The 55,024-nt window shown below is 48.1% G+C and overlaps 5 protein-coding genes and 1 non-coding gene across 8 annotated transcripts; 3 read left to right on the top strand and 3 right to left on the bottom strand.

Moving 5' to 3' along the window:
• Positions 1-997: 997 nt before the first annotated feature.
• LOC101773080 lies at positions 998-2,612 on the bottom strand. 2 transcript variants are annotated; one of them, XM_004982414.2, is made up of 3 exons: positions 2,041-2,612; positions 1,844-1,935; positions 998-1,538 (listed from the first exon to the last, which is right to left on the bottom strand). In XM_004982414.2, the coding sequence occupies exons 1-3, from the start codon at positions 2,438-2,440 to the stop codon at positions 1,239-1,241; spliced, it is 792 nt and encodes a 263-aa protein (XP_004982471.1). In that variant the 5' UTR covers positions 2,441-2,612; the 3' UTR covers positions 998-1,238. The 2 variants fall into 2 exon arrangements, with proteins under 2 accessions (XP_004982471.1, XP_004982472.1); XM_004982415.2 differs by having other exon boundaries at positions 1,844-1,932.
• An 18,992-nt stretch (positions 2,613-21,604) lies between these two features.
• Positions 21,605-24,375, top strand: LOC101772672 (E3 ubiquitin-protein ligase At3g02290). Of its 2 annotated transcripts, none has more exons than XM_012849223.3 (5): positions 21,605-21,873; positions 22,167-22,357; positions 22,970-23,351; positions 23,769-23,878; positions 23,971-24,375. In XM_012849223.3, exons 2-5 carry the CDS (start codon positions 22,250-22,252, stop codon positions 23,995-23,997), a joined length of 627 nt encoding a protein of 208 aa, XP_012704677.1. In that variant the 5' UTR covers positions 21,605-21,873; positions 22,167-22,249; the 3' UTR covers positions 23,998-24,375. The 2 variants fall into 2 exon arrangements, with proteins under 2 accessions (XP_012704677.1, XP_004982470.1); XM_004982413.4 differs by having other exon boundaries at positions 22,030-22,357.
• A 150-nt stretch (positions 24,376-24,525) lies between these two features.
• LOC101771858 (uncharacterized protein YwbO) lies at positions 24,526-27,557 on the bottom strand. Its single transcript, XM_004982411.3, has 8 exons — positions 27,372-27,557; positions 26,526-26,670; positions 26,315-26,437; positions 26,180-26,223; positions 25,973-26,098; positions 25,133-25,217; positions 24,996-25,052; positions 24,526-24,901 (listed from the first exon to the last, which is right to left on the bottom strand). Exons 2-8 carry the CDS (start codon positions 26,655-26,657, stop codon positions 24,815-24,817), a joined length of 654 nt encoding a protein of 217 aa, XP_004982468.1. The 5' UTR covers positions 26,658-26,670; positions 27,372-27,557; the 3' UTR covers positions 24,526-24,814.
• A 142-nt stretch (positions 27,558-27,699) lies between these two features.
• LOC101772268 (ultraviolet-B receptor UVR8) lies at positions 27,700-34,111 on the top strand. Its single transcript, XM_004982412.3, has 9 exons — positions 27,700-27,907; positions 29,499-29,756; positions 30,412-30,605; positions 30,699-30,746; positions 31,598-31,670; positions 31,931-32,102; positions 32,622-33,053; positions 33,166-33,357; positions 33,639-34,111. Exons 2-9 carry the CDS (start codon positions 29,504-29,506, stop codon positions 33,715-33,717), a joined length of 1,443 nt encoding a protein of 480 aa, XP_004982469.1. The 5' UTR covers positions 27,700-27,907; positions 29,499-29,503; the 3' UTR covers positions 33,718-34,111.
• Positions 34,112-34,322: 211 nt separating this feature from the next.
• Positions 34,323-34,394, top strand: TRNAD-GUC. Its single transcript has one exon. It is a non-coding gene; the product is annotated as a tRNA-Asp (tRNA).
• A 1,084-nt stretch (positions 34,395-35,478) lies between these two features.
• LOC101771463 (alpha-1,4-glucan-protein synthase [UDP-forming]) lies at positions 35,479-37,988 on the bottom strand. The gene is made up of 4 exons (XM_004982410.1): positions 37,506-37,988; positions 36,433-36,683; positions 36,173-36,341; positions 35,479-36,065 (listed from the first exon to the last, which is right to left on the bottom strand). The coding sequence occupies exons 1-4, from the start codon at positions 37,845-37,847 to the stop codon at positions 35,733-35,735; spliced, it is 1,095 nt and encodes a 364-aa protein (XP_004982467.1). The 5' UTR covers positions 37,848-37,988; the 3' UTR covers positions 35,479-35,732.
• Between the last annotated feature and the right edge of the window lie 17,036 nt (positions 37,989-55,024).

Here is a 55,024-nt window from a genome sequence, read left to right as displayed (position 1 = left end):
AATTGATTCTATAGATTATGGTTATTAGAATAGAATTCAATTCTTATAGCACGCTCTTGGACTCGCTTCTCTATAGTAGAAGTGCAGCATATAAGTATCTCTCCCATATCACCAACTATAATATACAACTATATTCCACATACAATTATATTAGTTTAATTAATTTGTGTCTAAATTATGATTATTAGGATGTAATTCAATTCCAATGATCCAAACGGGATCTAAGATAACTTAAATTCTCCAGCTTTCTTGCAAGCAACCAACAAAAGGCTACCCGTGTAAGAAAACAACTGAATTCCAACACCACTGCAATCCAAGGACAGAGATGCTGCCCAGCTACGTACGTGACTTACCTCTGCAAACTTCCGAAATCCTGGAACCTCTGCAATCCTTTGTTCCTATATCTTCGGTAACGGGGGTTCTCGGTATGCCAATCTTAGGAATAATTCAGCAAGTGGGTAATGTGTCCTAGTGGAACGACACTGACAAAAGAGGACCTGAACCTAGATTTCGTCCCTTTTTTCTCACTACTATCCGTCTATCCGTCTCTATGAAAATTATGCTGGATGTTTAAACGGAACTCAAGTTAAGATTACATTTTTAAGGGTCATTTTAAAAGCAAAATCTAAATGTAAAAAACCGTCACCTCTTTATCTGGGCTGATCCAAACCCTGAGCTGGCCCATCTCAAGAATTTTAAAGGCCATTCGGGCCTATTCTGGGTCCACTTCGGCTTGGAAAAGAAAAAAAAAAGGAGAGATTTAAAAGCCCACTCTCTCTCTCTTTTCTCACACCAAACAACAGTGTAGGAGCTAGACTCGGCTGATCTATGACCTACCATTCCAATCTTCATATACTGCACGTAGAGCACGTGTTCTTTTTTTTTTACAGATTTTATACTGCACATAGAGCTCCTGAAAAGCATGGATCTAGTGGCATGTGTGTTTTGTTTCTCAAATTTTAAACTGCACAAAGGTAAGCCTCCATATGTTTGAAACTTGAGAAATGTAGTGTTTTACACATAATACCGAACAGTTTTCCGAATCAACTTGCAGTTTGATTAACTGTTTGCCGTTTGGATTGGTTTACAGCATCCCCAGCCAGATGACACTGATAGCCAAACTCTGTCTCTGCTGACGGTTGAGCCACCAAGCTGACAGCCAGACAACTAGTTTTCCATTTCAAAAAAAGAAAAGAAAAGAAAAGAAGGCGCTGATAGGCAATCATCAGTTGGCCGGACTAGGCGAGGAGCCAGAAGTCCTTGTGGCGCTTGCTGGAGACGAGGTAACCGCCGGAGCTCCTCCGCCGCACGGCCAGCGCCACGCACGGCGCGTGCTCGATGCAGTACTCCACCATCGTCCCGCCGCTGCCGGTGGAGCCCCCGCGCCACCGCCGCCGCCACAGCGCCTGCAGCCACCGCGCCACCGCTCGCCGCCGGCGCTGGCCCAGCACGAGCAGCGACGCGCCGTGCCGCCTCGCCGCCTCCACCACCGCCGGCGCGCGCTCTTCCGCCTCCACCGCGCACGTCTCCACCTTCACCTGCATCATATCGTAACGAATTATTGTACGGTGGACGTACGTCGTATTCACGAGCTAGTGCGCCGATCGACTCCATAAAATCCGCTAAGTGGCTGATCGCTTTCCATCGTGCTGGATAGAAAGTAATCATTTTTCCTTTGGAAGATGGAATTAAATTTGACAGGGTTTACGTGGAAATTATATATTGTTTCTTATGAAATTCCATCCTAATCAAAATGGCTTTTTTGTCTGGAAATTATATTGTTCCATATTTCGTTTCAAAGAAAAAAAAATGTTTTTCCATAGGAAATTACGTTCATGCGTACCTCTGGCCTTGTTGATTCACACAGGGTCTTGAACGCCTCCAGGTGCTGCTGGCTCTTCGTCCCCAGCATCTTCACGCAGGAATCACTTACTGCTGCGAAAACATTAGGAGAAGGATCAACATTTTTTATCTCTCATCTCTCAAGAAATTAAGAGAAGAAGAAGGTGACAAGACTGGAGTATAGTATTAGAGACTGACCGTCTTGGGCGACCGGCTTGACGACGGTGAGGAGGACGACGGTGTCGTTGCTCCGGACGGCCTGCGACAGCGCCCACTGGAGCGCGCCCGCCGCCTCGGCGCGGCCGTCGGCCAGCACCATCACCCGCCGCCCGCCGCCGTCCTTCCTCTTGCCCCCCGCGCCGGCGCCGGCGCCGCCCACCTCCACCATCAGCGCGCCGTTGCCATTGACGTAGCACCCTCCTCCTCCTGGACTACTCTTACTGCTCTTGCCGCCGCCGGCGCCGGCCAGTGCCGCCACGGCGAGCTGCCTGGAGGACGAGGAGTAGGTCACCCCCCGCTGCACCCGCTTCCTCCTGATCACCCGCGTCGCCGTCGCCCGGCCACCGCCGCCGCACAGCGCCGGCAGCCTCCTGGCCATTGTATGTATCAAGTTGGTGCCTGTCGGTGCTCAAGGACGCACACACTATCGTCGCTGCAGATGGCTGCAGTGCCAGCGGTTTGTGTATATATAAACAGGAGCTAGCTAGCTAGGAACGTGCAGATGCTGTAGGATTAGTGGCTAGCGCCCTACCAGTAGTTCGTTCGTTCGTTCAGTCGGTACGCGTAGAGCCAGTAGACGTGCAGGGCATGACTTGAAGGAGAGGAGGGAGTGGTTAGGCAAGGGGCAAATCAATTGGATCGAAATCGAACTGATCGTACCATTCCATTCCATCCCCTGAACACTGCACACGCGTGATTGGCGCGCGGATCGATTTAATTTGATTCATTCTGTGATTTTCCCCCCCTCGGGCGGATATGATTTTATTACATGCACGATCTCACACCTGTATCCTAGCAACGGAAGATAATGCACTTGGATGTGTTGCAAGCTTTATTTTTGGCGGCAACAGCTGCCAACTACTCCATCAGTCAGGTCAGGTCAGGTCTGATACTACTAGCTGTACGAGCGTACGTGTACGAGCTAGCGATCTACCACCTACGTGCCCGTGCATGCACTGCCACGATGCTTGCAGGTGATTGGTTCGTTCTCGTACCATCGTAAATTATACTACTATATATTAGTCAAATAGTCCAAGTTTAAACGGACGCGGATGTCAACGTACACCGACTACTGGCAAGTACATGTATTTAGCATGGACACACCGGATATGAATTCTGTATTTTACGAACATGACATGTATACACTGTAACAATCTTTCAATTTTTTTTTGAGATAATGTGGGATGTACACGGTAGCAATCTTTCAGATAATGTGGGATGGCACATCTGAAACAAAATTCTAATAAGATGAAATTAGGGAAATACTTTATGTTGTACTCCCTTCATCCGAAACGAATATAATTCTAAATTTGTTCTAAGTCAAACCGTCAAAAGTCTGACCAATTTTATACAAAGAAGTACCACTAGTTGAGATACCAAATAAGTTAGATTTATCATGAAACATATTTCATACTTTACCTATTTAGTTTCATAAATATTAATAATCATCTAATAACCATGGTCAAACACTCAAAGTTGAGGTAGTTTGATTAAGAACAGAGCTAATTCACGAGAATATACGCTCTAGTACTAGGCCACAACAAAGGTTGCTTTAATTTTGTCCTGAAGGAGATGTCCTCGATCTTTAGATCAGCAACTTCGACAAGACGGAGAAACTCGTGTTGAAAAAACTCCTGTTTCGTTCCTTTCAAATATTTCACGTAGTGTAAATGATGGCTCCTTGTCTATCTCTTGATGCGTGCTGCTAGTACTCTCGCGTACTTGTGACCCAAGCGATTGCAATCCACTTACTTCTCTTGTGACGCCGCACAAACAAATATATATTGCTGTATGGAGAAAGATGCTCCTGGCAATTCAAGCCTTCTGCTCCCTGTAATCACGGAGGCGATCACTTGATTTTTTATACCTCCGGATGCACGCTGGCCTTTGTTTTCTATCTAGTGCCTTCTTCCCTTTTCAACTTTGTGAAACGTGTACTATTGCTCGATGGTCCCGTACTCCCACCATCATATCCCCAATCATGGGCAATACCGAAATTAAATCTATTTCTTTATAAAAAAGAGTAAGTTATCTATTGCCTTCCTTTTCCTTAGTAGGGACATATTCAGCTTCCTTTAGCAGACAAACTATTAGTTGCAGCGGCTTGTTCCCAAGTGATTTAGTAACGTCGATCAGCAAAAAATTTTATATAATAAATTTATAAAACATTGACGAGACATCTCACAATACCAATATACAACTATTTCTCTTCTAAATTAAGTAGCTTGTCTGTGATAGCTTTTAATCGATTTGACTAGATTCTAGAACTTGATGAGATTAAGCGCCTGAGCTCCCCTCGCCCCCGCGCTGCCTGAGCTGGAGCTGGGGCCCGAACCCGAGGTGGCGACGGGCCTCTCGCCGCCAGCCCTCAAAAAGATAGGGGACAATGAGGCTATCGGGGGCTGGCGTGCCCCTTGCCCCCGCCAGCGCACGATGAGCAGATGGTGGCAGCGGCGGGAGGGATGGCGTCGGAGGTGGAGGAAGGGGAAGAGGAGGAGGACTTCGAGGATGCGCTCACCGACGAGCAGCTGCGGGAACAGTACGAATCCATCGTGGGACGTCAGATTCAGGTAACCCACCTCAATCCCGTCCCCCGTACTTGCAACCTCCCCCTTCCCCTATGGGTTGCGCACGCAAGGTATTCGATATTTTGCTAGTGTGCCTGTTCCCTGGACCGGAAAGCAACATGAAAGGTGGTATGACCACGCCACCGTTTCTTGCCGGCGTAGGCTCACACTCGCACCGAGGCCTTCGGTCCCCGGAGGGCAAGCGGGGAAACATAGAACAGGGGAGGCTCCTAGTGCAGAACTCCGAGGAAAGAAGGAGGCAAAGGGAGCTTTGGGGCTTGAGTTAGTAGAGGAGCAGGGTGAGAGCTGGTCATCGAACCCACTGCTAGGGTTATGGAAGGTAGGGACTGGATCTCGGTTCTGGCCATTAGCAGATGAGGAGAGCTCCAGTGACGAGGAAGATTTTGAAATCTCTGTTGAGCTGGCACAAGTGGAAGCTCCAGAGGATGAAGTGCATAGAGGTGCATCCCTAGTGGATTGTGCTGCACTTTCGAGCAATGAATCAGTGAATCATGAAAGCAAACCTTTAGCTTCACAAAGACCCAATTCGGGGGTTCAGTAATAGAACAATGAGCTCCATGAAGAAGATGAAACCATGGAAGGGACCTTAGCCAAAGAGACAACCTCCACCAAAATTGTCACTAGGTGACATATGGGTGAGAGATGTCAGGGCTGCGGGTTCATCACAAGGGAGAATGTGCCTAGAAGCGTTTTTGGCTGGAAAAGGTAAAGCAACTACCGAGCCTGATGAGGACGAAGCTCCAAGGCATGCTGCTCAGGCCCATGGGAAGAAACAAAATTCAAATTTCAAAAGGATCAAATGATTCAAATTCAAGGGCCTATAACATGGATTAGAGAAACGGGTTTTGTCCAAGTTGGGGCCCACTAGGTGTTCCAATGCTATAATGGCTTGGGACAGCTCCTTAAAAATAGAGGGAAACCCAAAAGGCGCGCCATTCATTGCCCACACGCTGACCAAGATGACGCTTTGGCTGGAGGTTACAGGGGGACGCATTGCGTGGGGGTAACCAAGGGTTACACCAGCCATTGCTCACCCAAAACCCAAAAAGAGACATCGTCTGGTGAGAAGAAGAGGGTGTCAGACGAGAGAGCAAACAGAAGAGGCGAGATGAGGCGGGATTTTGGAGGAAGAGGTGCAACAGGGACCCATGATGATCATGGTGGTCGTGTGTTCCGTGAACGGCCACTGGAGATGGAGCCGCATGATGGTTTTGGGGGTGGCCAGTGAATGGGCAGCAATCAAAAAAGCGAGATGGAGAACAAGATAGGTGGTGGTGGTGGGGAAGGAGAAACAAGAGTCCATGGGAGAGCCTTTGCGGCAAAACCAGGTGCTACAACTGGGATAGGCCGAGAATGGCAACGTCCAGGACATGGCGGATGGCGGGGAGCACAAGGACCGGGGGGCTCAAAGGTGTTCCCCCGTGGTTGGGGTGGAGGATGGCGCAGATGGCAAGAGCGAGCCCATGAAGTGGTTCAGGAAAAGGAGCAAGGCAGGATAAAGAGGGGACTAACCCCTGAACAAGAATCCTACAACAAGGATAGGATGACAACAGAAGACGGTGAACAGAAGAGGAGTGCAGGGAAAAAATAGAAACGGATGTAAGGATGACAGAAGCTGAGGTTGAGGAAGATCATAAAGGAGAAGACTCAAAAACAAGGATCAAATATTCTAGATGCACAAAGAAGGAATATGTGGCAGCAAGATGCACAAACATGGTTTACTGTATTATTTGCAACATCAACGAGCATGTCAATCATAGGTGCCTAGTGCTCACACAACCTTGACCAGTAGCTTATGCAGTTGGATATGCAGTCCATGGGTTGGGATTTTATCATATACCACACCCACCTTTGCCTAGAGCAAGGAAAAAAAAATCCAAGATGGCCTTGATCAGAGTGTGGGGTGGGCAGCTATGTAAGGAGCAGGTTGTCAATCAGCTTCAAAGACTCTATCCAAGTAAATGGAAGTGGGAGCTAGCTGATCATGAGGACAGCACCTTCATTACCAAATTTCCTTCAAAAGCTAAACTCCATAGGACAATAGCATTTGGAGGAGTAGATGTTAAGGATGAAGGAGTCCAGACAGGAATAAGGCTACAATTTGAAGCTTGGCATGAGAAAGAGGAGGGGTTCTTACTTCCTAAAGTATGGGTGAGAGTCTTTGGGATGAGGAAATCCCTTAGAGAATTTATAAACCTGTGGGCTATCCAAGCCAAGACAGCCATAGCCCGTCCTTGAAGCTCAATCAGCCGGTACAAAGCTGACATGCACCTTGTTGTGGTAGATAGGGTGACCAGCGAGTGTGAGGCTGCCAACACCTCCATGTTGTTGACGCGGTCCAGCCAAGCCGGGTCCAGCCGATCCCTGGCGGGAAACAAACCGATCGGGTCCAAAAGGACCTCAAGCGGGTGTAGTCGGCAAAACTGGGTGAGAGCCTGCAGGGCAGCTGACTCCCAGGTGCCCTCGAGGGCGTGACCGTAGGTCGAGACCTCGAGCTGGGGCCACTCGGGCTGTACAGGGGGTGGAGGTACAACCACTTGCACGTTGCACCGCTGCACTTCGTGCTCCTGGTACTCACGTCCCGCGTAAAGGGGTGGAGACTGGTACCCAAACCACCTCAAGGTATCCCACAAAATAGCAGGAAAGCCCTCGAAGTGTAGGCACGTGGAGTGGGAAGTGCCATCGGCGCCACGAAACACATGTCTGGGAGCAGCCATCTGGAACCAAGGACAGAAACAAGTGTGAGACAGAAACCCCCAAGAGAACAGATCGGGCAGAAAAAACACTCGGATTTTTAACCATATCGCAAACTGAGAAGGGTAACTAGAAATCCTTAAAGCGAAGAAGAGCTTTACCAAGGCAAGGTTGTTTTAGGGATGCAGCTTTACAGATTTTTAGCTCATGGCGCATGCACGGCCTACCTCGTCCTTTCAACCAAAACAACTGCCAAAAGCTTTGGTCTTATGCGGTCAGTGCCGGTGGCAAGGCAACAAGTACGTCGCTCCCTATAGTAGCTAGTCGGTTTCTAGCATCGTTTCCCTAAGCGAACGCAGTTAGTGTACCTGCAGAAAACACAACCACATGAACCTTTCGTGCCAGCACTCACGAAAGCATCCCCAAGCATTACCGTTCACTATAGAAACGGCACCCATGCGTTTAACGCTGCATGGGCAGCACAACAACCGTGGAAATAGGTCCCCTTTGAATGGAACCATATAACCCTTCGCATACTCGAGATGCGGAATCTGCGCACGTATAATAGACGTGGGTGAACAACTGTGATGATAGGATCATTGGAATCGAACTATACCACCCTTCACATGAATTAACACACGGAACCTGCGCACGTATGATAAACGTGGGCGAAACAACCGCGATGATAAGGTCCTTCGAATAAAACTTCCTATCAACCCTCGCATACTCGTGATGTGGAACTCAGCACACGTATGATACACATGGCGAAGTGCTAGAGGTTAGCAAAATAACCAATAAGTAGTAGCCACCTAAAATAACCCCAAAATCCCCTAGGGCCTCTCATACTAAGGTCATCCTTAACGATCGTACGAGATTTTTCAACCCATTTCTTGCAAATTTTATGCAAAAAGAAAGTGTTTTAGGACCCATTGTGTTCTCTGTCTTGCTAAATCGGCTCTGGTACTAGCTGTGGTGGAACACCTCGGATTAACTTAGCTAAAGCACGGTTAAGTCGCCTAACACGCGAATCCCATGCTTTAACCAAGTTAACTCGACGATCCGTCGGATTTCATCCGATTTAACCACTTAAACAGGACCGAGTTAGCATAGCTCACACGAAGGTGAGTGGTTCTAGAGAATACAACAGATCAAATAATTAGTCCATAGTTTATTACACCTGGTTCGAAATCAGAGTTTTACAAGGTTCGACAGCAACGGAAGATAAAATAAATAGCGGAAGCTAGCGCCGGGGTCGGATGTCCCTGGTGAGGCCAGACAGGACATCAGTGATCCCGCTCCTCGCCGTCCGAGGAAGGATCCCACTTGACCGTCCACCCAGGAGGAGGCTGGGGCGGCCAAGTGCCAACAGCAGCAAGCTCGGAAGTTTCAACTTCACCTGAAAAGAGATGCCACAAGCAAGGCTGAGCTTCTAAGCTCAACAAGAGTTAACTGACCGGTGGGAAAACTATTCCACCACTTCTAGACATGCTAGGCTCTTTGGCTGAGGGGTTTGGTTTGCCAAAAGCAACTATAGTAGGTCCTTACTTTCAAAGTTTTAGCTCAGATTCTAAGTTCATTAACCAGTCTACATTGGCAACTTATACTAAACAAGCATAGATCCAACATTATGTGTATAAGCTCAACATCAAGTTCATGTCATCATCAGATTCCTTCTTTACTCAGTGTAGCATAGCGATCAAGCAGTCTCAAACTGTGAGAGGCAGACGAATCGATTCGAGTTCCTTAACCATGCATGGCGAACCTAACCTTACGATATCCGCGCAGCACCGAGGGTCGCTTCCTGTGTCGGCCGTCCCCATCAATTCCCTGACCCGTGTCGGGCCCACTTCCCTTAGTGCAAGGTTCCACAGACCCGGCCTTTGCCGTTCCGTGACCACACTTGCCACCACATGCGGCCGCAGGGGAACTCCGTTCCAGAGACAGTGGATCGAACCGCTCACGTCCAGGTTCAATCAGGTACTAGGCTTTCCCATCCCATAATGGGTATGAGATTAGTACTTTCAAACACTTGATCACGAACACCACCACTGTCGGGCCTTAAACAGATTCAAGTAAACAGACGGGGTGATCAGCCAACCACCAAAAGAGTTCACCAAACCCTACCCCGTCCATCGTCCTTATAGTTGTAACCAGAAGGAGAACAATCAACTCCTATAACTCGCGAGTGACAGGAAATCACTCGACTTCTGCCGAGCCCTATTAAGCATTGCAACTACTCGGACTCAACAGACTAGTGTTCAGATCAAGGGAACTAAGTCATGCATCTATGGTTTCAAACAACTCCTATAACGTAAATGCACATACATATGAAGGAAGACATGTGCAAGTTTAGAAAGTTAGGTTCATGCTCCGGGGCTTGCCTACGAGCGGGGTGGAGACAAACTGGTCCTCGGCGGGTTCTGCTTCAGCTCCTGCGGTCGGCGGCTCAGCTACTGCTCCGTCTTCTGGCGCCGGATGTAGTTCGTAAGTGCCGTCGGCGAGATGTAGTTCTACACGAATGCAAATGCAGGAGTTAGCACTTAAACAGTTATTTCAAGAACACTTGCACTTTTTAGCTCAGACACTTGTAGCAAAGCTACAGGAAAGGTGGAGGAGTCCAACTTCTGTTGGGGGGCACATGATAAAAGAGTCGGATTGGGAGAAACTTATGATCTGACCCTTAGACTTAAGGAATGACTGTACCGGGGTCCTCAGACTTAACACAGAGAAGTCCCCGAAATTTTACACAGATACCCTCGGGTCAAAGAAAAAGATACAGTCGAGCCCTCGGGCGAGGCGGATAAGAGTCGGCGAAACAGACAGGGTCGGGCGAGACGAAAAAGGGGTCGGGCGAACCGGGAAGGGGTTAGCAGCTTACCTTCAGGTCTACTGGTGAAGTCTTGGGGTCGGGAAGGAACAGACTTAGGCGGAAGACTAAGGCGCTAAGGCTTTGGATGGCGGCGAGGTTCAACGGTGCTCTGATGGTGGTGGGGCTTCTTGTGGACAACAAGCAAGCTCTAGCACCGTGTGGAGGAACAGGCGACTGGTGGGTTGGGAAAGGCGGGTGTTGAGCGGAGAGGGTTACTTCTCAAGAGCTTAAGCGGCAGTGCTCAAGTGCGAGCAGAGTATGGTGCGACAAAACAGCGATGGCGAAGGAAACTCCAGTAGGGGCTCTGGTACTCCATTTTATAGCTACGCGGAAGAGAGAGAGAGAGAGAGAGAGAGAGAGTTTGAGCCGCACGAAGATCGGGAAGAAAAAGGATGGAGTGCTCTGCCTTGGCGACGATTGAGCGGCGATGGGCGGCGAGGCAGAGCTTCGGGGACAGGGTTTTTGGTCATTGGGCACTGGAGACAAGGCGGCGCAGGCGCGATTTTGCCGAGATTAAGAGTTGGCGAAGGCGAGCAGGGTCTGGTCGCGTCAAGCGGCGGATTGTGGGTGGCGACTTGACTGGCGTGTGACAGGAAGGAAGGCACTGCAAGCGAGGTCGCAACAGGCGAGGTGATAGGGCGAGCGGCGGCACGAGCGAACGCAAAACAGCGGCTTGCCGGGGCACATCACTGGCGAGGCGGAAAAAGGAGCTGTCTCTGCTGGAGTTGTGGTTGGCGAGGGCGGTATCGTCGTGGTGTGCGCTCGTGGGCGACGTGACTGTGGAGAGACGGAAAAGCCGGAAGACATCGGGGCGTGCGGCCGGGGATCTGGGCGAGGTGATGGGTGCGGGATGTGAGGCGGTCTGACGCGGCAGCGGCAAAAACCTCTGCCACGGCGGCGACAGGGCGCCTTGGCGCGGCCGGCGAGGGTGCGAGCGAGACGAGGCAAGGCAGAAAGGGCTGCAGGGGCTTCTGCGCGCGATTAGGAGGGAGGCGCGCTGATCTGTCTTGTCGCGGCCGGCGACTGGGCGAGGCGGCGCGCGTCGGAGAGATTGAGCCACGCGGTGGGGAAGATCTGAAGTGGGGCGCACGCTGCTCTGGCGCGTTTGACTCGAGGGAACCGGGGGATCTGGTTGTGGGTCCACCACTCAGTCTCTGGTTCTCCCACCGCTCTAAGATTTTGAAGGAACACTGTCTTTGGGGACTTAGAGAGAACCGACGGTTTTGGTTGGGTTTCAAGGGTCAGCTGATGGAGACGGCAGATTAGTCTTGAGATTAACTCGGCTGGTTAACCAAGGTTGTTACAATTACTTTGAACTAGACTTCAAAGTGAAAAAGGTAGGAACTGATGAGAATGGGGAGGAGGTAGTCTTTTATTGGAAGGGGGATGAAGTAGGAGAAGGGAAAGAAGAAGAAAGTGGGGATGACACTATGCAGGATGATCCAGGAATGGACAAGGAACCAAAGACAAGGAAAAGTAGTAGAGATGAAACTGAGAAAGACAGTAATACCACAGGAGAGAAACAAGCTGATCAAGGCCTAACAAATATGGACATGCTGAAGGAGAAAAAGCAAAACATGAATGAAAATGAGTTCATGTTATTTCTTAAAGAAAAGGCTGAGGAGATATTTGATACAGCAGTAGAGATAACTCTGGAAGATTTAGCAGACAAGATTATGAGAGAGGAAGAAGAGGAGACAGGGACAGATAATTACCTAGAGAAGAAAGAAGGGGAAGATGAAATTCAGAAGGCTGCTGTAATTCCTGAAGCACTGATCACTCCAACAAGGGCTAGTCCAAGGTTGGCACACTCAGTGGATGAGCACATCCTAGCAAAGATAGAAAAGAGGGCAGCTAGGAAAAACTTGGAACTCATGGAAGGTAACCCACTAGATTTCTATTTTAATTCTTGTATTGTTGATAATGCTGTGTGTAGGGTTAAGCACTTAGGGGTTAGTTTGGGCTCTTATTAAAGTGAGGTGGATAAGACAGTGAGAGAGATTCTAGTAATAGGAGAAAATTCAGTTAAACATGATAGGGAGATAGATAACCAGAGTAATAGTTCCTGTGAAAGTGATGGAGAGAATGAGAGTTTGAAAGAAATAGAGAGCAAGGCAATCGAGTACCTATGTGGGGAGTTCCTGGAGGAGGGTTTTGATGATGACAGCATGCACCTAGAGTGTAAGGCTGAATCAGGAATCCACAAGCCTTGTGCTAAGCCACAAAGAAGAAAGGCTTGTAAAATAAAGCTCCCTAAAAATAATATTAAAATTGGTTCAAAATGAGGGGAATATTTTGGAATAGTAGAGGTCTTACTGACTTGCCTAAAACAACATTTATCACTGATACTTCTAAAGAGCATAACTTAGATTTTATAGCTCTTTTGGAAACGGGAAGACGAGATTTTATCCCATCAGCACTTAATAATTTTTGCAGGGGTAAGAACTTCATATGGCACTGGACAGAATCTCATGGGAGATCTGGGGGGTATTCTCCTAGGGGTAAATTTGGACGAGCTAGATATAGGAAGTATTGATGAAGGGGATTTCTATGTTAAATTTTGGCTTAGAAACAGGAAGAATAACTTCCAGTTTGTGCTGGTGGTTGTTTATGGAGCAGCTCAGCCTGAATTTAAGGAGGTATTCCTCACTGAGTTAGTCCATGCATGTAGTAAAGAGAGTTTGCCCATAGTGCTAGAGTGATTTTAATATTATCAGGAACCCAAGTGAGAAAAATAATGAAAGATATAAAAATAAATGTCCTTTCCTTTTTAATGCTATCATATATAGCTTAAATTTAAAGGAAATCAAGATGTCAGGAACAAAATATACATGGGCTAATTCCTTAAGAATCCCAACATATGAAAGACTGGATAGAGTATTGGTTAGCACAGAATGGGAGCAACAATTTCCTCTGGCCACAGTTGATGCCTTGAGCAGGGAGATCTCAGACCATACACCTCTGTTGCTAAATACTAGATAGGAAATTCAGACCAATAGGCAACCCATGTTTAAATTTGAACTGGGGTAGCTCTTAAGGAAATATTTCTTTGAGTTAGTATCAGATGTATGGAACAAGGAAAGGAAGGGTTCCACTCCTCTACAAAAATGATAGAATAAGATCAGGAGACTAAGACAATTCCTGAGAGGGTGGGCAAAAAATATAAATGGGACATATAAAAAATAGAAACAAGAACTGCTTAAAAAAGCAAATGAGCTAGACAAAAAGGTGGAATCACAGATGCTAAGTTAGCAAGAGATCGATTTGAAGCAAAGCATCAAGGATAGGCTGGTACAACTTATGAGAGAAGAAGAAATCAAATGGTTTTAAAGAGCAAAAAGCACTAGGTTGTTGAAGGGGGACAACAACACCAAGTATTTCCATATGATAGCAAATGGCAAGTATAGAAAAACTAGAATTTTCGGGCTTGAGCAAGAAGAGGAGGCTATTGAAGGTGATGAGAATCTTAAAAAATACATAACAAAGTATTATAAAGGCCTTTTTGGTTCACAAAAGAGAAATAACTATTCTATGAACGAATCCATGATAGAGGATCTTCCTCAAGTGTCAAGGGAGGAAAATGAGATTTTAACTAAAAGATTTACTGAAAAGGAAGTTAGAGACGCCATTTTTAAAATGAATCACAATAAAGCGCTAGGACCTGATGGATTCCCACTAGAATTCTACCAAGTGTTTTGAAGTCTTATCAAGAATGACCTAATGTCCATGTTTAAAGAGTTCCACAACTGCAGGCTCCAGCTTAAATTTTGGGATGACCTAATGGCCATGTTTAAAGAGTTCCACAACTGCAGGCTCCAGCTTAAATTTTGGGATAGTAACTTTAATCCCAAATCTTAAGGAGGTCAAAATGATACAGCAATACAGGCCAATTTGTATGCTAAATGTTAGCTTAAAAATATTCATAAAAGTGATAGCTAATAGACTGAGCTTGGTGGCTAATAAAGTCATTAGACCATCACCAACAACCTTTCTACCTGGAAGGTATATTATGGAGGGGGTGGTCATTCTACATGAAACTATCCATGAACTGCGTAGAAAAAAACATAGTGGAATTATTCTCAAACTAGATTTTGAGAAAGCATATGACAAATTCAATTGGACAGTTTTGGACCGGCCTCATGAAAACAAAGGATCAATTCCTATCCATGGGCAAATTTGAAGTACATAATGGGAATCAAATAAGATTTTGGGAAGATGCATGGGTTGAAAATGAAACTTTGACGAAAAGATTCCCATCTTTGTATAACATAGCCAGAAAGAGAAATGAAACGATTGCCAATGTTTGTAGCAATGTTCCACTGAATGTATCATTTAGAAGGGCATTGACTGGAGATAAACTCAAAAAAAAAGCTTAAACTAGTGGCTGAAGTGGCAGAACACATGCTAAATGACCAAAAAGATGTTTTCCTTTGGAAGTTAAATAAAAACAAGGAATTCACAGTGAAATCAATGTACAAACACATAATGCAGCATGAAGGAACCCCATCTTTGTGTGCATCCTGGAAAATAAAAGTTCCTCTCAAGATCAAGGTGTTCATGTGGTATTTGAAAAAAGGTGTTATATTGACAAAGGATAATCTGGCCAAAAGAAGATGGCAAGGAATCACTAAATGTTGTTTCTGTAACTCTGAGGAGACAATACAACATTTATTTTTCAACAGTCTAATGGCAAGGTTCATTTGGAATGCTGTGTATCTCTCTTTTGGAATTCAACCACCGACTAGTGTGTCTAATATGTTGGGACCTTGGCTTAGCAGATTAGGAAACAAATGTTGATAGGTGCCTCAGCTCTTTGCTGGGCAATCTGGTTGAATAGAAATGAGGTAGTGTTCAAAAGAGCCATTCCTAACTCGTTTGTGCAGGTGATTTTCAGGGGGACTTGGACAAGAACATGGGCGATCCTCTTTAAAGAGGAAGAGAAAGCTACTTTGAAGGACAATTGCCGCAAACTGAAAACTACTGTTTTGGACTTCTTCAATAAGAATGGATGGAACTGCAGAAATAGATTACAAGCATAGCAAGTCTAGTCTGGATGGGGTTCTGATTTTCTTCTGAAGGGAGTCTCTCATGGCGCCTGGTTGCCAATGGATGCCAGCAGAGGGATCTTCAGCAAGCCCAGCTGGAAATTTTTAAATTCTGTCATGAACTAGCGTTCTTGGCCTTTTGTTTCTGTTGTCTAGAACCTATGTGCTGTTTGAGGTGTGGGTAGTGTGAGAGTTTTGGAAGACAGGAGCAAGCTTATAGTTTTGCTGAAGGTTGCCATCAGGATAAGCGTCAGCAAGTCTGATTGGCAGCTTAGAAGTTGTTTCAAGAGTCTGTTTCGTCGGTCCTCGTGTTTCTCTTGTGTAGAACTCATGTTGAGTTTGAGGTGTGGGCAGCCTGAGTAATGCAGGTTGTAGTCGGCAGCTGTAAGATTTCAGATTCTGATTGCGGAGGCTGGAACATTTTCCTTAATCTAAAAAAATAGTTTGTCTGCAGGGGTGCTTCTACAATTTTGGAGATGGGGGCAGTATCCACAGTACAAGATTGTCAAGTGTCGTGGTACTTGGGTTTTACAAGTAAAAAGCACCCCTTCTCTATGTAGCTTATGCTAGAAAATAATTTAATAAATTACTACATCTGATGTGAGGAATATTAGCTGTTTTGCCAAAAATTTCAAAAGTATCTGGTTGCCATAAAAATGTAGATAAGTTTCAAAAGTAGCCTAATTTCGTGAATTTTAATTCTAAAAATTGTAAAAGTACATTGTATTTTTAAGATAAATGGGTTTGTCTTCATTTGTTTATCACTAGAAAAAGTTTCATGATTCTTGGAGGTGATTTAGAGGTTGTTTCGGCCGACTGAAGTGATAGAAGTGATGGAAATGTCAAATAAAAGATGGAAATTAGAAACTGGTGTCACATCAGGGAAGGAATTGAGTTATCTTTCAATGTCAAATAAGGAATTTCCTCAAAGAAGAATCCTTGAGTAGAAATTTGAAATGTAATTTCGAGAGGGTCTATTTCAATGGAAGCCTTAGTTTGAAAATATCAATATACACTGGATAAACAACAAGGTGGCAAGTTGTTGTTTTGGAAGTTGTTGGCACTCATGCAAAGCAATTCTAGATAAACCTTCAATTCAAATCTTGGGCATCCAAGTGACCTACTTTAGCAACAATTTCCATGTGCAAGCGAACCATAACTAGCATTTGTTCATCAACGGGAACCAAGCATTATGACTTTATGAGCCTGTACGTTTAAGCTATGAACCCCGCACTCTTAACTTTCTTTGTCACCTTTGTTTCTTTCTCTTTGCAAAGGATGGTGCTTCTGGTGGTTTTAGCGAGTTTACAAGGTAGAAAAGTTAATGCTTTTGCAACAAAATATTTTTTATTGTGAAGATTCGAAATTGAAAAATCAATTATATTTTAGTTCTGATCCGACTTGCAGAACTTTATTTTTGAATTTTGCAATGTAAGATGGTAGTACTACTTAAAGGTAAAATTATAAGTAAATATAGTAGTAATCACTGTCGTAATATTTGTAACTACAACAGGCTGCAGCATAATTATCTTCACATAATTCCCTAGAGCTTTTTAGATGCCATAATTTCGATTTAAACTGCTTGCAACGAGTTAGGGCGCACATGGTCATCAATTAGATACAACCTTCTTCAGGTGGACTAAGATTGTGTATCGAAGCCAAAAAATAGCTGTGAAAGGCTATGTGAATGAGATTGTTCAAGAAAAAGAATGACATTTATATATGTTCAGTTGTGTATAGGCATTTTGCTGATCTAACAAGCAAGTGCACTCAGAAAAGCTGTTCAGGTCGCATGATAAGGGACTTCTTCCAGCACGTCAAAATCAAGTTGAGCTCAGCCGTAGGTTAGGTCGCTTTGGTGTATCCGGCGATTAAGTGCCTTGAAGCCTGCCCAAGCTCTGATTTGTCGATTACTATTTACTAGCTAGAGATCAGCTTGATGACAAGCCACACGTTGCTGTCATTTGGAAGCTAATCTCCCCGTTCGGTAAATACCTTTAGTTTGGTCAGTCGCATCTGCTTGTGCTTGCACGCCCCGACACTGATTTTCTTACTAGAATTCCACCGACGCCGATGATAATCATCTCATTACTATAATTAATGCACTAATGCAGGTTCAGTGAATGACACGGTGCGCTGATGCAGCAGGCGAGCAGCTAGCTGACCACTATCTAGTTTCCTAGCAGCTTTAGTTTCATCACAGCGAAGTTGCAAGTTGACGAAACTGTTCTCCAGCGTTTTGAAGCAAAACAAGAAATGAAATGGTAACGGGGAGAGGAGGAAAATAGGGTTTCATTAACATCAACACCAGTGTGAAGCTAATGTTCTAGTATCTTCATTCGTAAATGCAATGACTTTCTGTTGACTAGCTGTGAAGTTAATGTTCCCATATAATTCAAATATCAAATTTTGTCGTGAAGCGCCCATTTTCATTGCATTTACGAATGAAGATATATAGAACATTAGCTTCACATTGCATTTAACACTAGCTGTGAAGTGATGATAGCTACACATTGCATATGAGTAGTATCTATCTACCGTTGACTAGCTCCAAACTACGGTCTTACATTTACAAACAGAGGACCGACGTTCCATTTCATTCAAATTTCAAGTTTTGTTCTAGACCTGTTCTATACAAAACTTTGCCTTACGTCCAATCAACCGCTCACATTAACCTTAAGCATCATATTATAATCTCAAGCCCCCGCGTCGCCTCCCGCTCGGGCGACACGGGCGGCGACCGGAACCCTAGCTGCCGCCGCTCCCTCCCTCCTGTCCACCCCACCTCACTGTCACCGGAGGGTGCCATCGGAAGCCCGCACAACCCCTAGGAAAGTGGCAGCGGGGTGATTTTGCCCTGTCTTGGCCGCATCCGCTCGGATATGGGTGGGAGACCGGGAGGTGGCCAAGCGAGCAAGGGGCGGCGAGCTTGTGCCGGCGCGGTAGGGCTGGCCAGGGGCCGCGGTGGCAGCGCAGCGGCGCAGAGCGAGGAGGCCTCCTGGCTGCCGTGGGGCTTGGCGAGCGATCGATCAGGCGTCGGAGCTGGGCGAAGGGGCTGTGGTGGCGCGCGCGGCGTAAGGTGAGGCGACGGCCGGCGGTGGCCTGCGCGGGGCGGGGAGGCAAGGCAAGCGCGACAACAGGCGTAGGGTGAGGGCGACTGTGGAAGGAACCCGGCAGGGCAGCATGGCCGCGCACCTGCGGCCCAGGAGGCGTCAGGCCACGCGCAGCAGCGGCCCGTGCGCGGTGAGGGGCTGCTCATGGCGGCGCCCAGATGCAGACTGAGGAGGTGGTGGCCTTGTGCTGGATTCAAGCAGCGGGCGGCTGCTGTGCTGCAGTGGAGCGAAGGCATGGAGAGGATGTGCCTACGAAGTTCTCAGTTGCGTCGTGGTGGCGTGGTCGACGGCGGCCTGCACTGCTGCTTTTAGCGACGCCGTGGTGGCGTAGCTGCCTGCGGTTGCGCGGGTGCGCATTAGCGACGCTGTGGGGGTGTGGTTGACTGCATTGACCCCCTCTATGCTCCGGGCTGCTTCATTACTAGGTCGGGTTAGTGTGGCAGCGAGCGAAAGCCTTGCGACGATGACGCCTTTAGGCGCCACGCTCCTCCTTGGAGGCGTCGACATGCTATCTACTCTCCCATCGGTGGGATGTCCTCATGGCGAAAGTCGTGCTCTAGTCAGAGCAACGATGACGATGTCTTAGGACGCCGTTTCTCTCGTTGGAGACATCGTTTCGGAGGATCCCTCGGTGATGGCTGGTGTCTGCTTTTTTTGGAGTGGCCACTAGGTGGTTGGCGATGGTGTCGGCGGTCTAGCGGCAGTCAATGGTGGCTACTCGTGAGTCGGCTTCGCGGCTTACAGCGGGATGTGGCAGCTAATCTTGCTTGGCAAGGTTAGCCGGTGCATAACAACTTCGTGAGAAGGCGCAAGCGGCTACGATGGAGCGATGGCTACACGACTTGCAGCGGTTCATGGCGACCAACCCTGCATGGCAGCGGTTGGCTCAGTACGAATCATCGTCGGTTACAACGGCGCAAGTGGTGACTTGCGGGTCCTTAGCTTCATCAAGCGATCGACGCTGCTCGTTTGGGGTGGTGGTGGACCGATGGTGGTGGTAGGGCCATTACCATGGTGGCGAGCGTTGAGGGGCTGCCACGTAGTGAGGGAAGGTTGCAGTTCATGTCGATGTCTCAATCCGACCGGGCAGAGTGTGCTGGGGATGAGTTGAGCTCGGTACGTGTTGATGTCCGAATCCAACTGGCTAATGCGTTGTTGAGTTGAGTTGAGTGTGATGGCGTGGTGCGGCATGTGTTGATGGCTCAATCCAACTTGCCGGTGTTTGTGTTGTTTTTTTTCCATTTGTTGTTTCGCCCAGTCTGAACTTCATCTTCTTTTTTAATATAATCGGTAACTCTCCTGATTGGTTCATTTTAAAAAAAAAACCTTAAGCATCATATACTATCTTCACTCATAAATGCACTGATTTTTTAAAAAAAACTTTGCCAAATTCGAGTCAGAGAGGTTTTTCGATTGGTCATATGAGAATAGCATCATTATATTTTTTGTAAAAGGTAATTTCATAATACAGTAGTTTTACAAATGTCCATTAGCATGTTCAGATACACAGTTATGTCAGTGATCTGATCTATCTGAAAAATGTACCATTTACCAAGCTAGTACTTTCTCTGATCACTAGCACGAGCCACGAAGGCACAATAACATAAACCCTAACATTAAAGTAATTTTTGGTACATGTAAAACATACCGTATCGTTATGAAGCTACTTTTCTAGATCGGCATAAACATTTTCATGGACAAAAAATATACACAAAACAAAATGAAAAGTCAAAGACTTAAGGTACGTTTAGCTGCACACGCAACGCAACTGCAATACGCAAGTAATTGGCACTCCTTATCTACACAAGTTTATTAGCTAGTGAGACGGATAACATGAGTTAGCTAGTGACATCATCATCATCCTTAACTATGCTGAATGGACCTCTGGGTGGCAGATAAATACGATGTAGAAAAATAAACATGAATTAGATGTCTGACGTGAGAGTGAACGTGATTAGTCGCATGTTTAGATTATATACTATGCGACTCCACCACCACTCAAGAGGTGTTTTTTTTTGGGATACGAGATTAATGTGCAAGTTGCAGTCTGGCCGCCGCCATTCCCAACTAAAAAAGCCACCGTAATAAAGAGCAAAGCTGCCCGTCCAAGCAAACTTTTTTTTATGGGAAAACAAATGCATCACTGAATAGACGATAAGTTATGGAACATTTTGCCACTCAGGGACAAAAGTATCATTGATGAGGAATAATTTAAACTGAATGACTGTTTCTGCTGGTTTACTTGCCGGTGACTAGCCAAGCTAATGAAGCTGATAGGCACACTGAGTTGCCATTTCAATACGTTTATTAACACACATCAGATATTTCAGATGGTCCACTTTTCAGTGACTAACTGGTTGGCCTATACCCCTATACCAGATGGTTCACATGTCAGTATCCTGTTTATGTAACCCTTCTTGGTGCATATAGGTTAAAATGGAAGCCATCAAACTGACTTGGATCAGTAAAATAGATAGGCGGGTCCATTAATCAGGAGAATTGAACGCAGTCAGTCCTGCGTCAATATAATGAAATGGGGCCTCCCAACTCCCAAGCAACACTACTGATGCTATCTATGCTCTGGCCCTATCTAAATTTCTAGGACACGTTTTGCTTGAACACCCCTTCAAACTCAAAATTCCTTTTTTCACAAGCCTCATTAACTTATCAAGCTAGTAACTCTTTTATGGTTTCAGTATCTACAATTTGGGATCCAGGATATTTGTGCCAATATTTTTGGGACTATGCTTCAAGATCCTTATGTGAAATATTTTTGTTGAGTTACGGTGACATTGTTTTTAATAAAAATTCATAACATATGAATCTTGATGCAAATCCATATTATGACACTCCTACAAATGATGATGATGTTTTTTTTTTTGCAAATAGGATACTGGGAAATTGAAATAACCCCAGTTTACAAGTTACTATTATTAGTCAAACTTTACTGCAAAATCATTAAGCATAAATTCCTTTCACCAATTCTTAAGTACAGTACAGCAATTGTGTCCACCAATATGGAGGACATATGATCTGCCTTTTTCCAGCAGGTAATCAGGGAAGATTTGGACTTTGGTGCTATCATTAAAAATAGCAATTAGCACCTTTAAAAGTGCTACAAACAGTAGGCTTTGTTGTTTGCCAAAGCAAGGGCTAGACTCGTAATTAGCGCCGTCACCAAGATTCTTCTCCCTCTTTTATTTCGTTTTTATTTTTATTCTCGCTCGCTTTTTCTCCTTTTTTTCCTCTCTCACTTCCTTTCGGCCCCTCCGTTGCACTCGTTCTCGGTGCAACAGCAAATCGCAGCTCGCAATGCCTTGCGTGCCAGCTCCGATCTCCTGACCCCAATCCAATCCGCACCCCACATCCGACTCCACCAACAAACAAATCCGTATCACCCTCCGATTATCCAGGACCGTTGCACTGCCAATCCGCGTGGGGGGTTGGGGGTTTAACTCGATCGCTCCGTGGCCTGTCTTCCAATCCGCCGCCAAGAACTCGCAGTAAGAATCGAGTCGCAAAATTGAGTCTTTTCTGTTTGTTTGTTGAGTAGTCGCAGCAGCAGCAGTAGCACCTAGTCACTGGCGCCGCCGCACTCGGCGCCGTCGCCGCGGCCGGAGCCTCCGGGACTGATCCTTTAATTGGCCACTGCTTCCCAGATACGCGCGAGGAAGGGGAAGGGAAATCTGCGCTGATTTGCAGCGGCGATTCGAGTTGCGCTCCGCCTTTTTATCGCGAGCGATCGGATTTATTCCGTTCTTTCTTTTTTTGTCCCTGAACGGGCGGCGGCGAACAGGGGAGAGCCCAAGAATTGGAGGCGGCGCCGCCGGCGCTACTAGAATCCGCTGCCTGGTTCGAACTGAAGGGGGGAGCCGAGGGATGGGGTCCCTGCTGTGCTGCCTGCGCTACCCAGAGGACGGCTCGGTGGCGCCGCCCGTCTGCTGCTTCTGCCTGCCATGGCCTTTCGTTTACCACGGCGTGGACTCGGTATGCTTCTACCACTGCGCTATACTGCTATGTATCTCTCACCCGTCTGTCACTGCAACTGTTTTGGGTATTAGCGTGTTGTTGTGGTAAGGCCTGAATGAATTTGTTGTGCATTTAGTTTATTTTCTGCATGTGTAATTGGGTTATTTTGAGGATGCTTACGGATCCTGCAAAATACGTGATAGGATTTGGGGATCCATGCCAGCACTGTCAGGTGGTGCCCGTTTCCATGTTCTTTGATCTTGCATGCATTAGGCCGTTTCTGAGATTGCCTTGTTGCGATGGACTCCACGGAGTTTCAGCTTACATTGTTGGATGGAGCAGCATTGTTTGTCACACTAAGGAGGTGGTGTGGAACAGTAAAACGTATTATAGCAGGTTTTAAATTTCTAATAAACTGCCATAATTTGTTTGCAGCTCATCCGGTTTGTTATCAGTGACTTTGGCAACATATTTTGAGATCTATTTTAGAAGTTTGAGCTCACATGACTTGATGCATGTTGTATAGTGGACTAAACTGTCATCTTTGTTTATTCTGTTCACATACATTTTCTCTGCATCTGGTCTTTCAGTCAGTTGTTGTGCACTGTCTTCTAATCACCTCCTTCCCAGGGCTCTGCTGCTCGTCACAGAGGTGATACACGGGTCGCTCCTGATCGTGGAAGGATTCCTCTTGCAGCTTGCACCTCTGCAGGACAAGTAGATTCAATGGATACTTTCCGCGCTCCTCCAAGGCCTTTGCCTTATGATGATCCTCGATTCAGCCCTCCGATGGTGCAACACCCAATAGTGTCAGGACACGACAAATCATCAACACATTTTCAGAAACCTGGACAACTTACAGAAAGAAAGAATACTGATATTGGATCAACTTGCACATCTCAAAAGGTTGATGGGTCATCAGTAAAACATCACTTAGGAGGTTCAAGAATTGATGGAATACAAGTCTCTGATTCTTCTGACAATGAGGATGACTGTCCTATATGCCTAGAAGGTTAGTGGAAACAATTGACACAGATCTCTCCTACTCAGAAATTGTCTTTTCGTTCAGCAGATACTGGCTTTACAATTTACAGGTTTGGGTGTCTTTTATTCATGAATAAAAGGAGATCAGTTAAACCATGTAGTTTTAATTGCAGACAGAAATACATGCTCATTCATTTGAATCATTCTAAATATGGACATGCCTAAGTGCTCAGTGATGATGGATTGCTAGATTACTAATTTGCTTCGATGACAATTATGAACAGAACATCATGTTAGCTAATTTATAGCTGGGAAAAGAGGGGTGAATATGTTGGAAAGATGTTCTAACTATCGTAATACTTGTTATTATAGTTTATGCACAACGCCATGCATTTATGACTTCAGTATTTCCTGTGTTCTGAATATTATACTTCTTTATCTGCAGAATATGGTTATGAGAATCCAAAGATTGCATTGCAGTGCAACCATAATTTCCACCTTAGTTGCATTTACGAATGGATGGAAAGAAGTCAAGCTTGCCCAGTCTGCGCAAAGGTGAAGATTATTTGTACTTGATCAATATTGTTATTTTAAGCAGGCAGAAAACATTTGTATTAGATCTCTAACGACAAAATGTCCAATTGCAGGTTATGTTGTTCAACGATGATGAATGACCCTGCTGAGGCAGAGTCTTCATCGATGGCAAGTGGAAAACCCAGGCTAAATCCAATATTCTGTGTACATAGCACTGATGGAATACAGTCGCTAGATTGTTTGCTGAAACTTCCAGCGGCGCGCAAAGATTTGATTTTTCTTTGTAGAGTAGAGAATCCATCCCCCACTTTTTTTTGTTTTGTGCCAATTTACATTTGATATTCTAAACTGATGGGGTCATTGATGTTACATTTCCACGATGATGGTTACGTTAGGTTTTCATGCTGAAAATCTTAGGTTGTGCAAACCTCAGTTTGTGGCTGATATTCAAAGTGAATTAACAAGAAACAGATTAGTGGCCATTAGTGCCACCTCTTGGCCAATGATTTGCAGGAGGATTCTGTCTGAAGGTTTTTGACAAAATGCCAAAGGTCTAAATTCAACCTTTAACTATATATTACCATTGCAGAAATTTCTTAGGTAAAATGATATATTGGACCAGAAAGACAGTGAAATATTTAGTCTAAATGACAACAGATCAATTCAAATGCTTTGTTGGACATCTTTGCATATCCCATTCCCATCAGATATGAATACAGAGTAGACTCTGCTTTTTTCAACATTCTGATCTATCTTCCATATCCTATCACCTCAGAATTTTATTCAAATGTGTTCACTAATAATGACCACATCACAATTATGGAGACAAATAATTTCATGTATTCTTTTGCAAATCATTTATAAATTAATTGTACTCCAGCTTATTGTTAAAGTCTGGACTTCAATTTTTATTCCTTCAAACATACACAAGCACACTAGATGTTCCTTAGACCATCGTTAAGCTCCATCCTTTGCAGCCATCTCAAACGCCCTCATGAATGTACTTGGAGGCTGGCCACCACTGAGTTGATATTTTCCATTGATCTGAAAGGTAGCGCAGTGAACAACAAATGGATAAATTATTTAAACATTGACCGGATCAAAGATGATAAATATCATCATCAGTTAGTCCTCATACCACAAAGTGAGGGACACCGGAAATACCAGATGAATACTTGTTGAGTTCTTCCTGAACCTTTTGACAACAAAAAGGATATATGAGCCCTGTCATCACAGGGATATGGCACTGAGGACAGAGTTAACTGGAATGCGTACCTCATCGACTCCTCTGGTAGGGTCTTCAAGCAGCTCTTCTGCGCCTTCTATGCCCACCTTTCTTGCAGCATCCAACAAAACCTGCCTGCGATACATGAACTAATTTAATCAGATGACTCAACATTAATAGAGAAAAAAACATTCCAACATAGAAAGGATGCAACATGCAAAATACTTTCAGTTTGCATGATAAATTTCGGGAGGAAATCGGAAAAAGAACCTCAAACATAGAATGCTTTGAAGCCTGAAATTATTGACAACTAGCACCTTAGTGGTGGTCCATCATAATTTGATAGCTATATCCTTTGTAAACAACAATGCAGGTCATATAACCATTCAAAAATATGGGCCAGAGATTATATGCATTTTTTCTCACAGTCCCAGTCAAAATGAATATCAGCCATACCAGTAAAATAGATCTAGCACATGACTTACTGCAAATTTGTCTTATTCATCAGTACATTTTCAATAAAACTTGCATTTAAGTGTCTCAACTCACAATTGAAATTGAAAAATATATGCTTAGATTAGATGTACAATGAATATTCAACCACTCCCAATATTTGGACATTGTCAGCAGAACATATGCATCGAACATCGATTGTGAAAGCCTTATTTACACAAACTGATGCAGCTTCAATATTTCCAGTGGATGACCAATGACTCAAAATATGATTTTTTTTTTCATATGGACCAATTAATGACAGGGCTAGATAAAAGATAATCTAGGAGAAATATAAAATAAATTACAGAATACACAGGCTAAGGTAGCAACAAAAATAAATGCACAATAAAAGATTACGATTAATACCATAATCAACAAATTATATGAATACTCACTTGTCACCGATATACTTTCCTTGGCAAAAGTAACTCTGGAATAATTCTTCTACAAGAGCATTTTGCTTGCCATAGCCTTGATGTCCAGCAAGTGTTATGAGCCTATGGCTATCCATTGTATTCCCACTGGATTAAAATCTTTACATCAGTGTGTGATGTTGCATCACATGAATGTGAGAAGCAATAGCTTTAAAACCATGTACTTACGTCAACCCTGACATGTCATATTCAAGTCCAAGTCCTCGAAATATCTGAAACACGAGCATCAGAGCATGTCAAACAGCTAAATACATTTTCTGCAAAGTGAACAAAGTATACTATGGCAAGGCCAGATGAAAGAACCTCTGTCATGCGAGATGTTGCACGCTCAAATTGAGCAGGGCCGAATTTCATCTTGTAAAAGTCAGATTTCCTGATGCCTTCCTTAGGCGCATCAGGGTTCAGAAAGAACGGATGCCAACGAACCTATCAAACAAACATGTCCACACTAGGTTAACACTGCATAAATAAGTTCTGAACCCAGATCATGACGGTGTTTGAAGAAGAGTGAAACCTCAAAATCAAACTTGTCCTTGCTTTGCTCCATCGCTTTCTCGAGGTTCTTTTTACCAACAAAACACCAAGGGCACACTGTATCCGAGCTCACGTCAATCTGGATGAGCTTCTTCCCAGTGTCTGAAGCCATGGATCTTGTGCACCTACAGTTTGCAGGCAGCCAGCAAACAAATTGGTTTAGCTTCCCTCTAAGAAAGCTTTGATCGACAATTTGGTAGTAGCATGCAGCAAGATGCTTGTTAATGATTCCTTTGTGCTGAAAATTACTGGATTAAATATCGAGAATTTCCATGACACTGAGAAGTGGGGAATATTTGCCCCTTCCAGTAAGATTTTGGTTGAAGAAACTGCCTCATGCATGATAGATTGTCTCAGCATAGCACAATTTAATCCCATGCTTTTGCTGAGATGACCATATCCTCAATTTATTTTCCCATTGTTCTATACAAAAAAATCACTGCAGAACACAATACAATTCTCAAACCAAGAAAATGTGTTGAATTCAAAATTAGGATCAAATTGTTCTTCACTGCCAGGTTTTTGTAACCAAACACTCAACGACTAACGCATCAATCTTGGTCTCCAGTAAGATAAGAATTAAAATCGCGGTAACCCCCAAGGCCCAAATGACGATGGTATCAATATGCCCAGAAAGAACCGCGCTCCATCCTTTTCCTAACATCCTCACAAAATTATGCGGCAGAAAATAGCAAAATTTCTCGCTGCGGTCAACTAGTACCTATCACCTAAAGCAACTACCATCGCCATCTTTTGAAGCAAAGGCGCTTAAATAATTAGCATAAACGACGATTAACACAGATGAAACTATAAACAAAAATCAAACCTGAGAGCGCTGGGTTTCGCGACGGACGGGATGCGAACAGAGAGGAGGAGGCGACTTGGAATACAAAGCACGAGAAATTTCTTCGTTTCCCTACCCCTTTTGTTGCTAGGGATTTGATCCACGTTCCCCCCTCTTGTAGTTTGCGGAAGGAGGAAGAAGCAGAGGCAGGTAGCTGACGTCAGGACTCAGGAGGAGGAGTTTGGTGAGCTCGGTCTACGGCTATATACGCGGCACGCTCCTGTGCACCCGGCGACCTACCATTACCAACCTCCCCTGGACCGGGCTCACGTTGGGCACGTGACCTCCGCTCTCCGCCGTTCCTGTCTATCCTTTCCCAGGACCTCGGGAATCCAGAATTCCAGAAAAATCCGGTGGTCGGTGCCCATAGACAAGTGTGTGTGCCCCGAGGAGGAACAAGGAAGCGAGGCCATTCCGCCGCGGGTCAAACGAAGGGAAGCAAGCCAAGCTCCCCACCTTTCGCCGAATCCGCCCGAAAGACTGCATCGTTCTTCCTCCTCCTCGTTCCATCCATCCAGGTGAGCGCCGGAGCTTCCTCTGTCCTCTCGGATTTCTTTTCTGCAGCGCATGGTGTTGTTTCTTGCGCTAATTGGCTCCTCAATTGCCGCCTGATTTATTTGAGGAAACAGAGGTTGGGGAAATCGGGGACCTTGTTAGGCTGGGGAAAGATTGGCTGTTTATGCAATTCATTCGAATCATGGATAGTCCCAATTTAAGCTTGGTCGGACAGCGGCCCCCTTTCCCGTAGATTAGGGAAATGATTGTTCGTTGTATCTCTATAGTAACTCGAGGCTTGGTTGTCCTTCTTTCTTCCAACAAGAGGTGACATATTCCTGAACCAGTTGCATGTCCTGATGGGCATTTCGAGAACTATTGGGCGGAGTGGTTCTGGATGCCTTGATCCTATTCTTCCAGCAGTTTCTTTTGTACGCTATGATGAGCTACGGTTGTAGTCTCTAACAAGTTGGGACGTTTTAGCCAAGGTGATCTAGTTTGCAACTTCAACTTGCTCTACTTGCAAAATTTTGTAAGTCCGACTTGGGAATCTTTGAAAGATCATGGCTTTAGAGCAAAGTTTCTCATCCAATCAAATTTCCCACATCGAATTGCCAATTTGATGGTATATTTGTTGAATGTTCAGTTCCAAATGGTACATTTGTTGTCCTCTCTATATCTACTGTAGGATTAGCAGGTCAGATGGTCTCACTGATGTCAATTCTGTCTTTTGATGACGACATGAGTTATTAATGAGAACTTGAAAGAAGACACGAAGGTGTGAATGGAAACAACCATTCATCAACTCTGGGCAATTTTTTGGCGATGATTTTGTTTATATAATTTATTCGAGTCATGGATAGTTCCAATTTTAAGCTTGGTGTGGCAGCCCCCTTTCTCTTTGTAGAAATGATTGTTTGTTGTATGTCCTGATGGGCACTTCGCGGGCTATTGGGAGGGAATGGCTCTCCATGTTCTTTCTGCAGTTTCCTGTTTACCCTGCGTTGAGCTGTGGTGCCTTATGCTCGTATAGCTCCATCGCTGCACCATCTTTGACAAGTTGGGACCTTGTTAGTCAGGGCAGTTTAGTTTGCAGCTTAAGTTTTCCCTCTTTGTGAAATTTTATAAATCCGACTTGGGAACCTTTTTATTTTGAGGGGAACTGAGTTGGGAACCTTTAAAAGATCATCATTGTGGTTGTGAATTAGAGCGCATTTTGCTCATCCTCCCAAACTTCCTGCATCAAATAAATTATTTGATGGTGTAATCGACTAATTGTTTTAAGTTCAGTTCCAAAGGGTGTATTTGTTGTCTACTGTAGGATTAGCAGGCTGTATGGTCTCGATAACGGCAATTTTATCTTTTGACGATGACGTGAGTTATTAACAAAAACTTGAAATAAGACATGAACACCCTAATGCCGTGAATGGAAACCAACATTCATCAAAGTTTGATTTTTTTGGCAAAACTGCTTTGTTTTATCATTTTAGGCTATGAAATAGCATCTCTACGGACTTACTTGCACCGTTCTGTCTGTTTGTTTATTAATTTAATTGTTGCACCGTTCTGTCCGTATGTTAACATACTTGTCTTGTATGCATCATAATCAACTAGGGGCCATGGATGTAGATGATGTGCTCAGCAACCTGCGTGTTGTTGGTGTTCCAACAAAAAGCGCAATTTACATATGGGGTTATAACCACAGTGGCCAGACTGCGCGAAAGGGCAAGGAGTGCCACTTGAGGATCCCCAAGAGCCTCCCTCCTAAACTATTCAAATTGGGGAATGGGGAGAGCCTAAGGTGGACCGATATTGCATGTGGTCGTGAGCACACTGCTGCAGTTGCTTCTGACGGATCACTCTTCACCTGGGGTAAGTCCTTTCTGCTCAATTTGTTTGCAGACTTGCAGTAGGTGCACACTAGAGTGTCAAATAAATTAACGAAATTGAAATGAGAGATATTGCACCATAATATTGGACTGAGGTGTTACAGTTGAGCTATATATTTCTTTGTTTTGCCAGTAACATTAAATGCTAGTTGCAACTGTATATAACCTTCTCTGTAGTGAAAGAACTGTCTACCGATCAAAAAAAGAAAGAGCTATGCTTCTGTTCATGTGTACTTGGTGCATTTGCATTTCTTAGAAATTGTTTTCTCACGTTTTTGTTGTCAGTTATGCTTATGCCATTAATTTCACTGCCTTTTTGTTCACAACTTCACATTAATTTTACTACCTTATTTGCTCTTCTACGATGGTTCTTTGATCAATTCCCTGCTGTCGTGCAACTCCAATATCCGTAGTTTAGTGACAAGTTCCAAGTAATTGTAAATACTACTGTTATTCTCAGAAGGTGCATCTAATTCAGTACTGAGATTTAAATTGGCTTGATTCAATGAGGATTAGAGCATGAGGAACTTTTTCTATTGGAGTGCTTCATTGACAGTGATGAAAGGTACTGCTTGATGTACAGGGATTTTGTTTGTGACTGGAATGCGTTTCTTACAGTTCAACTCGAATGCATACAGGTGCTAATGACTTTGGCCAGTTGGGAGATGGGACCGAGGAGAGTGCAAAGGAACCCAAGAAAGTCAAGTCACTGGAGACAGAGCTTGTAAAATCGGTATCTTGTGGTGCACATTGTACAGCTGCTGTTGCTGAGCCTCGAGAAAACGATGGCACGGTGTCCAAAAGCAGACTTTGGGTTTGGGGACAAAATCAGGTTTTCTGCAATAACTTTTCACTGGATCAGCAATCCTTGAGAGGTTAATACAATTATTCGACAAAGTATTCACCATTTGCATGCTTGTGGCAGGGTTCAGATTATCCTCGCCTTTTTTGGGGAGCTTTCACACCAGACACAGTAAGTTCATGAAGTAGTGATATTAGTCACTATATTCTGTTTTCCTGTTAGTTTGCCAAGCTCATTCGATTGGGGGAAAAACATAGAAACTTGTGCTAACATGATGCATTGCATTAAGTAGTTGGATCCTTATTTCTTATGCAATATGATGACATGATTTTTACCGCCCGACCTTTGACGGGAGTATATGATAGCCTTGCTGGGTGGAATGGATTCAAATATTCCATGGATTTTTGTTTCTTTGCTTCCACTATTCTTTGGGTTTAGTTTCACTGGAAACCTTTCCAATTTTGTCTCAAGAAACTCATGTAGATTTCTCACCCCTGGATTAGTTTATACCCTTGTCTTATTTTGATCTCATTTAATCCTCAAGGATTCAAGGTGTCTTTGGTTCTTTTTGTGTCTTTGTTCCAGTTGACAAACTTGTTTGTGGAAAAGGTGGCACTTTGTATGCTTTCTAGTCAGATTGACTGTATGTTGTGTTTTTATCTTTCTAGAACCATATCTAGGTGTACATTCTGGCATTGTAAATCAATAATCACATCATAATGTATTAGTGCTGGGTCCATGACTAGAGCAAGTTTGGAGAATTTGAATGGGTGTGTGGATTTGCTCTCAGTGCCACTATTCTCTCCTCCGTACCAATAGACAGCTCTGGTTCTTAGTGCTAGTTTGTGTACTTAAAATGTATATAGGTTTGTGCCATAAGTCTTTAGATGTTTTAGCTTTGCTCAAGTAATTGTGTAATCCAGAATGAGAAACAGGCTGGACGTACTTCAAAGTTATTGACACAGTGCATTTGGTGTGCAGTTCTTTTATGTGAATTTTTTAATATATTTGCATATTCGCAGGTGATTAAGCAGGTTTCTTGTGGAGCTGTTCATGTTGTGGCTCTATCTGAGGATGGTTTGCTGCAAGCATGGGGTAATGCGCAACCTGAGTCTTAAAAGACACGTTTCTTACTCATGATTTTTTAGGACAACTGTACCGGCCTGTTCTTTACTGACTCGGTGCATACCTTATCAATCAGCAGTGATAGAACTCAATGTTTAGGCTTCAAGATATTTTACTTTGACTATGTGAAAATCACTTTTGTAAAACCATCAATGGGGTGCACGCCCACTTGGTTTCAATTTTTAGTTCCTGACTATTAACAGGACATGTGCTATTTTCTTACTAACCAGGCTACAATGAGTATGGTCAGCTTGGCAGAGGCTGTACTTCTCAAGGACTTCAGGGAGCTCGTGTATTAACTGCTTATGCAAGATTCCTTGATGACGCCCCTGAGCAAGTGAAGATTGTTAGGGTGTCATGTGGCGAGTACCATACAGCGGCTATATCAGAAAATGGGGAGGTGTAAGTCATCTCAAGGGAGCTGTTCTCTGCTGTCAGTGACTGTTGTGTGGTTTATCACGTGACAACATAGAAGCGTTTTGGAGTATTGAAGACTAACCACAACTAACTGTAGGGCTAACTGCAAGAGAACAAGCCAGTTTTATTTCATCTAGATCTCATGTAGATCATTAGTCTCAATGTAGCATCTGTGTTGCGCCATGCATTTTTGCTGCTATTTACGATATTTGAACGCAAAGGTCCAAATCTTATCCTCTTGAGTTCCCCAATGTTGACAAAGAAACGTGTCTAATACTTAAGACTTAAACGATTGCATTACTATAGTTGAATTATAACTTGTCCATGCTCTGCGGATTCTGTCGATTTACTAGCCTAGATATTGCTGAGATTGTTAGCTTTCATTTTTCAAATTGTTCACGGCAAGTCAAAACCTTAACCATTTCACATCTTAACTCTTATCATTACACGCCTACCAAGCATGAACTTGATTGTTTCTACTTATAAGATCTTCGGGTTTTGTAGGTATACTTGGGGACTGGGAAGCATGGGGCAGCTTGGCCATTGCTCCCTCCAGTCTGGAGACAAGGAGCTGATCCCTAGGCGAATTGTTGCCCTTGATAGAATAATAATTAGAGACGTGTCTTGTGGAGGCGTTCACTCTTGTGCTGTAACTGAAGGTGGAGCTCTCTATGCATGGGGTGGAGGACATGTGGGCCAGCTGGGTGTCGGGCCCCAGAGTGGCTTATTCTCTTGCTCTCTTAATGGATCTGACATGCTACTTCGCAATATCCCAGTCCTGGTCATACCATCAGGTGTTCGTCTTGCTACCTGTGGGCACTCTCACACACTTGTATCTATGAAAGATGGCCGTATATATGGGTGGGGCTATAATAGCTATGGTCAGGCGGCAAATGCAAAATCTACTTATGCTTGGTTCCCCTCTCCAGTTGATTGGTAGGTTCCAATTGCACCATCTCATTTTCTTTCTGGGTTAAACATATGACTTTTTGTTCCTACCTTTGTTACAATCAACTCTAGGTCCTTAACTATCTTTCGGGTGATGCAGGTGTGTTGGTGAGGTGAGGAGACTTGCTGCTGGAGGTGGACATTCAGCTGTTCTGACTGATGCATGTTCGTTAAAAGAGCTGTGTGAGTTCAAGCTAGCAGAGACTGTAAACCTTTCTAATGCTGAGCTAATAGAAGATGTTGCATCACGGACTGGTGCTGATGCCTTGGCACGCTTGTGTGAGAAACTAAGGTACACATACAGAAATTCGAAGGCAGGTCGTGATTGTTTTCGTTGCTCTCATACTGAATTAAACTTATGAATATAGTTCTTTGGGATCTAATTCCCATAAAAGCTAAATAAACTATATGTATCTATTAGAGTGAGAACTGGTTGTCAGTGATCAATTAGTGCAGTAGCACAAAGTTCGCAGTACCAGTTAAGTTTGCTTTTTTTAGGCCTTTCATTCCATTGTATTTTACCTAGCCAAGCAATACGTTCTTCTATATTTCTGATTTTTGGCATTATCGCAGGGAACATGTGCATGATCAAGTAGAATGTGAGCTCCTGGAAAAGCAAGTTCCTGGAGAAGTCAAAGCTAAGGCCGGTTAGACACTGATGAATAGTTGAAGCGATCAAGGCTGAAGCCGATTAAACCGATAGCAATTCATCTAAACCTTAATATCTTTGATCTCCCAGTAATGTTATCGATTCAGACATTAATTGTTGTGGTCTATGCGATGGTGTGTGGACTCCATCAATTTTATTCTGATTGGTCTGTAAACTTCCATTTATGTGCCTCTCAAGTGTATCGGAGGGCCAGAGAGGCTCCGTATGTATCATGGACTTGGTCCGACAGTCAGGTTGTTGTACAACCTAATGGAAACCTGTGGGTGCAACTGTAAGTGTGATAAACTGAAATTTGCACCAATGCTTGTGCACATTGTTGGTCAGTATTGCTGGTACTGATAGTCTATAAAGAAGGATCGATGCTGACTTTATTGCCTGGGGTGGGGTGGCTGTTGCTTCTGTGTGATTTTTGTTCTTGTCACGTGGTAAGCCTTTTTACCGGTGGTTATTGGTGCTACAATTGTCATGTTTGTGAATCTGATGTTAGGTCTTATTCATAGTTTTGAGCATTCAGCTGATGTGAGGGACTCGTGCTGGAGAAACTATCAATCGTTAAAATTAATATGCTGATGCGATCATTCAACAAGGTCGTTGTAGTATAGTGGTGAGTATTCCCGCCTGTCACGCGGGTGACCCGGGTTCGATCCCCGGCAACGGCGTTTTTTTTGTGTAAACCTTTTTTTCCCGTTCTGTTATTTTACCTCCTTTTGTGTTTTTTTTGTGAACTTTTTTTCCCGTTCTGTTATTTTACCTCCTTTTTGTGAACCTTTTGTTTTTCCCCCCGTTCTGTTATTTACCTACTCGGAAGTTCAGTGAGTTTGCGCTTCCAAAACCACTTGAGATGGAAGTCTGACAGTCTGGATAAAAGGAGGTGAGATAATTTCTTGTCCCGTTCTGTCTAAGTGGGTGTTTGGATCTTTAGTCTGGACTAAAATTCATGTCACATCGAATATTCGGAGGCTAATTAATAGGACTAAACATGAGTTAATTATAAAACTAATTACACAGATGGAGACTAATTCGCGAGACGGATCTATTAAGTCTAATTAATCCATCATTAGCACATGTTTACTGTAGCATCACATTGTCAAATCATGGACTAATTAGGCTTAATAGATTCGTCTCGCAAATTAGCCTCCATCTGTGCAATTGGTTTTGTAATTAGTCTATATTTAATACTTCTAATTAGTATCTAAACATTCGATGTGATAGAAATTTTAGTAGCTCCTAAAGAACCAAACATCCCCTAAGACTATTAAGACGCGGACATCTCGCACGTTCCATCAAATTCGACAAATGCTAAGCCTTCTCAAGTCCAATTCACAGGCGATCATGATGAATGCTCAGAAATTCCAAGGGGCGAAACCAGCCGTGACCGCAATCTGGGTCATCACTCCTACATATGCGGCCAGCTACACTGACAACAGTGCTGGTTTTCTTTAGCATTCGTGGAATTTCGTCCTGATGCAAGACAAGATCAGCCGTTTCACGGGTTCAGGCCCAGGTTGAGCAGCTGCACTGGTGCTTTACTGCAATGGTGCAAGGTCCTGCCGCAGTTCAGATTTCAGAGTTCCACCAGCTAGAAGCCTAAAACTCAGAATCAGAGCTGCCCACAACATGCCAACAATCTGAAACCTGAACTGGTCGCCAAGCCTCTTCAGCTCTTCCTATCGGGAGAGCTGGACAACTTGGCAACGTCAAGACAAGACAGCAGCAGTGCATAACACCACCCAGACACAATGCTTGAACACAAACAGTGCTTTGATTCTCAAAATTACACGATAAATTATTGTCTTGAATTATGTAAATGATAGTAACGACAAATCCCTTTCATCAACTACAAAAGAACAACGGTATCATAACAACAAAGAATTATAAAAGCTGCTGCTGAATTAATCTCTCTTCCCTCTCAAAAAGAGCTATATCTATGGGGCCTAGGCAGGCCCCAATCATACTTCATCACTTCGAAGGGGAAGTGAAGACTCCAGGGGCTCCATCTACTTGGCCTTGCCGTTCTCAGCTGCGGCGGTGGTCGGGTTCAGCTCATCCCAGGCCTCGATCCAGGTGACCATGGCATCGGCGAGCTTGGCGAAGTAGGGATCAATCTTGCCCAGCTTCTCCTTCACCTGCCCAGAGAGGTAGATGTAGCACTTCTGGACTGTGTCACACTCCTTGGGGATGGTCACGTTCTGGAAGAAGGGGATGATGTCCTCCTGCCAGAAGATGCCCTTGTATTCCTTCTTCAAGTTGACGAAGGGGTTGCTAGCCTTGCTGTGCCAGATGTATGGCAGGCCAGTCTTGACACCCAGGCTCAAGTGGTCGCAGATGACCTGAATTTTATTTGCACAGTTTAATACAATGACATCAATTGGAAAACATATGATTTGTAAAGGAAGCAACTAATGCAACTGCAGCAGAGAGAACAGAGACCACACACCTTCACACACCACCCAGCCCACATGTCGTCGTAGCGGCCAATAGGCTGGCCATCACCCATGAGACCAAAGTACATGGCAGGGCCAATGAGATCCCTGTCGAAGGCAAGGTTCATGCCGCACATGGGGAACAAGGTTCCCTTGGGGATTGTCATGACAGCATCAACATACCTGAAACCAAAAAAAGGAGTTAGCCACAACCCATGATGCAGCAAAATAGTTGCCAGAATGTAAGATGAAAAATGAGAACAAACCGCAGCACCTTTCATTCCTCTCCTTAGGCTTGACCAGCTGTGTGGGAGCATCATAGTCAGGGATGTTCAGCCACAGGCCGTGGGAGACAGCAGTGTGGGCACCCTCCCTGAGGCTGAAGGGGTACCCACGCACAAAGTCAGCACCCTCACGGTACGGGTCGTACAGGGTGTTGAAGAAGAATGGGGTGGATGGGCTGAGGAGGTTCTTGATGTGCTGCTCAAGAGCGTTGATGTCCTTGCCCGATGGGTCCTTGGCAACCTGAATGACAAACAAAGACATATGGTTAATGTGACAAAATAGCATAAGTGCAATTATGTTGCTTGTTGTAAAATCACGATGTTGCTACTTATAGGATGACAAAAACTCGCAATTTGAGTGCATTGCTCGATATTACTGCCAATGTTTCAGACAGATCACGATGTTGAGTTCCACCCTCAACATTATGATCTAGTGGTGTGGATCTTACAAGGTGAAAGGTGAAAATTTCAAACAATGTCTAAGAGTTGAACCTGGTAAAAGGTGAAAAAAATTTCACCCAGGTGTGAATTATAAAGAGCTAACCTAAGTTGACCTGAATTGTGCTTACTGCTCGGATCAGATCTGATTCGAGTATCCTAGTACTAGATCCAATGACAGCAGAGCATTACAATAAGTTTTGGCTAATGCATGCCAAGTTGTGATCCGCGACGGGATCACATAAACAAGGGCCCCTGACCAAATGAAAAGGACCCCTCTAACGACAAAGGCACTAGCTACCAGTACTAAGCGGCAAAATCATAACAACCACGGGCAGAGGAGGGGTGGCTGCTGGCTCTGTTCCCTCGGAACGAAGCCACTACAGTTACTGAGCACAGCATGATGTCACGGATCGAGATCCGCAATGCCAAACCACCACCCAAGCTACGGATCAACGGAATTGACCGCGCGTGCCGAGATCCAGATCTGATCCGGCCGGATCTGGGCGAATTCGAGCGAATTGGCCCCAGATCCGGCGCCAAGATCCCGCCTTTCGATCGGATCCAAGCGTCAATTCAACGAGAATTAAACGAGAACAGTAAGAGAAGAGAGAAGAGTGCATACGAAGCAATCGTCGTCGATGGTGTAGATGTACTTCTTCTTGGAGACCATGTAGCCGAAGCAGCGGCATGCGGAGTCCTTGAAGGAGATGCAGGAGGCCTTGGGGCCGAGGATGCGGTTGATGTCGTTGCGGTTGTAGAGCTCGTAGTCGAAGCCCTCCGGCACCTTGATGGTCTTGGCCGGGTCGCCGTCCTGCACGATGATGAGGTGGTACGGCTGGAAGAAGGGCCGCCACATCTCCAGGAAGTCGAGGTTGCGGATCGTCGGGATCACGATGTCGAGCTCGTCCTTGAGCAGCGGCGTGGAGGGGACGTTCGCCCCGGGGACCGTCACCGTGCCCGCCATTGCTGCTGGTGCCGCCGCGAGGTTCCGCGCCTCCTCCGGATCTCGATCTCTCGGCCCCCCCGCGCTCAGCTGCCGGGAGAAGAGGAGATCTTGGGAGCAGAGGAGGAGAGAGGAGGGGTTGGGAGGGGTGGGGTGAGCCGTGGGAGGAGGTGGCGTTTATATAGGACGGAGGCGTAGGGAGGGAGAGGACTTTTAATTTCCTCCCCTCCTCTATCTCTAGTCTTCCCTGCCCTTTCTTGGTTTTATTTATTTATTTAGGTTTTTTTGTTTGTTAGCTTTCTGAGTAATTTTTTTTTGCGTCATGTGTGTGCTGAATTTTCGAATGGGTCCAAAAGAGGGCTTGGATCTGGGGCTGGCATGTCGGTGCGTCGGAAGCTACCGTAGGTGCAGTAGTACTGATGCGGACACGTTTTGATGCAAATTCATTTAGTGCCTCCATCACATACGTGCCTCTGCATAGCCATATATGTTTCTTCTTTTTACTCCGGTTACCAAATTTGAAATTACGGTCTTACTTGTGCAGCCACATAGTAGCTCCTCAAGTACTGTCCATCTTCTTACTATAAGAATGACGTTTATAAGCGTCATTTAATAGATGGCATTCCTTAAGTTGGCATCCAATAGTATATATCTTCATAATTATACCTACATAAGTGGTATATTAGAAAATAATAGCAAGCATGCTATTATCTGCTTGAACAATAATAATATAGTAGGAAAGACCTTGACAATGACTACAAGGTAGAGATTGGTTTGGAGGCTTTAGAGTAGCAATGAAGGGATAGGGACGAAAACATGAAAGGTAAAAAAAAAGTGCGGGAACTCTGTATGGCTATTAGTATCATGATAAAGTTTGTAAATACATCATTCTTTTTGCAATTTGGAAAAAATAGACGATATTAGCAAGAGGGAAAAAGCATGTTTTATTAACATACGTAAATTCTTAGCACATACATTCATTTCATTTTTTTCCCAAATGTTGTGTGGGTCAATATTGAAGTAATTGTAGGGGGGAAATGCTTATTGCTACTACTTCAATCCACTACAATTTTGAAAATGATCGGTTACAATCGTATTACAATTTACAAGATTACATTTCTATTTTTTTTGTTGCCATTATGCAGGCTAGTGAAGACATATTTGTAGCGTTTTTATAACCTATTGATGCAATTCATTAATTTTTTTAGCAGTGATTAATTTTAGCACAAATCAATTTCTGAAAAGGATGTAGTTCGCTATGTGGGCTGATATTTAAGACATGGAAGGGAAATGGGCACAATTTTCCTAACCAAAGGGTACCCCTTGTACCATGCTTTTATAACTACTATCCGTTAAAATTTTGGGAGTGATTAACAGTCCATTACAACTGTAGCGCAAAATATCGGATTTCCAAACTTTTTCCGCTATTTTACGGTGGCTACCTTATGCTCGGAGGGTTACGGATGTAATGGGTTACGGATTTAGCAGCGATTAACAATGGACTACAACTTCAGCAAATTGCAAAGTTCCTAAAAAAAACTTTTCTTTTTCTACGAATGTGGCGGCACCATCAGACAAGGATGCAAAACGGGTACACATTCGTCACCATCAGACCACTCTTGTACAGCACTGATGTTTTTTTTCATTTGCTTTTAATCTCAGCACTGATGATGTTGAAGTAGTCCAAACGAGGTGAGGACGGGAAGGGTGAAAGAAACTGAGCAGACCCGGTAGTCCGGGGGTTGATGCGTGTTGGGGCGACGGAAGCAACCGCGCCAGGTAAACGGCGGCAGACGCGTCCGGCGGCCGCGGTGACCGACTGCGAGTGAGCTGGCCGCCGGGGGGGGGGGGGGGCCATACTACCAGCCTGCCTGGCAAACAGAATTGCGCGTCGGCGTGGGGGGTACGTGGAGACACAGGCAGCCGGGGTGGGGGAGTGGCCGAGTGGGGGATCACCGCCGCGCCGCTTCCTAATTGTAGCTGTCCGGGTGTGGCGGTCGCGGTGGGCATGTGGCCTCGCACGCGGCCGTCGACCACGGTTAGGCAGGCCTGGTTCGGTTTGGTTGGCGGGCGACGACCACGCTGCTTCGTTCGTTTGGCCAGATCTCCCCGCGTCGTGCGTGCACCGGTGGAGACGGGGGGAATAACGGGTCAAACACCCGTGCCGAACGCTCTCTCTAGCTCCAGTACTAGGAGTCTCTCTCTCTCTCGACTCGGCTCTCCTTTTTCCACGCTGGCTGGCTGGCTAGTTCCGCACCCCGGGGCGTCGCCATCTAAGCTGCTCAGATCTACAACACATATTCAGCTCATCGGGTGCCCTCACACTCACATTCCTCCCGCGATCCGTGCTATTTGTTGACCTGTTGCGTATATGCCACTCTACTCGCCAAGTGCCAAATATTCCTATACTTTAGTTGTGCTAATTTCCAAGGTATGTCATCTTTCCCTTTCGGAAATTGATGGATGAATAAATAACGAGCCCAATTAATTTATAGGGGATTTACTTACATGATTTGGGCTAGGGCTGGATATCGGCTCGGCTCGGTGCAGCTCGTTGATGAAACAAGCAGAAAAGTTAGCTCGGCTCGTCTCAGTAATGGTATATATCATGTCGTGAAGCAGAATGCAGGCCTCGTCTAGACCTTTGCATGACCACAGTATGGCTGCCGTTTTTTTTAGGGGGGAGCCAGGATTTAACATTAAGGGGGCGAAGAAGAGTCATATGAACTTTATGTAGTAAATTTCTGTATATAAAATCATTAACTCATATATTATAAATTAATTCATTTAGCTAGATGCCATCCATTTCATCAAAGCTACTATTTTCTTTTTGCTAAAATCTAATACTACTCCCTAAGTTAATTGACTAGTGCACAATTTAATCAACTAATTTTGGAAATCCTATTACCTAATTAGTGTTGGCATCGAGCATAGGGGGGCAATGGCCCCTGCTAGCTCCCCCCTTGGCTCCGCGCCACTACGTTTCTGTCGCACCACGCCTCTTTTGGCCACTCGTTGCCGTGCAGCGCTTGGCTTCGTGAAGCCTGCGGCGTGCCGCCTGGCGTGGATCTCGTTATGGAGACGAGACGTGGAGCGCTGGAGCAAGGTTCATGGACTCACGGATGGCGGCGGATGGGGATCTGTGGCGGTGATCGGTGCGGGAAAGGATAAGGGGGTGTTTGGTTCCATTGACTTGTTTTTAGCACCCGTCACATCGAATGTTTAGATACTAATTAAGAATATTAAACAGAGCCTATTTACAAAACCCATTACATAAGTGGAGGCTAAACGGCGAGATGAATCTATTAAGCCTAATTAATTCATCATTAGCAAATGTTTACTGTAGCAACACATTGTCAAATCATGGACTAATTAGGTTTAATAGATCCGTCTCGCCGTTTACCCTCCACTTATGTAATGGGTTTTGTAAATAGTCTACGTTTAATACTCCTAATTAGTATCTAAATATTCGATGTGACGGGTGCTAAAAATAAGTTAACGGAACCAAACACTCCCTAGTCGGGGAATAGGTGGAGCTGGAGGAGGGATATTTTGTTTGGCTGCTTGCGTGCAGCGGTGTGTCCCAGCTAATCCGGGCTGACGTCTCTCCTCCCGCATGACGATGCTCCCCTTCTGCTATTCTCAACTTCTACCGGCCTGATTTCAAGTGCCGCGGCATCCTTTTTGGGTCGTCTGAGCTCTGACAATGAATTATAAAACAAAACAAAAACTCTGACAATGAATTATAAAACCTTATTAGCTTCTTGTCCGAATGCATGAATGACACGCGGAGCGAGGGCGACGGACACACCCCGGGTGGTTCGTTCGGCGCATCATCATATAGTGCTGTCGATCGATGCACATTAGTACGCGTCACGACGATGCGGATTGGTGGGTCTCGGAATCCGGTCGAGTGCCAAGTTCTCCGGTATAGACGGCACATACCCAACGCACCAGCAGCAGCTATTAAGGTCCGTGCACGGGCCAAACCCGATCGAGCCCAGCAAGTCAGAGCCCCCCTCGCCCCCGCCAGCGCGATCCGGCCAGCCAAACCAAGCTGCGTCGTGCACAGCTGAGAGGCAGGGGTCGTAGGGAGAAGCAAGAGATGAAAGAAGGGCACGGCGGCGGCGGCGGCGGGTCTGCGGAGACGAAGGAGGGACAGGTGTAAAGCCGCGCGCCTTTTCGTTCCATCGGTGACGGTGGCAACACCACCGGCATGGTGGAGGTGTGGAATCAAATCACACACGACGCGCCGTGCCGTGCATGTTCGTTTCACATGCGCAGGCAGCCAGAAATATCCATATATTGGAGACACAGATATACTACTCCACACTGCATGCTGCTCTCTCTGGTAGCAGCAATTATTTTATAGATCCGGGTAATTTCCAGAACCTAATACTACACTGCTGCTCAACTCACATGGTAGTATGGTAGCCTCTTCCTTTTTAATTCTCAACCATCCATCCATCCATCCATCTCTGCCGGATTTTGTAACTAAGCAAGGATCAGCATGGTATACAAGAACTGTCTTCTTTCCCCCCTTGTACTCCCCTAGTACTAGCTAGTTAATTAGGCCGGTAGCTTATTTAATTTTCGTCATGCATGCCGACGACCGACACCCATGGCCATTCCATTCTGCAGCTGGCCCGGCTAGCTAGGATGATCCAACCTAACCATGCACTATTCTTTTCTTTGACACGTACGTAGCTGGTCCTAATACTACTACCAGCAGTTTAATAGTGTTGCATTACATGGTGTGTAGGTGGATCAGATCATCAATTCACCTCGCCACTTGTTGTTAATTCTCCGTCCTCGTTTCCAATTCCGACCCCAGCAATGATTGTGCCATATGCGCTTGAGGAGTGCCGCGCCACATGCGTCCCTGCTGGACACTGTACCCGCATCTCCCCGTTGATGAAGCGCCTTTATTTGACATATACTCCCCTATATATATATAGTACGCGTGTAGTTCTCGCCGTTGAAGAGTACGTGCATTGCGTAGCGTATAGCGAAGCCCCCGGCTTTCTCCCTTTTCTCCTTTGCGCCTTTTCCACGCTGTACCGTGCATGGCCGGATCGGGATCACGGCGGTGCGAGCGGTGGCATCTCGGATCTGATGCTCCATTGCCGCCCATCATGCCCCCTCCTTCCTTCCTGGCCGAGCCAGCCCGCAAGTGAAACGCACATGCCTTCGCTGCCTGGGCATGCCACCGACACCCGGGGTCGTTTCGTTCTGTCCATCCACAGTTTTTACCCGTGTCCTGAGTTTCAGCCCGCCGCCGACAGATTCTTACTTGGTGTACGTGGCCGCGCTATGTTGAGCAAATAATAACAGAAGATCCCGATCCGAGCCTCCATATTTGTTTGGTTTCGATTTGCTAGTTCTGATGGGACGACTCACGGCTTGTATTTGGGATCGCTGGATTGGTACGGTACCCGAGAGAAAGAGAATCGCCGCATCGCATTGACCTCGTCGACGATGCATCCGTACCCTGCGTTCTCCCAAAAAAAATGAAAGGAAAGCATGCAGCAGCTGTACTGTACCCCTAGGCTCTACGTACTTGATGGGTAGGGTACGGGACTAAGGCAACCAGGCGTCAAAAGGTCAAAAGCTCAGTAGCTAGAAGTACAGATGAAGTCGTGGCCCACCGCGTGACCTTCGTTCGTCGGAAGACAGGAGCCACGACTCGCTGGCTCAGCTAGCTCGGGGGTGAGGCCCGCAAGGGGCCACAACGTCTCACCAACTCCTTGACTCAGAAAGACTTGTGCCGTACGAGAGACATTAAATGTACGGCGTGGTTCCCTGACCATCCCACGCTGGAGACATGACTGGGCGAGGGGAGCCGACCTTTAACCAGGGGTCCGAGGGTGAGGCTACACCCTTCGGACCGCCCAAGACGGCCTTTAGGATCAGGCCACGCGCGGCCGTACGCGCCCTGACGTCATCATCGCCTTCGCCATCAAGGGGACCCGTCAAGATCAAGGCCATGCCACTGCGCCAGGCCCGGTACGGTCCCGTAGGCGAGGTGGGACCCAGCAACAGATGTTACAACGAGGAGCGATCCTGAGTGCAATAAAGAGGTCGGGGAAAGACGGGACGAGCGGCGCGCCCTATCCAGGCCACTAATCACGGCCTGCCCATTCGTCACCAGTACGGACGACAGCAATAGCACCCATCCCGTTCGCTGCCACGGAGTTGACAGACGGGACGGGAGCACGCCACAGAGCAGGCCGGCCGTGCGTAAGCAACCCACGCTGTACAGGAGCCACCGTACAAGGTGTGCGAAGTCCATGACCAGCCAAGGGGACATGACAAGAAGACCTCTTGGAGCAAGGAAGACCTGACCATGCCACAACCCCCGACCTCTGAGGTCGGGGACCCCCTCCATTTCTCAACGTTGTTGCCCGGTCCTTGGCCTATATAAGGGGAACCGAGCCTCCTTTCTCTCTCTCTCTCTCTCTCTCTCTCTCTCTCTCTCGCATTCAACGCATACATGCACACATCGCACGAACGCTTGCTTGCAAGCACCCCGTTGTAAGTCCAGTGCACTTGATAGAAGGAACACGACTCCTGTCGAAACTGGACGTAGTGATTTTCCCGAACTAGTATAACTCCTTGTCTCTTGTGTGCTAGCCATCGGAAGTGAGGAGAGCACGGTGTACAATCACTAGCCGGCGGTCCAAAACACCGATAGTTGGCGCACCAGGTAGGGATAGTTGCGCATTCCTCGCTAGCTTTCGATGGCCTCTTTCGGTCTTAGAGCCGGCGGCGGCTGCCCCGGGCGACACCATTTGCTTCGGGAGCCTCGAGTTTGCTGTCAACGCTGGGGGCGAGTTGCAGCTCATCCCTAGCTTTCTTCCAGCCCAGGCATTTCGTTTCGAAAGCCTGAACTTCATCCTCGACCAGCTAGATCACCTGCACTTCCTCAAAGAGGGACTCCCCGTCCAGCCTGAGCTAGAGGGGGCACCGCCAAGTGGTGACCTCGCCGCGTTGCCCATTGATGGTGACGCCTTAGCACGTCCGATCAACGTACACCTCGGGGCAGACCTCGAGACCGAGGCCTGCCAACGTCTTCACCCAGCTCTCGGGGGAGGCCCCACTCCCCATGGAGAGTGAGTTCTGGGACTCTACAGTTTAGTTGCTGTATGGTCTCCGGGATGCAGCCCGGCTCTTCCAGATGGACCTCGAGCGCAGGCTCCGCCCCGACCCCGCGAACCCCACATTCGTCAGTGCGGCGGAGTACGTGCCGGCGCCCTTCCACGACCTCATGGAGATCCACTCCATGAGTAGCTCCTGGTCGAGAGGTGGACCTCGTCCACTGCGATAACCTGTCGAGGGAGTTCTTCATGGCGGATCTTGCCGAGCACACCCCTCTTGACGGGCAGCCCGTGTAGCCGATCCAGCACACACAAGAGGAAAGCGAGGTGTAACTCCGCGAAAAAGCAGAATACCTCACTGCCGAAGCGGCGGAACTCGACAGCAAGCGCGCCCAGCTAGAGCGCGAGCGCGCTGAGGTCGGCAAGCAACGTGGAGAACAGGCGGCCGGAGTGGCCCGCGATCGTTCCCGTCGCGTGCATGAGCAGATCATGTGCGACGAAGATGGAATCCACCGCTTCACCCGTGCTAGCCAGAATGTGGCTACCGCGGCAATGATTCTGCGCTCAATCCTTGAGCCGCAGGACCCCGAGGGCTTGCACATCCATCGCGAGCTTAGGGGTCTGCTTGAGACTGTGGTGATCCAGCAGGCAGAGAGCTCCCTCCAACGAAGACAAGAAGCAAGCAGCAGCCACCGGACGTGAAGCGCAGGCGGTCCCTAGGGGTCCTGCGCGCCTGCCGTACCAGTAGGTGGCCAGCAGGAAGTTGGCCAACCCGCGGGAGGGGCGCTAGCGCCACAACGCCCCGCGGCCTTGGCACACAACCGCTTGGACGGGGCACACAACGCGCATCGCACAATCCAGGCACGACGCCGCGAACGCATGGAGTCCAACAGACAGCGTTGTCATGACCGCGATGACCACTGCGGCCGCCACGACTGATACTATGAGTGCTCACATTCCTCGACCCCATATGGCCCAGCCTGAAGGTGTTTAGGAGGAGGATACGCTCTGCGCCCTTCCCCGAGTGCTTCTGCGCCCCCACCAACATCAGCAAGTATGCTGGGGATACAAACCCCAACGTCTGGCTGGAGGATTACCGGCTCGCCTGCCGAGCTGGTGGCACCAATGACGACGACTTCATCATCCAGTACCTGCCGATCTTTCTTGCAGATTCGGGCATGGCTGGAATATCTCCAGCCGGACTGCATCCACAACTGGTCCGACCTCTGTTGGATTTTCATCAACAACTTCCAGGGTACGTACACCCGACCCAGCAACTCTTGGGACCTCAAGAGCTGCAAGCAGAAGCCGGGGGAAACGCTCCGAGAATACATCCGCCGTTTCTCCTGGCAATGCAACGAGCTACCTAACGTGGTTGACGCCGACGTGATCGAGGTGTTTATCTTGGGGACCACCTGCAAAACCCTCGTCTACAAGCTCGGGTGCGCCAAGCCTCGCTCCACCAAAGAGCTGCTGGACATCGCCACCAACCACACCTCCGGAGAGGAGGCGCTGGTTGCGATCTTTGACAAGGGGAAGGGCGCTGTCAAGCACGATGGTGAGGGAGGTGGCAGCCCCTCCCGCCATGACAGGAAGAAAAAGAAGAGCCCCTGCCACTCTACATTTTCATGACGACACAAGTGGTCAGTGCGATGCTCGTCGTGAAGCGCAAGGAGCCTGGGCATGCCCTCAAAGTGCAGAGGTCAGTATACTTTATTAGCGAAGTACTGTCCCACACCAAGGTACACTACCCTCAAATCCAAAAGATGATTTATGCCATCTTGATTTCGAAGCGCAAACTCCTCTACTACTTCGAGAGACACCTGATCATGGTGGTGACATCGGCACCGCTCGGGGAAATCATCCAAAACTGCGATGCCTCTAGTCGCGTAGCCAAATGGGCAACGGAGCTCTTGGGTTACCAGATCAGCTACGTGCCGAGGAATGTGATCAAGTCACAGGTCCTCGCCGACTTCGTCGCAGAATCGACTGAGACCCAGACCCCATCGCCCCCGACCAATCACGAGGACTGAGCGATGTACTTTGATGGGTCGGTCATGGCGGTAGGTGCAGGGGCTGGTCTTGTACTCACCTTCCCAAAGGGCGATCGCCTCGAGTACGCAATCCTCCTATACTTCCCTACCACTAACAACGTGGCAGAATACGAAACCCTCATCGATAGCCTCAAGATTGCCTCTGCGCTCAGCACTCGCCGCCTCTACATCAGGGGCGACTCAGAGCTGGTCGTCAACCAGGTCATGAAAGAGTCCTCGTGTCACAATGTGAAGATGGTCACCTACTGCAACGAGGTGCAAAAGCTCGAGGATAAGTTCGACCGCCTCGAGCTTCACCATGTCCTCAGGCGCGATAACCTCGTCGCCGATTTCCTGGCGAAGCTCGCGTCAAACCGCGAGCACGTCCTGCCAGGAGTCTTCATCAATAACACCTACGAGCCGTCCATCATGCTCGCCAAGGTGCCCACCCGTGCGCCCGATGCAGGCCACCCTGAGCCGGCAGCGGAGCTAGCTGCAGGGGCCAAGATGGGTGCCCTTGACCTCGAGGTTGTGGTGCTTGAGCCAAGCTGGACCACGCCCTTCTTTGACTACCTCATGTGGGACACCCTCCCCGCTGATGCCACTGAGGCATGCCGTCTCGCCAGATGCGTGAAGACCTTTGTGGTCGTCGGGGAGGAGCTCTACAAGCGCAGCCCATCAGGCATCCTCCAAAAGTTTATTCCCACCGACCAGGGGTGGGATCTACTTCTGGAGATACATGACGGCATCTATGGCCACCATGCAGCCCTGAGGTCACTGGTCGGCAAGGCATTCTGACAAGGCTTCTAATGGCCCACGACGGTGGCGGACGCCCAGCAGATCATTCACTCCTGCGAAGGGTGCCAGTACTATGCGCGGTAGATGCACGTACCGGCTCAAGAGCTGTAGACCATCCCGATCACGTGGCCCTTTGCAGTGTGGGGCCTTGAACTGGTCAGGCCCTTCAAAAGAGCGCCTGGGGCTACACCCATCTCCTCCTAGAGGGTGACAAATTCACTAAATGGATCGAGGCGAAGTCCATCACCAAGGTCACATTGGCAGTCGTGGTTGAGTTCTGCCTCGACATCATCTACAGGTTTGGGGTCTCGAAGTCCATCATCACTAACAATGGTACGCAATTCACGGGAAGGAAATTCCTGTGCTTCTACGACGACTACCACATTAGGGTCGACTGGGCCTCAGTGGCCCATCCACGCACCAACGGGCAGGTCGAGCAGGCTAATGGCATGGTCCTACAAGGTCTCAAGCCTCGCATCTTCGACAGTCTCAAGAAGTTCATGGGACGGTGGGTAGGCATGGTGCACGCAGTGGTCTGGAGCCTAAGGACGACCCCAAACAGGTCCACGGGCGCCCTTATTCATGGTATATGGTGCGGAGGCCATCCTCCCCACCAACCTCGACTACGAGGCGCCCTGAGTCAAGGCGTACAATGAGGCAAGGTCAGAAGGGGCCCGCCAGGACGCGCTCGGCTAGCTCAATGAGGCGCGAGATGTGGAGCTCCTCTGATCTGCCAAGTACCAACAAGCCCTCCGATGCTACCATAGGAAGAACACGAGACCGTACTTTCTAGGTCGGAGACCTGGTCCTGTGAAGGGTCCAAATGACCAAAGGCAAGCACAAGCTCACGCCACCATGGGAGGGGCCCTACGCCGTAGTTGAGGTCCAACACCTGAGGGCTTATCGTCTCAAGGACAAGGATGGTGACGTCCTCACCAACTCCTGGAACACCAAGCAGTTATGTCGCTTTTACCCTTAGATTTGTTGTTTAAATTTGCACAAATAGTTCACACCATGCAATCAAAAGAAGCGGCATGCTCGATTAATTTTGCGATTTTCCTTTTAAACTCTCTTGACCAAGCACTTCGCGCTGACCAACGAGGGTAATCGGCGTGACCTGCTCAAGGGGGCTACTTGCATGCATATGCATTCCTCATCTGCACCTGTGTATGCCTCCCACAACCCAACTTGTGTCAGTCGAACGACCAGGGCAAAACAAAGTCTTCCACGGGCTAGTCCCCGGACTTCGTTGCACAAGGAAAATGGCAAAGGCAAAAACACATGCGAAAGAGGAACCAATGTCAAAACAAATCCATGACAAAGCCACAGCCCAAAAGCATTTTAGTTCATTACATAATATGGACTCAATGCAAGAAACTGGAAACTGAAGCAACTACTCCGTAGGGGCTTCTAGAGGGACTTCGCCTCAGATCATGGCCGACGAGATCTGCTCGACCAGCTGCTGCGTGCCTGGGGTGACCATCTCCCCAAGTTGCATCAACTCCTCGAAGGTGCGGTTCCTCGCATAGCCGGTCCCAACGGTAGCAAAATCCACGTCGTTGTAGTGTGTGGCCACTGAGGTGAAGGTCGTGTGGGCACCCTGGTAGAGCGCCTCCACTATTAGGTCATCCACCCAACCTCGAGCAGCCCTGAGCCGCTCCGCGAGTAGGCCCTCTGGCACCACACCCACGAACAGCTGGGCCCACAGTGCCTCCGACATGCCCTGGAGCGCCTCCAACTCCTCGGCCACCTCCTGCAAGCGGGTGCCGGTCGCCGCCCGCTGCTCGGTGACAGCGGTGAGCTCGGCGTGCATACTTGCAGTAACGACCGCTCGAGTGAAGACCGGCATAAAACCAGCAAGCCCATAGAGACAAGCACGACAGAAGAAGGTAAGAGCGTACCATTGCAGGACTCCCGGAGGGTCTGGACCTCGACGTCGATGGCCTGGTGCGCCTGCTCAGCTGCAGCGTGCGCACTCTCTGCCCCCTGCGCAGCGTGCTCTAGTGCCACCATGCGTATCGCCATCTCCTCGGCTTGGCGAGCACGCTCGATTGCCAGCTCCACTTCCTAGGAGGTGCGCTCCTGGGCCTCCTTCGCAGACTCGGCCGCCAAAGCCGTCTCGGTGATAACAAGGAGGCCGCGCTGCTCTGACTCCCGCGCCGCCTTCACCTTCGACTTGGCCATGACTAAGGCCTCCCGAAGCTGCTCCACCTCAGTGTGTGCACCCCCGACGTGGCCAGCTCCTCCTCCAGCCTCCGCCAATCTGCGACCTTCTCCACTTGCAGCTGATACGCAGCATGCAGGAACTGTGACTTCCTCGTAGAAGCGTCCATTAGCTCCTGAACAAAGGGGCACGCCACGACGGGAAACAAAACATCAAAGGACTGGAAGCATTCAGGGGAAATCAATCTCAAACCAAGAAGGAAGGAGCCAAATTTTATTACCTGCCCGCGTGGAAGGACCTCCCCATCAATTGCCCCAAAGGCATCGCTCACCACCCCCACGACCGCACGGAGCAAATCCTGAGCCTTGGCTAGCTTGTCGTGCACCCGGCGCCCGTGCCCAAGTGCGCTCCCCCACAACGCCATCTCCAGGACGTCGTTGAGGGAAAACAGAGCCTTGCCGGGGCATCGGGGGTGCTCCATGGTGAGCGTGGGGCCTCCGTCCAGTACGGGCGGCGCCCTGACCAGTGCCAACTGGAGCCGGGAGGCATGGTTGGGCATGACCACCTTGGGCGGCGCGGTCCGCTCGGTTGCTGCCTCTGCGCCACCATCACCGGCGGCCGCTTCTAAAGATGAGGAGTCCACCAGGACCACCACCTCCAGGGTCACCGTCCCAGCTGCTCGAGCCTCCGCGGCCACCGAGCTCTCGCCTTCCCCCTATAAAGGAGTGACGAAGGGCAACGAGGCAATCGGTGGTGGAGGAGGGTGGGCCACCGTGATGAGTAGGGCGACTGCCAGAGCAACCAGAGCCGCCAGAGTCGCCGCGCTAGTTCTGTCACCGGTGGCCGGTGACAGCCGGGTGATCGGCCCGACAAAGCCCATCGACGCGGGCGACACTGCGAGACCAAGAACGAACTCCCTGCAACACGAAATCACAGATCAACTAGGAATTCATACAAAAGTACAAAGTGGGCACGCGGCCTCAACTCAAAAAGGTTTGAGCAAAAGTTCAATTTCTTACGTGTCAGATCGCCGTAGAGGAAAGGGCGTCATACGGTGCTGCAAGGCCAGCCACCCCAGCTGAGGGCGAGGTGGTAGTGACGGCGGGGCCAGGATCTCCTGGGCCACGACATCGCCTTGGGGGACGTCCTCGGGGACATCACGCGTTGTCTCCTGACCTACCATAGGCTAGGAAGCTGTGGAGGCGTCCTTAGACTCCTATAGAGGCTGGGCCATCGCTGGCGCCTCCGACCGTGGTTGGGGGGTCATGGCCACTGCACCCTCCGACGCCTAAGATGGCGGCACCGTCATAGTGCCCACCCGCACAAGATCTATCCTCGAGCGTGATGCGTCGGTGCCAGGTCGTTGGGCTAGCGCGAGACTCCCGCTAGCTGAGGACGCACCCACCACGACTGGCTGGCGCCCGCCACCCTCCGAGCCCGACCTGCCATTGAGAGAAGGGAAGGACACCAACCTCAGTGCCGTGCTGGGTGGAGCGTCAGGCGGCAGTGGCGACAGCTTCTTGGGGGCTCCAAAACCGTGACCTTGGCCGGCGGGCGACCAAGATCTCCCGGAGCGATGGCCATCCGAGTGCAGGGAAGGCTGATCGACCGCTCAGCTGGAGTGGACCTGAGCGCGCTTCGAGCTCATTTCGGCATCCTAGGTGTCGGTGGCTCGTTTCTGGGACGCAGGGTCCTGCGCCGTTGTTACACTCCTACCTCCCTCTGCTCCAATCCCGACCTCCCCATCATAAAAGGTCGGGGGAAGGGGGCGGGAAAGTCGACCTGAAGACCATAAGAAGGCTTCGGGTTAGATGGGAAGTCAAGGACGGGTGCGCCCTCGCTGCCGCTCTCATCCTCATCCTCGTCGGATGGCAAACCCGCGTCACAGTGCGAGCGGCGGCGCCTCGCGCTCTCGCAAATTTTCTCCTCCCGAGCATGGACTCCCTGCTTCGTTTATGCCGCCTCTCTTGAGCCGCATGGAGCTTGGTGGTGGCCCGTCGGCACCCCTGGGGTTACCGTCCGGGTCGCAAAACATGGACACCGGCTGCTCGAGCCCCTACGCACGAACAACAGTTTGGGTCTCTATGCGCTGACAAGAAAATATGAGGAATGGAAAGAGAAAACGTTCAGGAACTCACCATGCAAGGAGGGAAATCCCTCGAGAAGGGCCGTGGGTGCCCCACTAGGGCCGGGGGCACCGGCTCCCGAATATCAATCAGCTCCCATACCCGCGCTGAATCTCATGGTCGGGGAGCCTTTCCGGACATTCTCGGGAGTTTTCCCCCTCACCGAAGTCCTCGAAGAAGGCGTGAGCCCTCTTATGGAGCGGCTGCATCCGCCGCTTGATGAAGGTCCAGACGACCCTCACGCCGTTCACACCGGCTCACAGCCACCCCTCCAACACCTCGATGATTTGGTCGACCTTCTTGTGCTCATCCGGGCAACCCCACCTCTATGACTCCCGCCATATAGGGCGCCCACCGGTGAACACCGGCAACTTCCTGGCGCCCTCCTCGAAGCTGTAGCCGTCGTCGCGGATGTAAAACCAATTGGCATGCCAGCTCTGATTGGAGTCGTTCGCCTTGATCTTTGGGTACTTATCCGCGTACCCGAGGCGTATTTGGATAGAGGCGCTGCCAAGCGGTGCAAGCTCGTCATCGCCAAAGCTCACCTTCCATTGTCGAACCTCAAAGATCCGACGGAAGAGCGACGCATAGGGGGTGATGCCGAGGAATCCCTCACACACTGTCATGAAGCCGGCAAGCTGCAGCAACTCGTTGGGGTTGAAATGCTGTAGCTCAATCTCGATCTTGTAGAGGAAGCCCCGGAGGAAGGGGTGTGCGGCAGCCCAAAGCCCTGGGGGTGGAACTCGAGGAAGGAGACGGTCTCCCTAGGCTTAGGCTGCGGGAACTGCTCTCCCACGATGGCGCGCCACCCGGCCTCCTCCTTTGATAGGTGGTAGCCTGCAACAACCAAGTCTTGCAGCTTCGCCTCCGTCACCACCGAAGGAACCGTCGAACCTATTGCCAGGGAAGAAGCAGAGGCGGCAGTGCAAACGGGAGGGAATGTGTGCGAGTGGACCGCGGGACTCACCAGGTCACCCCTCACAACTCCTCTTCTTTGCTCTCTCTCTCTTTCTCCCCCCTTTCTCTCTCTCTCTCTCTCTTATTCTCCTAGCTGCTTGAGCACGGCTACTAGGCAATGGTCGGAGGAAGGATAGGCAAGTGGAAGAGTGGGTAGGATAGGGGAGGTGGTGGATTTAAGGGCACAGCCCTAGGGAGGCCAACCGTCCCCTTCGAGCAACTGCGCGGAGTGGTGGGCCCAGCCCCTGCGGCGGCGCTGGAAGCGCGCGCGCCAAAAGCGTGACGTGCACGCGTGCCCTACGCCATCAAGGCGCGACAAGACGTGATGAGGCGGTCGCCAGGCAGTGCCTTAGCTCCCGTGCGATGACCCCTCGGCAGCTCCGCCCCGGCGGTTAGGCCAAGCCCAAGCAGCAGGCCAGGGTATGAAGGCCGGTCCAATGAACGAGCCCGCAGGTCGTCCTGAGGCCCAACTAAACCTAGAGCTAGGGTTGGATGGGCTGAGAGAGTCCCAATGACCTCTCTCCACCATATCTGAGTTCTGGTGATGACTCCGCCCCGAGTATTCTCGATGAGGGAAGGCAACGAGCCCTCCGACCTTCCACGCAAGAGGTCGGGGACCAAATGGGTAGACAACCAGGATTAACGGGATGTCTCCCAGCAAGACATAACCGAACTCCTCGCAATGGGAAGGCGATCGGGTCCCACTCGAATTTCCCAGCGACGCTCGAACGAGCGAACTTGCCTGACCAACCTGGTAGGCAAGAAGCCGCTCCCCCGCGAAGGGACCGCATGGGGCATGATCCCGACCACGCGAACGTACTCTCCTAGGAGCAGCGCACCCAGAGGCTCGGAGCGATCAGCCCCAAGGCCAAGCAAGCCATTCACGACATATACCGGGGATAAAATTTGTTATTCCTTAGGACAAAAAATTACAAGAAGGACGTCCAAGACGCTATGTACAGATACAAAAATTGCTAGTGTTGCCAAGCAAGGCAACACCTGGGACCCATGGGAAGTGCTGCTACAAGGGCGGTGTGAAGCGGTGGATGCTCACGTCGCTGAGTTTCTTGTAGCATCAACACCTCATGGGCTGCCTATGCGGAGGTGGTACCGAGGAGGAGAGCACTTTCCGCTCCAGCAAGCGATGCCACCATCTCCCTTGGCAAGAGAGCAAACCACGGCCACACTTAAAGCCTCCCATCGGAGATAAGAGGGGCCCGTAGTTGTACCCAACAGGCTCAGGAGTAGCGTCATGGCGGCCTTCGTTGAGCCCGCGGGTCCATCGAGGATTCGAACGGGAACATCAGAGCTCCCGAGTGATCCTCGAGAAACCCAGGGGCTGTTCTTTCCTAATACCAGTTCCTCCCATTGGATCCGTGAGAATCTTGGAGCAGGATTGGCAACGGGAATGGAGGTGCCTCAGACCCCCTGTAGTATGCCCAGCCGCTCGTTGAGATTCTTCTAGCATCAAGGGCAGGCTGCACGGCAGCCAACTCGGAAGAATTGGAGATGCCCTCTCGGTGGCCTCATCCCTCTACCCGCACGAGGAAGCATTTTTGGAAGTAAAGCCTAGAGCGCCAAGCAGCACATGATGCAGGTTTTATAGCCCAAGCGCAGGGCTAAGCCGCACGACACCGCGAGGTTCAAAGAGGGGCGCCTGCCAGGCAAGGACGCCGCGAGCCCTAATGAAACTGGCAAACCCACGTGAAGAGCCATAGGATGAAATGATGCCCTGAGCTGGACCTCGAGATTCTGCATTGCGCAAGTCAACGGGCGGACCGGTCATGGTTGCGTATCGGCGCGCAACCGTGAAGAAATAGAAGGTTAGAAAGGATCCCCTAGCAACACCTGAACGGGGGCAAGAGACGGGTAGTGCCCGCATTAAAAACCTTCTGAGCGAATCTCTGATTCCCTCAGAAGCTCGGGGGCTAGACCTAGCAGGTCCGCTCGCGTGAACCCACAGGATGCCGCAGCCATCGAAAGGCGCGCAAGAAGGGCGAAGGAGCCTTCCTCCAACCACAAG

The sequence above is a fragment of the Setaria italica genome, chromosome IX (genome assembly GCF_000263155.2).
Source record: "Setaria italica strain Yugu1 chromosome IX, Setaria_italica_v2.0, whole genome shotgun sequence".
NCBI lineage: Eukaryota > Viridiplantae > Streptophyta > Magnoliopsida > Poales > Poaceae > Setaria > Setaria italica.
This window is presented reverse-complemented; position numbering and strand designations above follow the sequence as displayed.

What these genes read in the sequence shown, in the direction of transcription:
- LOC101773080 (XM_004982414.2), bottom strand. Translation starts at nt 2,440, where the DNA reads ATGGCCAGGAGGCTGCCGGCGCTGTGCGGCGGCGGTGGCCGGGCGACG. An exon ending in CAAGCCGGTCGCCCAAGACG is followed by an intron (nt 1,936 to 2,040) that starts GTCAGTCTCTAA and finishes ATGTTTTCGCAG; the next exon opens with CAGTAAGTGATTCCTGCGTG. An exon ending in GTGAATCAACAAGGCCAGAG is followed by an intron (nt 1,539 to 1,843) that starts GTACGCATGAAC and finishes GATATGATGCAG; the next exon opens with GTGAAGGTGGAGACGTGCGC.
- LOC101772672 (XM_012849223.3), top strand. Translation starts at nt 22,250, where the DNA reads ATGGGGTCCCTGCTGTGCTGCCTGCGCTACCCAGAGGACGGCTCGGTG. An exon ending in TTTACCACGGCGTGGACTCG is followed by an intron (nt 22,358 to 22,969) that starts GTATGCTTCTAC and finishes CCTCCTTCCCAG; the next exon opens with GGCTCTGCTGCTCGTCACAG. An exon ending in CTGTCCTATATGCCTAGAAG is followed by an intron (nt 23,352 to 23,768) that starts GTTAGTGGAAAC and finishes CTTTATCTGCAG; the next exon opens with AATATGGTTATGAGAATCCA.
- LOC101772268 (XM_004982412.3), top strand. Translation starts at nt 29,504, where the DNA reads ATGGATGTAGATGATGTGCTCAGCAACCTGCGTGTTGTTGGTGTTCCA. An exon ending in GAGCTTTCACACCAGACACA is followed by an intron (nt 30,747 to 31,597) that starts GTAAGTTCATGA and finishes GCATATTCGCAG; the next exon opens with GTGATTAAGCAGGTTTCTTG. An exon ending in TTCCCCTCTCCAGTTGATTG is followed by an intron (nt 33,054 to 33,165) that starts GTAGGTTCCAAT and finishes CGGGTGATGCAG; the next exon opens with GTGTGTTGGTGAGGTGAGGA.
- LOC101771463 (XM_004982410.1), bottom strand. Translation starts at nt 37,847, where the DNA reads ATGGCGGGCACGGTGACGGTCCCCGGGGCGAACGTCCCCTCCACGCCG. An exon ending in CCATCGACGACGATTGCTTC is followed by an intron (nt 36,684 to 37,505) that starts GTATGCACTCTT and finishes TTTGTCATTCAG; the next exon opens with GTTGCCAAGGACCCATCGGG. An exon ending in CCTAAGGAGAGGAATGAAAG is followed by an intron (nt 36,342 to 36,432) that starts GTGCTGCGGTTT and finishes TTTTGGTTTCAG; the next exon opens with GTATGTTGATGCTGTCATGA.
- LOC101771858 (XM_004982411.3), bottom strand. Translation starts at nt 26,657, where the DNA reads ATGGCTTCAGACACTGGGAAGAAGCTCATCCAGATTGACGTGAGCTCG. An exon ending in TATGACATGTCAGGGTTGAC is followed by an intron (nt 26,099 to 26,179) that starts GTAAGTACATGG and finishes ATTTTAATCCAG; the next exon opens with TGGGAATACAATGGATAGCC. An exon ending in CCGGTGTCCCTCACTTTGTG is followed by an intron (nt 24,902 to 24,995) that starts GTATGAGGACTA and finishes GCTACCTTTCAG; the next exon opens with ATCAATGGAAAATATCAACT.